This window comes from Borostomias antarcticus (genome assembly GCF_949987555.1).
Source record: "Borostomias antarcticus genome assembly, chromosome: 7".
Classification (NCBI taxonomy): Eukaryota; Metazoa; Chordata; class Actinopteri; order Stomiiformes; family Stomiidae; genus Borostomias; species Borostomias antarcticus.
Genome location: NC_140240.1, coordinates 25,356,276 through 25,426,347, shown reverse-complemented (window position 1 = coordinate 25,426,347; position 70,072 = coordinate 25,356,276). Strand labels below are relative to the sequence as shown.

General features: G+C 46.8%; 5 protein-coding genes across 5 annotated transcripts; 1 reads left to right on the top strand and 4 right to left on the bottom strand.

The window, feature by feature from the left end:
• Positions 1 to 414: 414 nt before the first annotated feature.
• xpo1a (exportin 1 a) lies at positions 415 to 15,720 on the bottom strand. Its single transcript, XM_084440512.1, has 25 exons — positions 15,289 to 15,720; positions 14,580 to 14,711; positions 14,239 to 14,340; positions 13,281 to 13,353; positions 13,082 to 13,143; positions 12,919 to 12,963; positions 12,493 to 12,674; positions 12,239 to 12,287; positions 12,008 to 12,127; positions 11,500 to 11,628; positions 10,917 to 11,075; positions 10,350 to 10,547; positions 10,017 to 10,155; positions 9,559 to 9,740; positions 7,559 to 7,715; positions 7,274 to 7,437; positions 6,654 to 6,788; positions 4,969 to 5,152; positions 4,555 to 4,661; positions 4,249 to 4,443; positions 3,723 to 3,891; positions 2,417 to 2,551; positions 1,734 to 1,893; positions 1,435 to 1,531; positions 415 to 1,298 (listed from the first exon to the last, which is right to left on the bottom strand). Exons 2-25 carry the CDS (start codon positions 14,703 to 14,705, stop codon positions 1,152 to 1,154), a joined length of 3,216 nt encoding a protein of 1,071 aa, XP_084296638.1. The 5' UTR covers positions 14,706 to 14,711; positions 15,289 to 15,720; the 3' UTR covers positions 415 to 1,151.
• A 1,307-nt stretch (positions 15,721 to 17,027) lies between these two features.
• fam161a (FAM161 centrosomal protein A) lies at positions 17,028 to 22,428 on the bottom strand (the record flags this gene model as incomplete). The annotated part of the gene is made up of 6 exons (XM_084441404.1): positions 17,028 to 17,171; positions 17,840 to 17,939; positions 18,441 to 18,608; positions 18,914 to 20,152; positions 20,383 to 20,624; positions 22,273 to 22,428. The coding sequence occupies 6 exons, from the start codon at positions 22,426 to 22,428 to the stop codon at positions 17,028 to 17,030; spliced, it is 2,049 nt and encodes a 682-aa protein (XP_084297530.1).
• Positions 22,429 to 23,088: 660 nt separating this feature from the next.
• On the bottom strand, positions 23,089 to 27,779 carry cct4 (chaperonin containing TCP1, subunit 4 (delta)). The gene is made up of 13 exons (XM_084441518.1): positions 27,510 to 27,779; positions 26,929 to 26,981; positions 26,755 to 26,844; positions 26,460 to 26,568; positions 25,895 to 26,159; positions 25,472 to 25,604; positions 25,057 to 25,196; positions 24,665 to 24,761; positions 24,447 to 24,557; positions 24,185 to 24,315; positions 23,766 to 24,000; positions 23,458 to 23,571; positions 23,089 to 23,252 (listed from the first exon to the last, which is right to left on the bottom strand). Exons 1-13 carry the CDS (start codon positions 27,616 to 27,618, stop codon positions 23,238 to 23,240), a joined length of 1,602 nt encoding a protein of 533 aa, XP_084297644.1. The 5' UTR covers positions 27,619 to 27,779; the 3' UTR covers positions 23,089 to 23,237.
• Positions 27,780 to 28,069: 290 nt separating this feature from the next.
• pus10 (pseudouridine synthase 10) lies at positions 28,070 to 36,814 on the top strand. Its single transcript, XM_084440524.1, has 18 exons — positions 28,070 to 28,169; positions 28,624 to 28,816; positions 29,001 to 29,243; positions 29,458 to 29,544; positions 31,809 to 31,843; positions 31,943 to 32,063; positions 32,229 to 32,290; positions 32,409 to 32,454; positions 32,563 to 32,627; positions 32,750 to 32,835; positions 33,121 to 33,246; positions 33,529 to 33,585; positions 33,720 to 33,796; positions 33,980 to 34,035; positions 34,261 to 34,378; positions 34,607 to 34,749; positions 35,212 to 35,311; positions 35,676 to 36,814. The coding sequence occupies exons 2-18, from the start codon at positions 28,691 to 28,693 to the stop codon at positions 35,712 to 35,714; spliced, it is 1,587 nt and encodes a 528-aa protein (XP_084296650.1). The 5' UTR covers positions 28,070 to 28,169; positions 28,624 to 28,690; the 3' UTR covers positions 35,715 to 36,814.
• A 1,575-nt stretch (positions 36,815 to 38,389) lies between these two features.
• akt3b (v-akt murine thymoma viral oncogene homolog 3b) lies at positions 38,390 to 45,381 on the bottom strand (the record flags this gene model as incomplete). The annotated part of the gene is made up of 13 exons (XM_084440715.1): positions 38,390 to 38,530; positions 39,055 to 39,157; positions 39,596 to 39,683; positions 40,267 to 40,481; positions 40,731 to 40,859; positions 41,011 to 41,133; positions 41,508 to 41,576; positions 41,916 to 41,981; positions 42,764 to 42,895; positions 43,221 to 43,365; positions 43,836 to 43,947; positions 44,358 to 44,483; positions 45,336 to 45,381. 13 exons carry the CDS (start codon positions 45,379 to 45,381, stop codon positions 38,445 to 38,447), a joined length of 1,440 nt encoding a protein of 479 aa, XP_084296841.1. The 3' UTR covers positions 38,390 to 38,444.
• Between the last annotated feature and the right edge of the window lie 24,691 nt (positions 45,382 to 70,072).

Genomic DNA, 70,072 nt, shown 5'->3' with positions numbered 1-70,072 from the left:
ATTCATTGTGAATGTCAGAACCAAGTGATTCAGTTTCCAGAATAATGGGCTGTCATCTGGCCAGCACTCAATTCTATTGTCATCCAGTAATCTATTATTTCATCCAAAATGCTAATTTTCTCTAAATGTGGTTATGTAATGTTTTTGAAGGAAACTTAATTTCTGATTCAAGCATCGATTAGGCATTCACAACCTAATTGTGTTTCAAATACCACCTCCACCCCTCTTCTATTGATTAATGTATAGATGATACTAAAGTGACCCATCAAGTATGTAGCAAAGAAAGGAACAAAATATACTCAGACAAAGCTTTGTAAAAATAACCAACTTTATGTTCCCATAGTACTAAGACAGCTTTACAAACAGGATGATATGCACATAACCTTCCTTTTTGATTAAACATTCTCGTCCAAATTCAGAGCAGTCGGCTTTGGGCGCAAATAGAAGCCCCCCCAAAAAACCAAACAAACACAAACTGCTGACAAACAAAAACAGCAAAGGAAGCCGCGCCATCCCTAACCCTAATCGCCATATTTGTCTGCAGTGAACGTCAGCTGGCTGCGTAGCTCCTTCGAAAAAACACACCACTCTTTCTACAAAGCTCCTTCTGACGCTAAAGCACTGTAGAGTAACCTTGCAGAGTGCTTTAAACGTATTTTACATATAAACAAATAAGGGGTGATGGGTGAGGGTAGAGCCATATAAATATATGGCCCTGAGTCAGGGTAGGCTGAGGATAGGAGGGGGTGTGGGGGCGCGTGGGTAAAAATAATCTTTAATCCTTTCAACTTCATGCACGTCTAAACAAAGGGTAGTATGACCAAACAAAGCTTGAATTAGCGAGGGAAAGAGAGTTATCATATTACACAAACGTCTCTGTATAAAATGCGTCCGTATGCAAAAAAGGGGGTGGCGCCGGGATTGGGGCGCAATTCTCATTTACATATTGGCATTGATTTGGTCGACATACAACCGAGTGCTGAGGGTCCTCCCGCCCTCCCTGAACTTCCCAATCTCACACACACACTCTGAACACACACACACACACACTATTGACAAGAGGAAGCTCCCAGCTTTCTCTTGACTTTTTTTTCCGTTTTTCAAAACTGTACAAAACTGTTTCTTGTTAATGTTGTAATTTTCCAATGCGTTCAGTCACACATCTCCTCCGGGATCTCGTGCGGGTTGAGGATGCCGGGGACAGACATCTGGATCTTGTGTTTCTCCTCCTGGGCTTGACGCAGATTCGCCTCTCTCTCCTCCAGGAACAGGTCTGTGGTGTCCTCGCCAGCAAACTCCTGGGATAGGTGGAGAGAGTATGGGGAAGGGGGGTACAGGGTTGAACAGTCATTGCCTGCCTGGTGTCGTTTTCATTAGAATAGGATAGTTCCATAGGGCATAGAGGTTCTGTGTTTAGGACCCATGGTGGCTCACCTTGATCTGGACCAGGAAGTCCCTGAGGTGCTCCTTGAAGGCAGGGATGTCCTGGTTCAAGCTGAATAGGCCCGTTACAAACACCTTCACCTGGGCACTGTGGAGAGAGAGAGACAGACAGGAGCCAGGGTCAACACACAGTCTACTGTGTAGTGCCGGTAGCTAAAGCTGCGTTTAACTCCTGCCCATAGAATTGTGGTAGTTTGAAAGCGCGATGTGAAATAGCAACCCATTAAAACAAGCGCTCAAAACGACCCACGTCGAGTTCCAGTTCTGAAGTGTTGGCTGGTGACGCTTACTCTTGTAGATGGGGGAAGGCGGTTTTGAGGAGGTTGGCCACATATTCCTGGACGTAGACCTGGTTGGTGGCTGGGTTGGCTGTGCTGAGCGCCGTGCTGATCTTCCCCTCCTCCACCAGGTTGAACATGTAGGCCAGGATGGAGGCGTGCATCGTCAGACCTGGTCGGGGGACGGCGGGGGGTTAGTCTTTTCATTTTAGCATACTGTATAGTGAGACACTCTCACTGTATAGTGTATAGTGTGACAATGTCCTCTGTCTTGGAGATGAGATGGCTGCATTGGTCAGCTATACTATGCTAGCTAAAGTGGCTTTTTAGTTTCTATTTAGTAGCCTGTTCGCTTGAGTTTTGAGTGGTTTGTCTGTTGCACGCTAGCTATATATATATATATATATATATATAAAGAAAATACAAATATATATCCATAAGAAAAAAAAGAATGGAAAAAAATTATATTAAAAAGTATAAATTATATAAATATAAAAAGGGGAGGATATGCCATGTGTTGAACACTGCTACAGGGCACAACGCATACTTGAAACAAACGCAGAAGGATCATCAACATCAAAGGCGGCTTGAATCTCAGAGGGTCTCGGCCCCACGGTGGACAACCCAGGTGAGAATATCCCGGACGAGAGCCTCTCTCTCTCTCTCTCTGCACGCGCTCATCACGGCCTGCTCACCCGCCGTGTGGGAGGTGTCCGTGACCACGGAGAAGATGTGCTGCAGGATGTCGCAGAAGTACGTCTGGTAGAAGCTCTGTGCCGCTGCCTCCTCCTGGGCCACGTTCTGGAGCAGGGTGTACAGGACCTGCAGACCTGGGGGGTAGAAACGGTTCCGTCAAGGTCAACTTTATTTATATGGCACATTTAACAACCTAAGTTGCACCAAAGTGTTTTACAATATAAAAACAGAAAAATACAATATAAAGTGCATGTTAACATTTAATACAATAAACAAACATGACACGAGTAGGGATGTATGGCCTAACAAGCCTCAAAAGCTAATGAAAACAAGTGAGTCTTCAACTGTGACTTGAAAACCTCTAGGGCAATTTGCAGTGGCAGACTGTTCCACAGCTTGGGTGCCGCCACTGCAAAAGCTCGGTCGCCTTTTGTCTTCAGCCTAGACCTTGGGACATCTAACAGTAGTTCAGTTGAAGACCTCAGTGCTCTAGCTGGGGTGCAAACATGGAGGAGTTCAGCTAGGTACTGAGGGGCCAGACCATTCAAAGCCTTGAACACAAACATCACAATTTAAAAAATCAATCCTGAAACGAACAGGAAGCCAGTGCAGGGAAGCCAGCACCGGTGTGATGCACTAGCTGCAGACGTCGCAGGGAGCGCTGGTCTAAACCCACATACAAGGCATTGCAGTAGTCCAGCCTAGATGAAATGAAGGCATGGATTACCCTCTCCACAGAGGTAGGGCTTTACTTTGCTCAGGAGCCTCAGCTGGAAAAAGGAACCTTTGACTACAGAGTCAATTTGTCAAATTTAAAATCACTATCAAAAGTGACACAGAGGCTTTTGATAAAAGAGCGATTTTTGGCTGCAAGAGGTCCTCAAACACCAAAAGGGTCATTAAGACAGTGCCCAAACACAGTAACCTCCGTCTCATCATCATTTAGATGGAGAACATTTTGATCCATCCAGATCTTAATGTTGCTAGGACCACTTAGCAGAGGCTCGAGGGAATCCTGGCACTTCACATTTAAAGGAAGGTAGATTCAAAAGTTCATAGACGTCTCTGGGAATTAGGGGTTTGTTCATTTTAGAACTTTCAACTCTGACAAACGGTCCCAACAGTTAACAGAAAACTCTTGGCGAGGTTGGGTGGCCTTCACTCTATCCCCGACTCAAATCCCTCGCCAACCGCCCACGGGCACCTGAGTCCGTCGCAGCGGTAAGGCCCGCGCAAACGAGCCGTTCCTCATATCGCCGGTGATGACAGAGTAGGCACTGCGACGCCGAGGCGGAGAGCGCTGACCTGTGTCGGCCACGTTCCTCATGGTGTGTTTGAACGCCCAGATGATGGAGTCTAGCACCAGCTTGAACTGGGCCGGGGGAATGGAGAGGAAGGCTGGGAAACACTGGGAGTTCACTGCCTGGAGGAGGTAGAAGAAGTGGGTCCTGTGCTCTGGGTACTCCTCAAAGTCCTGGAGAGGCAAACACAGAGGTAGATCAGGTCAAGTGTTGATTTATCGGAGGAATACCGACGGCCAGCAACCCCCATCGTTAACGTTGGAGGTAATAGTACCCCAACTTAAGGTAGAATAGAACGTTTAATTTGCCTTGTGCAACAAGTACAGGTACAATGGAGTTCTTGTCCTTACTGTATCAGTATACAACGGGGGGGGGTAGAAAATAAGGAAGTAATATAAGTTTGTTGGGAGCTTGCGGATACGTCCAGTCATCCACTCTCCCGGTGGCGTCAGACCACGCTGTTTCCCCAAGTACTAACGTGCTAGTATTCAATAGTACAGGTTCAATAGTAGGGGTCATCTGACACCCACCTTGTTGATCATGTTCAAAGTGCACTCGAAGACGGCGTCGAAGATCTTGGGGATCTCGCCGGTGATGTGCGCCCCCAGCTTGTTGACGATGGTCGCCATGGTGCTGAGGACCTCGGGCTCGCGGGCGGCGGGGACGTTCCTCTGGTAGTCGATCAGCACTGCCTCCAGCAGGGGCGGGACAAAGTTCTCCCCCACCTGTGTGGCGGGAAAACGGGAGAGGTCAACGCCAACGGGTCACGGAGCGCACGTGTACAAAGTGTGTACTCTGACTTGACGTCTGGCGGGAAAAAAGGGGGCGGGGCTCACCATCTGGGGGTCGTTGGAGCGACTGACCCACCCGGAGATCAGCTTGAGGGTTTCCCTCTTCACCGTCCGCATGCTTCTGATCAGGGGCTGCTTGGTCACCATCTCTCCTGCCCAGATGAATGAACACAGCGGGTTTGAGTTTCCTTCGCTAGACGACCGTTCGGCTGATGTTACTTAAGGACATAATGTCACTCCAAGTGTACGTGGCTGTGGTGGGTTTAGTATACGGACAGGTAGGCGGTCCCACATCACACACACACACACACACACACACACACACACACACACACACACACACACACACACACACACACACACACACACACACACACACACACACACACACCTCAGAAGCTGACGTACATGTGCTTCGCCTGGTCAGTCTGACAGGTAAGACGCGCGATGGACGCTCACCGTTGGTCTGGATGGCCGAGGAGATGTTCTCGCTCAGGCACTTGTACACGTTGAGCATGTCCAGGTAGATGCGCCCCAGCTGTACCACGAAGGGGTGGCCCACCGCCTTGCAGGCGCGCACGTTGGTCTTCAGGATGCTGCCCAGCTGACGGACCGTCTCCGCGTCCTTCAGGATGTCCACGTTCTGGGGGAGGAGACACACGGCAGCGTTTCTACCTGTTGTGTGGAAAGTCTTCTGTCCGGAGGCTAGTTACCGGACAACAATAGAATGCTGTCGGAGGCCCAGTGGACTAGAGTGATAGTGGACTAGAGTGATGGTGGACTGGAGTGATAGTGGACTAGAGTGATAGTGGACTAGAGTGATATGGACTGGAGTGATATGGACTGGAGTGATAGTGGACTGGAGTGATAGTGGACTGGAGTGATAGTGGACTGGAGTGATAGTGGACTGGAGTGATAGTGGACTGGAGTGATAGTGGACTGGAGTGATAGTGGACTGGAGTGATAGTGGACTAGAGTGATAGTGCACTAGAGTGATAGTGGACTAGAGTGATAGTGGACTAGAGTGATAGTGGGCTAGAGTGATAGTGGGCTAGAGTGATAGTGGGCTAGAGTGATAGTGGACTAGAGTGATGGTGGACTAGAGTGATGGTGGACTAGAGTGATGGTGGACTAGAGTGATAGTGGACTAGAGTGATAGTGGGCTAGAGTGATAGTGGGCTAGAGTGATAGTGGGCTAGAGTGATAGTGGACTAGAGTGATGGTGGACTAGAGTGATGGTGGACTAGAGTGATGGTGGACTAGAGTGATGGTGGACTGGAGTGATAGTGGGCTAGAGTGATGGTGGACTGGAGTGATGGTGGGCTAGAGTGATAGTGGACTAGAGTGATGGTGGACTGGAGTGATAGTGGACTGGAGTGATAGTGGACTGGAGTGATAGTGGACTGGAGTGATAGTGGACTAGAGTGATAGTGGACTGGAGTGATAGTGGACTGGAGTGATAGTGGACTGGAGTGATAGTGGACTAGAGTGATAGTGGACTGGAGTGATGGTGGACTGGAGTGATAGTGGACTGGAGTGATAGTGGACTAGAGTGATAGTGGACTAGAGTGATAGTGGACTAGAGTGATAGTGGACTAGAGTGATAGTGGACTGGAGTGATAGTGGACTGGAGTGATAGTGGACTGGAGTGATAGTGGACTGAAGTGATAGTGGACTGGAGTGATAGTGGACTGGAGTGATAGTGGACTGGAGTGATAGTGGACTGGAGTGATAGTGGGCTAGAGTGATAGTGGGCTAGAGTGATAGTGGGCTAGAGTGATAGTGGACTAGAGTGATGGTGGGCTAGAGTGATGGTGGGCTAGAGTGATGGTGGACTGGAGTGATGGTGGACTGGAGTGATAGTGGACTGGAGTGATAGTGGACTAGAGTGATAGTGGACTGGAGTGATAGTGGACTGGAGTGATGGTGGACTGGAGTGATAGTGGACTGGAGTGATAGTGGACTAGAGTGATAGTAGACTGGAGTGATAGTGGACTAGAGTGATAGTAGACTGGAGTGATAGTGGACTAGAGTGATAGTGGACTGGAGTGATAGTGGACTAGAGTGATAGTAGACTGGAGTGATAGTGGACTAGTGATAGTGGACTAGAGTGATAGTGGACTAGAGTGATAGTAGAGCCTTACCTTGGTGGCTTGTTGAATGATGCTGTCCCACACCTGGTTGGGCAGCAGCATGTACTTCTCTATCAGGTGCTCCTGCACGGCCTGGTCCGTCTGGGCTCCGATCATGTAGCCCACCGCCTCGTAGAACGTGTGGACCTGAGGAGAGGGGGAGGAGGAGAGAATATAAGAGGTGGAGGTTACAACTCACACAAATAAACAAACTGTGACTAAGCAGCTACTGGGGTTGTTGTTCCTGTCCAGCACCAACACAAGTACCTAAACTTAAATTGTACTATAAACAAATCTGTCCGATAAATGGAATCGTTTAGTCGATTCAACCTAAACCAGAGATTGTATTTAACGGCTCAGAGATAAGTTCAGGTAATGGAATGGTCAATGGACTGCACTTATATAGCGCTTTTATCCAAAGCGCTTTACAACGAAGGCCTCTCATTCACCCATTCACTCACACATTCACACACCAATGCTGCCATGCAAGGTGCTAGCCTGCTCATTGGGAGCAATTTAGGATACAGCGTTTGCCCTAGGGACAAGAGCAGCCGGGATTCGAACCGCCGACCCTACGATCACCCGCCGACCCGCTCTGCCTCCTGAGCCACGCGGCCGCCCGGTCGTCGTACCTGCTGCGGCTGCAGGTCACAGATGATGGTGTTGATGTTGTTGAGGATCTCGTCGATGAACGGCATCACCTCGCCCACCTGCACCTGGACGAAGTGGCGGCGACACTTCTGAGCGATTTTGATGAAGGTGTCGCACGCCATGTCCTGCACGCCGTCGTGGGTCTCTGGTTGGGGGAGAACGGGGACAAACGGTGTTTGTGAGCGCCTTTTGTTCCTGCGCCTTCGGGGGAACCCGTCGTTCACCTCACGTGAGGGTTTTTTATTGGTCCTAGCGAGGTTTCTCACCGTGCATGAACTCAAACAGCTTGTTGACGACGGTCTTGAGGAACTTCCAGTGGGCCCGGAGGAAGCGTGGGTACTGGCCCACGATGTACATGATGTTGGAGGCGATGATGGCCTTGTTGTCCTTCCCCCTCTTCTGCTCACACAGGCCTAGTAGGTCCTGGAGGAGAACCAGAAAAAAACATAATCCATCAACAATGCACCGGGGCAACAGGGAGAGAGTGTGTGTGTGTGTGTGTGTGTGTGTGTGTGTGACTAGTGTTAAAAGTGTGTGGTTATGGGTTCCTTTCCTTCCTTGGCGATAATAATAATAATAGATTTTATTTGTAACACACTTTTCATTTAAAAAATCGTGCAACAGGTTTAAAAGCATAGCATAACAAAACACAACTGAACAAAAAGAACACTTTTTTTTTTTTTTAAAGGTAGGTTTTTAGGAAAGAGTCCAGGCTCTGAGCTGCCCTCAGCCGGGTGGGGAGGCTGTTCCACAGCTGCGGTGCCGCCGAGCAGAAGGCTCAATCCCCCATGGAGCACAGCCTGCTGGGGGCCCGGAGGAGCAGCCTGTCTGAGGGTCTGAGGGTACGGGTGGAGGAGCAGACTGAGGGTCTGAGGGTACGGGTGGAGGAGCAGCCTGTCTGAGGGTCTGAGGGTACGGGTGGAGGAGCAGCCTGTGGGAGGGTACGGGTGGAGGAGCAGCCTGTCTCAGGGTACGGGTGGAGGAGCAGCCTGTCTGAGGGTCTGAGGGTACGGGTGGAGGAGCAGCCTGAGGGTCTGAGGGTACGGGTGGAGGAGCAGCCTGTCTGAGGGTCTGAGGGTACGGGTGGAGGAGCAGCCTGTCTGAGGGTACGGGTGGAGGAGCAGCCTGTCTGCGGATGGGAGGGTACGGGTGGAGGATTGTGGAGTGATCAGTTATTGTAGATGAGGTGCGTGTCCCTTGATGCATTTGTGGGTGAGCAGCAGGATTTTGTAGTTGATCCGGGATGAGACAGGGAGTCAGTGCAGTGAATGTAGAATGGAGGTTGTGTGCTCATATTTATGGACTCTCATCAGGACCCTGGCAGCGCTATTCTGGATGTATTACAGCTTCTGGATGCTCTTGCCAGGAATCCCGATGAAGAGCTCGTTGCAGTCGTCCAGTCTTGAGGAGAGAAAGACATGGACGAGCTTCTCTGCATCTGGCAGGGTTCGGGAGGGACGGAGTTTGGAGATGTTTCGGAGGTGATAGAACGAGGTCTCGCACAGGTGTTTTACATGGTCGTTGAAGGTCAGGTGGGGGTCAAACCGACTGCCCAAGTTTGTGACTGAGGGGGAGAGGGGGGACGGCCTGGCCGTCAAAGGTAAGTTGGGATATGGGTGAGGACTAGGAGAAGTGCCTGGATTTAGCCGCTGTTCAACAGGAGGAGGACGACGTTGCGCCTTTATCTCCCCAATACAGGAGGTGAGGGATGACGGGGCTGCGGAGGGGTTTGGGGCATCTTGATGAAGAGTTGTGTGTTATCAGCGATGTGTGTATCAGAGGGTGTGGTACTCCGTTGTTCCTTGTGTAGCATTTAGAAGGCCTGATTATCACGAGGTTATACGGTGTTCACTGTGCCTGCTTACGGCTAGCTAATGGGTTGGTCATAATGTTGACTCTTGCCTACACAATAAACAACAACGCACTCTGCCCTGAACTGTAAACTTGAATGTTAAAATTGCACTGCCTATATCATGGACACAGTCACCCATGACCAGATGGGATAAGTAGATGAGGATGATACTGACAGACTGCTAGATTACGGATAGTAAATTGCAGTGTGAGAACCTTATAATGTCTAGCTGCGTACCTAGGACTGGAATGAGGAACTGATTAGTGCTGATAAGATACTGTAAGGACGAGCGATGACAAGAATTCCAATGTACCTGGTTACAACTTTCTAATCTATTCCGATGCACTCGGTGTGAGTGTAAGTGTGTGTATGCCTGTATGTGTGTGTGTGTGTGTGTGTGTGTGTGTTCCAGACCTTGATGACGGTGACCAGAAACCTCTTCTCGTCCTCCTCGTGCATGGCGCCGCTGATGGAGCCGATGGCCCAGCACAGCGTGTTCAGGTTCCTCCACGACCACTCCGTTCCGTTCACCTGGTTGTGCAGCTTCTCCGTCATGATGCGCTCCGTGTCCGCGTAGTCCAAATGGGTCAGGTACACTGGACGGGACACAAGAGACCTTTGAGAGCGTGTGTGTGTGTGTGTGTGTTACACTTTGTAGGTGTAACCATGAGTGAGTGATGCACTCTGCGGATTTTCAATTCCATGTGTGAATAAAATGTAAAAGACCACCAGCATTTAAACATTCACTAAAAACTGATCAACAACAGTGCGTGAGAGCGCCAGCAGAGTGGGGAGATCTCTGTGCATGGGTGGCGTACTGTGTGTGTGTGTGTGTGTGTGTGTGTGTGCGCGCACGCGAGACGTTCTCTCACCCAGCGTCTCCCTCATGTTCTTGTAGAGGTTGATGGAGTCAGTGTCCTTCATGAACTCGCGAACCACCTCCCCCTGGTCGTTCTCCACCACCAGCACCTCCTCCGGCTTGGCCATGCGGCTGACCATCAGCAGGCGCACCTGGGGGGGACGAGGGGGGGGGCGGAGGGGGCACAGATGAGGATGGAGGAGAACAGGGTGGAGGTCACACACACACACACACACCAATGCACAGGTGGGACAAAACGTGACAGGTTGGCTGTGTCGAGCGTGTCTACGAGTGTGTGCCACTTAATCTGGAGAGAAAGGACAGAGGTGTGTGTGCACACACACACCTTGGAGAGCACGGGCAGGTAGAGGTGTCGGCGGGGCGGCACGTCGAAGTGCTGGCTGCCGGAGAGCAGAGGCGAGGTGGAGGTGGAGAAGGGGCTCTCCCTGTACAGCTCGGCCGCCAGGTGGTTCCAGTACTCCAGGCAGATCTTGAAGATCTCCGTCTCCTCCACCTCCGACACCAGCAGCATGTAGTGGAGCGCCTGCCCAGAGAGAGAGAGAGAGAGAAAGAGGGAGAGAGAGAGAGAGAGAGGGGGGGGGGAGAAAGAGAGGGGTCAGAAGCGGAAAGACGTTGGAAAGAGTATATCCTGTTTTAGCTCCACAGCAAGAACCCTGGTCCTTCACGCCATTCACAGTTTGTGAACATTCAAACCTGTCGACGTGGTCAGGATTCTGTGCACGTGCACGCCAAGTGTACTAAAATGCGTGCGCTTCACACATTTTAGAACCCCAATCCCAAATCAACGCGCTCGTCGAATCATTTCAGACGAGCGTGTTGCCAGGTTTCCGGGAGCGGTCCGTCTAGTCTAGCGGGGCCGGTCGGCCGCGTGCGTGTGTGTGTGCGTCCGCACCTCCATGAGCGTCTCCCTCAGGTTGGGCCTCTTCTCGATCAGCTGGCCGTGCTCCTTCAGGAAGGTGCAGAGGAAGAGGCTGAGGTTCTGGATGAAGTTCTGCTCGTCGTCCTTGCCGTTGGCGTAGGCCAGACGGATGTTGGTGTTCAGGGGCAGCATCTGGTGGCGGCGGCGGGAGAAGACGCATCGTTTATACGCGCGAGAGACGCCGCGTCCGCGCAGAACACGGGACGCCAGTGTGTGAGAAGAACTGTGTGCAAGGGGAATGCATGTGGTAGCAGAGGAAGCTTGCACATGGTGTGTGTATGCGTGTGTTTGGGGGGGGGGGGGGTTTATGCACCTACCTGTTTGAGCTGACATGGTGTGTGTGTCTGTGTTTGTTTACACACCTACCTATTTGAGCTGACAGTGTGTGTGCGTTTACCCGCCTACCTGTTTGAGCTGACAGTGTGTGTGTGTGTTTGTTTACACGCCTAGCTGTTTGAGCTGACAGTGTGTGTGTGTATGTTCACACGCCTACCTGTTTGAGCTGACAGTATGTGTGTGTGTGTGTGTGTGTGTGTGTGTGTGTTCACGCGCCTACCTGTTTGAGCTGACACATGGTGAGGGTGAAGAGGTTGACGAACTGCTCCTCGTACTGGTTGACGCTCACCCCGGCGATCTCCGTCAAGCACTTCAGCGTCACGTTGCGGAACATGGGCACGTTCAAGAACTAAAAACGCAGAGAAACGCCACGCGCGGGGCGGAGCCGCTGGGTTCAGTTTCATCCCGACAAACGGCCGGCGTGACGTCCTCAGTTGTGTTTTGTTTTCTTGTTTGTTTGTTTTCAGACACGTGTGTGTGTGTGAACGCCCGCAGGCCAGGCTGCGGGGGCAACGCGGCGCTGATGACGCGAGCGTTCAGTTTGCTGTCCCTCAAGTTCTTACGCGCTTGCAAGCCAAACCAATGCAAGCGCGCCTTTGTGAGAGGGTGGCCTGACATCGGCAGTATATATATATATATCAGTATGGATCACAACACTCATCTTAATATGGAACATATCTTGCTGAGAAACCGTTTAAACGTCTAAAGAGTCGGGGATGTGTCGTTACCTTGTACACCAGAGTGCTGATCAGTTTGGTCTCAAAGATGTACCCCAGGGGGATCCAGTTCAGGAAACGCAGGAGAGTCTCCAGGGTGGCGTGGACCAGTGGGGCATTCTGGGAGTTTTCCTGTCCGAGAAAGTTTTTTTTTTTTTTTAAGAGCAGTTCTTTAGAGAGAGACGTCATTCATACATTCAGCTGGATAGTTGAGTAGATTGAGTCAATCAAACGGTCCTTTACCATGACAAACTGGCAAAGCTGGAATATCTGGGAGAATTCGTTGCACATGCTGAAAAAGAGAACATCAACCCATCAATTTCAACTGTGCAATCATTGTTGTAGTGACCATTGTCACCTATGCTTAAACCTAAACTATCTTCGCATCCAATGTGTCAAATGCAAGCAAACCAAGAGGTGAAAATAGAGAACCTTTACGACAGAACCTCAGCTCTTGGTATTGGGTCACTGAGCCGGAGTTGTAAATGTAGCCGTACCTGTCCTTCAGGTGCTTGGCCTTGACCTGGGTCATCTGACCGCTGGAGAAGTCAAACACCTCCTCGCTGAGCAGCTTGAGGATGATCATGTTGTTCTGACACAGGCTCTCGCTGGTGCGGCTGGCTCCCACGATGTCGCTGATGAAGGTGGGCCAGTGCTTCGGCCACTCCTGCTTCAGGATCTGGACGGGGAAGAAAAACGTTGACGTTGGATGTGGTCCGCTAGGTCCCCAGCCCCATAATAAACCCCTTGCTCTCTAAACACTGGTGGAGACCTGTGGTGATTTGATAGTCGTGAGAGGTGCTTGGACCCGTCAGTGGCCAATCCACCGAGCTCTTTTTTGGATTGGGGCTTTTTAATTGTGTGTGATACTGGGATCTAGGGTGCTAAAAAGAGAAGGAGATGGAGAGAGCCGTCTTGTTTACCTGGACAAGGATCATGTTGAGCTTGGCGATGTACACCCCCTCTTTCTAAAACACACAAAATCAAGGATACAGTTGAAGTACAGATATGACCATGAATGCTGGGATATGGAAATCGACAGGGGCGACTAAGGAATGTAAAAAGAGCTGTGGGTCGGCCATTTACCTCCACGTTTGCAGCATCAGACGAGGTCTTGATGATCAGGCCGACAACATACTTCTTAATTCCTGAAAATATGGAGCAAAGTTTAATCCTTCAACATGGGAGATAACTGTTTAGTCTGGATACATCTTTAAAAAACCAGACAACAACCTTGCCATGCACTATATCTGACAACTAAAACAGCTTATCACAGTGCTGTTACCATCGCATTGATTTCTGGGGAGAATCTTCCAGCGCGTTTTGATCACCGTCTCTAAGATCTGCAGTGCGTAGTACTGTGAGAGAGAGAGAGAGAGAGAGAGAGTGTAAGAGAGACGCACTGTGTTTGGGGCTCAGCACCAAGAGAAACACATTACTGAGCTCTTCATATATAAAGGGGGTCAAAACTAGCCTCAAGAGATCACTTTCAGTTTCTCTCCGCAGATCAGTCTGGACATCCCGCTATCTCGAACGATTTCTGTCAATTACATTTTGACCGGGCCAATCAGGGACTGTGTTCTGACTGCTGTGCTGTGCTCCCAGTAGAACGTAGCCCCTGATTGGTTCCCGTAGTTGATACGTGTAAATCAGTAAAACAGTCTCCCGAAACAACGCATCAACGTTAACGTTAGTAGAATAAGCACAACCGTAAGTGCAGTTATTGCAGAAATAGACTCAATAACAACAATTAAACAAGAGTATGCACTAGCAGAGTTTCTTGGATGAAAATACGTTTTCGCCGCTCTTCCACTGGATTTGGCAAACGTTTTGTTACGCTGATTGGCTGAAGGAGTTAGTCTGTAAAGGTAAGTACTCCCGACCGCTGAAATGGTTCGAGACAGGGGGAAGGCCAGACTGATCTGCGGAGAGAAACTGAAAGTGAGCTTGCTAGGTCAGGATGGTCTCACAAGACGAAAATCCATGAAAGGAAAAGGCAATAAAACTGAATAATTATTCTCTTTGGTACTGCAGTTTAAACCACAAGGCGGATGTATATTTCATGGCAATATGTCAAACACTAACAAAGGAAAGATATGTAAAAAGAAGCCCCAGACTATTCTCAGAGCTATTGCTTCACTGTGACCGTATGGTTATAAAGTAACTCGGAGCTATTGGCACTGTGACCATATGGTTATAAAGTAAATCATTGCAGGTATAGATGTGGGTCAGAGATTAAATACTTTAGTCTTCATGTTCTGCGAGAACTCCAGGATGGTGTCGACCCTCGTCCACGCGTCAGGGTGATCCTTCAGGTTGGTCAGCACCTCCTGGGCCATTCGTTGCTGTGGGATAACGAAGAGAGCAGTTAGAGAGAAGCCTTTTGGTGACAGCCTGATTTCTGGGATTTGAAAAACATGTCACCACGAGGGCAGTATTATTGAAGTTTATTGAATGAAACAGAAACACAGGGCTGGAATGGAACAGGAAACCAAAGGGCATGCCATTTCTGACAGCTGGCGCTGGTTCTGCGTGTTATGACGCAATTCAATCAGCCCTTTGGACGGCATGGAGTGGTTCTCACCTGGGATCCGATGTCATAGTACATGGAGTTGACTACATTATCCAACAGATTGATGTCCAGTTTTTGACTGAAGTCAAGCAGCTGTCTGGCTGCATGGTCCGCCAACATTGTCATGTCTGCTGGCATAGAGCTCTGGAGAGGGGGTGGGGGGCAGAGAGAATATGAGAGCTGTCCTATCACTAGTTGGCAGCACATTGGCAAAGTACTAGAGCCTTCCTTCCCTAGTTCCTTAGGTAGCTACCCCAGATAATTTAATCCACCCACGTTACAGTGGGGGGAATGTTGGGTGCAGCTGAAATTACATCACTCCATGCATCACTCAAGCCTGTAAGCTTTCCAGTAAAAAGAAAAAAGCGACATCGTGTGGTCAATTGCAGTAAATACTTTGGCAACCCCTCCCTCCATCTAAATAGAAAAGGCTGCGAAACGCTAGCTTGCTAGCTAGCTCCAGATATGTTCAATTAATTGTTGTGGGCAAGGAATTAAACTGTTGAATTGACGGCTCAGCCAATTGTCTTACATTTGAGATTAGTTTGTTAATAGTGTATAGTATGGAGTCATAAGATTATCTAATTAAAAAAAGAGAAGTTAACCAACTCGCTAGCGTTAGCTAATATTAGCGCATTTGGCTAGCAAGCTAGCAAGCGTTATATACCAACTCCCAAACTATACCAAGCAACCAGCTAGCTACCGTAACAACTAAACTTACCCGATATAGTTCTTCTTTTCAGTGTGGAAATCAAAAGTGTGACTTTCTCTGATTTAACAACTTTATCTCGTCTTCCCAATGCGCGATGGACAGGCTAAAGGCTGACAGACAATCTCATGGCACACGTTCCTAGGGCTTGACATTCACTGGCTAGCTTCCTGGCTAAAAAGCTAACTAGCTTGCTGCTAGCTATACTGTTCTTTTTATATTCCACCACTGAAGCGAACTTTCAGTGTAGTGATGCACATTTAGCAATTTACCATTTACAAAAAAACTTCTCCACGAACTGCACTAGAAATATCCTGTGATTTTGAAGTCGGTGCTCACGGCGGGGACTAGCAAGTTAGCCTGCTAATGCAAAAGTCAATGATGTTCCCTGGGATAGCTAGCTAGCTTAGCTAACACAGATTTACGGAGTCACACGTTTTGCGTTATTCCAGTTCATAATCACGATATTAAAGAGTCTTGAGTTTATTGTTGGTTCTACTCGCATATAATATTAAATAGCAGGGTTGTTTAAGAGCGTGTAAGCCAGCTCTTCCTCTCATCTAATGCTTCAAACCCAAGACCGGTTGAAACCGGTTGAGACTGGGATATTCCATCTCGGTTTTTCGGCCCATGGCGCCGCGTAAAATTTGGACTATGTGCACGCCCTTGCATTCTCTGATTGGTGCGTCGATACTTTTTGCACTGGCTGTCCAGCTATTTTACAGGCTATCGACGTTGTCAGTCTCACTTCTCATCCCTCTGAGCCCATGTGGCAGTGTTTGCCCTTGGTTGAAGGGGTGGCAAAAATGTGTTGACCCTCCCCTATTTCAAAATAATAAATATTTAAATTATGTGGAAAGAGTTTATTGCAGAGTATAGTATAGTATAGTGTGGGATATAAATATCCTTATTGATATATTATGTCAATTAAATAACTGACATCACAACTACCCAAAGGGTACTCAATACATAAACTCAAACATTTTCCATGAGGTTTTATAGAATTATGTACATCACAAGACAAGAAATACATTCACGGTAATTTTTACAGATTTAATATTACAAGCATGTACATACATATTGAATTCACAGGGAGTTGCCTCACTGGATGACTGAATAGAGACTTTAAACATGATGGACTTTATTCACACCTATAGGTCTACACATGCTGAGCTGACACGTAGGCCTTTGCCCTGAGTAGCCTTGAACAGAAAAATGCTGTTTTTAGTCTTCCTTGTCACTTTTCTTGTCTGATATTGCTCTGCTTTTACTGTCAGAGTTTTGACTGTTTGGTCTGTGCTGGCTGCTTCCCATGCTTAGGCCGCTCTGGCACTTTTTGATGATGTCACCCTCCTCGTTTCTGTCATCTCCAGACAAACACTGCTCACCATCCTCTGAACAATGCTCATCGTCGTCTGAATAGTGGTACCCCCCATCAGACTGGTGGTCAGCACAGTCGTCAGAAGGCAGTTCTGCTTTATCACGGTCCTCATCTTCATTCTTGACTTCCACTTCTGAATCATCGGAGCTGTCAAGGTAGACCTTATTGTAAACAACAGGTGCATCTGAATCTCTTAAAAAAACAAAATAGAAAGACAGCTTGATTTGATAAGTTTCTGAACTCACAAAAATGTTTTGAGGAAATCCAATAGAATGATCTATTTGACTTTGTGGAAATGTGGACTAAAAACACGGGATTAGATGAGATCACAATCACAATGTCCTCTAATTGACTAATTAGGTGTAACCGTCTACCTTAGTTTGGCGTCACCGACTGATTCGGGGCTTTCTGGGCGCTGGGCCTTGGGGACCTTGCCGCTGACAAAGTCCTCACTCAGCCCACAACCACGAAGAGCATCCGTGTAGCGCTTCTCTGCTGCCTGCCTGGCATTCCTCTGCACTCACACAGACGAACGCATGGGGGAATAGTTGCGATATGATTATCAGTGTTAAAAAATAGTCAATGAACTTTCATCATCATCGTCGTCGTCAATATCTTGTTTCACGAGGACGAGCGGTGCAAGTGGATCTGTTGTGAGTGTGCGGCCCTGATGGAACACTTGATATGCACTCTTTATCGTTGAGTACTGCGGTCACTGATCTGACATACCTGGATAGGTAAAAGCTCTGTAGAAGGTCTACACTCATCTAGCTCATCATACTAGCTCACCTCAGTTAGTCAGTGATACATGGCTGTGTAGTAGGGCTGTGCAGATACCTGTACATCGCAGTATTTTAGTATGTATCGATTTAGCACAAGGACATTATACAGAACAAGACAGGGAAAGGATCGATATACAAAATGAAGAATAGAAATCATAGTGTTTTACATGGATTTAAAATGCCCTCAGGATCACCTCCGGGGAGCGGGAGTTGTATTTTCAGCTTTATTTTTACATTTTCAGTAAATTATGTACAGTAGAGTATCACAGTGTATCACAATATGTATCTTATCGCAATGTATCATGATATAAACATATTGTGACCCATGTATCGTGATACATATCGTATCATGAGGTCCTTGCCAATACAGTATTAATGCTGTTTTAGACTAGTTACTCACGTGAGCAACTTGCTCCAGCAGCAGAGGTCTCCCCTTCACTCTCTGCTGGATCTCCCTCATCTCCTCCTTGTACTCCTTCTTGCGCTGAAGGTCCCGTTTCCTGTTTACCCAACATACACTTATCATCGCCTCCTGTACCTAAAGCAGTAGCCCTCAAACCCCCCCCCCCCCCCCACAAACCAACCAACAAAACCATCACACCCTCAAAATAATGTTTTTACCTTATTAGTAGCTAACATAAAAAGATTCACTGCTCATTGCACTGTTATGACGTTGCAAGTGACAAACTTTGATCTCTGAACTTGAACTGTATGTCTGGAAGGCATAGATGAGTGTTTTTTTATTGTGCACAAATACACAGTAAAATGTGAGGAGATAGGAAAAAGGAGGCTTCACCACCAGACAATAACTAGTTCACAGTACACTTCTATGGCAAGTATTCTTTTTAATAGATGAATTATAGTTCTGCATTTCTTTCAAATGGAAAGGCTAATTCGGAAAACAATGATTGAAATAGGGCGTGGCGGAACGGAGGAAGAGTACTTGCAGTCTAAGGGAGTGACTAAGGGAAGTGGTTTGCTCCTCTGCTGTTTCCAGATACCTGAACTCTTTGAGCTTGGTCTGGCAGGTCTGCGAGAGGGCCAGGTGCGGGTCGTTAGCCTGGGAGCGTTTAGAAACCATCTTCTGGAGCTTCTTCTCTCTCTGCTTCTGTCTGTCCCTCCATCGTTCCTCCTCTTCCTCAGCCTTCTTCCTCTGCTCAAGCACCTTTCTACTCAAGGAGACAGGGAGGTCACGGGGGGGGGGACGGGGGCCAGGTGTAAACACGGGAGCTGAGGGGGTCAGGGGTCGGGGTGGGGTGTAAATACTGTCAATGTCAGTGGAGTGGGCACGGGATCGCAAAGGAACCAGGAAGTAGGCTAAAAGGGAGGGGGCGGGTCCACAGGTTTTCATCCAACCGGGGGATCAAGAGAAAACGATTCTAAAAACAGCTATTCCTAAACAGAACACCGGAGGTCTGAGAGGCTCATGACCTCGTCTAGAAAGGAGCGACCCCTGGGCGTCCTGCGTGGGTACCTCACGGCCTCCTGGCGCTTCTTGGCGGCGTCCGTGACTTTGGCCGGCAGGAGCTCCACGCTGCCGGACCGGGAGGAGCAGAGGCTGGAGCCGGGCGTACGGACGGGCCCGGGGCGGACGCCCGGCCGGCGCGAGGCGGCTGCCGGGTCCTCGCCGCCGAAGTCGGCCGGGACACGGCGCAAGGCGATCTGGGAGGTCCTCAGCCGAAAGGGCTCGCAGGCGGTCACGGGTTTCACATCCCGCCGCTCCTCCAGCCGCTTCCGGAACCTCCTGTAGCTGGCGTCGAAGTCCGGCACCTCCGAGTTTATCTTCGGCCTGTGGGAAGGGGGGGCTCCGCCGCCGCCGTTGTCCCCCGACCCCGCCATGTCCCCGTCGGCCCGCCTCCCGGCGCCGAGGCCTCGCGCCTGCATGCTGGCAGGCATGGAGGCGCTGTGGAGCAGCTCCCTCGCTCTCATCTGCATCTTGATGGCGCGGTACAGCTCCTCCTCCTTCATCAGGTCGCCGGACGCCGCCTCGTACACTGCCCTGGGCACCGGCTTGGCCTTGAAGGGTTTCGCCCTCTCCTGGTCGTCCGGCGGCGGCGGGCGACGGCGTAGCTCCTCCTCCCTCTGCTCCTTCTTCAGCCGCTCGCGCTCCAGGAAGCTGAAGGGGCACTGGGCGGTGCGTAGGCGCTGCTCCTCGCGCTCCCTCGCGGCACGCCGGCGCTCCTCGGCGCGCCCCCGGAGCTCCTCGAACAGGGGCAGGCGCACGTGGGCGGGCACAGGGCTGGCACGGAACTTGCGCCGGCACTCGGCGAGCTCCTCCTCCTCCAGCCGGTGCCGCATACCGGCGCTCTCCAGCGCCGCCTCGGAGCGGGTCTTGGCGCCGCTGCGCCGTTTCTCCGCCTCGCGCACCGTCATGCGGAAGGGCTCGGGGACGGTGGTCCGGGGTCTCCGCGCCTCTCGCTCGGCGTTCCCGCGACCTTTCCCCCCCGGGTTCCCGCCCCCCCCGCGGCGGTCTCCCGGGAGGCTCCAGAGCGAGGACGACGACGGGTGGCGCTGGCGAGGGGACAGCTTGAAGTCCCGCCACATGTTCCTAATGTGCTCTTTGGGGAACGACAGCAAGCCCTTCTCCACGTCGTTGTCGGCGGCGCCGCCCCCCTCCTCGTCCGATGGCACGGAGCCCGTCCTCAGCTCGAGAGCGGAGTGGGACTTCATCAAACGGCGCGTGGCGGCCGGGCTGCCCTTCATCCATGGCAGTCTGTTGACAAAACATGAATAGGACTCTATATCACAGAACAACACTCAGAACTCGCTACATTTGGGCACAGCACCGAAAAAAGGTATTCATAGTGGTATTTCATTCAGTTTCATTGAAGAGAGCCTGAGTAAACGGTCGGAAAAAAAAGTGTACTTTTCAATAACATTCGCTTATTCGGAGGGCACTTTTTTTATTTTTATATATTTTTTAAAGAAGTAAGAGAAACCCACAGGTGAGGCCCCTCCATGTGGTCCAGCTTCTTGCGGTACATGCCCTCCAGCTCGGCCATGGTGCGCAGGTGCGCCTCCTTCAGCTCCTCCAGCTTGCGGTAGTACTCCTCGTTGGAGAAGTAGACGTCGCGCAGGTCGATGCGGTCCCGCCCCCGCGCCCCCTGGTGCGTGATCCTCAGGGGGGCGCAATTCGCCGGAGAATCCCCGTCGCCCAGCTCCGAACACGAGTCGTCGAGCTCCCTCTGGAGGGGAAGGACCGACAACGAACACTGAGGACCATGATGGGAAATGACGTGTTGTCCTCAGAAATAATGGGAATACCGTCAAATAAATCAAACCTGATAAACCAAATAAGGCTGAGTGATGTAACTGCAGAATGTATTGATGTAGAGATGTAACTGCAAAATTGGGTCTGGAACGGCTGAGTTTATTTTCGATTCCCAATTGACGTTATCAACGGTCGCACATCAATATGCCTCTGGACGCAATTGGATAGACCTACAACCAATCAGAGCAACGAAACGTGGTCTGAATGGGAGCGTGGCCAGACTGATCTGCGGAGAGAAACAGAATGTGAGCTGACTTGATCAGGATAGCGACGCCAGGCTTTGGGATTGTGGGACAGGATTTACATCTCACATAAATAAAAGGGAAATGTTCTCGGTTTGACATTGGCAAACTATGGTGAGATTGCAGGTTGCAAAGAGCATGTAGCTCGACCTCTGCGACATAGGTACGATATAAGATCATATGTGGGAAGCCAACTCTATTTCAGCTTCTAGCAGAGAGATTGTTGTCCTATATCCTTTTTGCTATTAGAAGTAGCATAACGTACAGTATTAGACCTTGTTTGTGTAGCATACAGGTTATGGCCTAAGGGCCTATTGTAACGACTAAGGCATAATATGGAGTGTCTCCCTGAGGCCTAAGCTCATTACGCATTGCTTCATCAGCCTGGCAGGACAGATGGCAGAGCACAGGGGGTTGGGCGTCTACGTGTGCGTGACAAAGGAGTGACTGTTAAACCCACGTATAGCTTTTCTGCCTCCACAGATTTCCTTCAGGTGAAGAGTACAGTGATGTGAGGTCCCAGTGTGAATGCGTGCCCACAGAGATCTGGGCAAGATTCCATAGATTTGACTGGGCACCGATGAAGGGGAGAATCTGCAACGCCTTTCTCAAGGACAACTTTGTGTGCTCTTGGGTTGAACCCAGACAAACCCGAGCCCGAGGGAGGCAAAGTCAGCCAGGCTATTTGAAACATTGTTCAGAGGATGTAAGGATTATGGCCCGGGGGCTGCTGTGACGTCAATGTAATCTAGTCAAGGAGGGAAGCCAAAAATAGTTAGGCCAGCAAATCACGGCAGGTCAAATCCCTGTTCACAGACAGGTTGACCTGGAAACAGCCAACGGTCTGTGATGCTTGTACAGTACGTAATATTTGGAATGAGAATAAATCGTAAATTAAATCCAACTAAGGCCAAAATCTATCAAAATCTCATCTTTATATTTAGCCATAATCTCACATTAATGCCAACAACCTTTATGTAGGCCTACTGTATGAAAAAGAGTAAAACAGTCACACGTTTTAGAAATCCAAACTGTACACTTCTATTTGTGCCAGTATAACGTTAATAAGAGAGCACAATTTGCATTTATTAAAGATTTAGGTCTTATACAACGCTAGCTAGGAGATTTGCAGCACAAATCGAGTATATTTGTTTCAATTTGGATTGAATTTCCAGTTTGACATCCATCGAAGGGGTGCATGTAATCTGCACAGACATTTGTAGACACTGTGAGGCTACTGTAAAAAAAAAAAAAGGGAGGAATCCATGATGAGGGTGGTTGGAGCAGGTGAAACAATTTTGTAACACGGTATTATCTTACCTCTTTTTCGTAGTCTCGTTTGTCCATATGACTGGTTGAAGTGTATGGAAGGGTTCGCTCCCGTTCGTACAGAGCTAATGGAGCTTTGGTGTGTGGATCAACCGGCGTTTTCAAACAAGAAGTTACCAGGACGTTTGTCCGATGGGCATTCGCCATAATTTGCTCCCGCCTCGCTCCCCTGTTTACAACTTTAATCTAAATAGATCAGCTATTATAGCAGCCACGGTGGTCAACAGACCCGGCTACAGCTGAACATCTACAGGTGCTCTCCTCTCTCCAGCAACAGAGACGCGGAGCGTGGTTGGGAAGGAAGTGACGAAGTGTTTCAGGAAGTCAAACGGATGGCTTGCGAGTATCTTCGAAACCGTTCTATTAATACATCCATGTTCGAAACACATCATGGTAAATGAATTACTCTCAATTGCAAATACAATTTAAAAAGAAAAAGTTTAAATGTATAGTGTATATATAGTATAGTGTATATATAACAATCAGTTAAAATCAAACGTATTAGTTATCCATTGAAGATCTAAGAATTCAATCATACAAGTCAGGAAATTTCCTTTTAACGAGGTGTGTGGGTTTGCCTGTAATGAGGGCTGACAGTTTAAACAGCAAATACCACCTGTCACTGAGTAACACCACGCCGATGTGTCAAGTGTCAAGACTAGGCTGAGATTTAAAGATGAATGACCCTCATCTGAAGTGGTGAATGGTAATTCTAAATTTGGGATGAACTGTAGGAAGTAGTACAATCACACAGGCAAAGAGTAAATCACACAGGCAAAGAGTAAATCACACAGGCAAAAGCTGGAGTGTCAAAAAAAAGAGCATTTTATTAAATTACGCAACGTAACAACTACAGAGGACATCTGGACAGACAGATCTTAGCAAGCCGAGTCCTGTGATCCCTTGTGGCACAAGCGGGCGTGGTAACAAAGGGTTTGCTACATCAATAAAGCTCCTTATCGGGTGTTCACCTACAGGAAAAGGCAAAATAAAACAACGTCAGTAAACATAGCAAGGGGACCTCAAAGTCGGCCCTTATTAGTTTTAATAATGAATGTAGTCAAAACAGTTTCTCGCCAAGGAGCCAATGTTTCTTCAGTGAAAAGTGCTCTTTATTCACTCAAACAATGATTGTGTCTCTGGACACCAGCCGAGCTGAGGAGCTCAGTCTCTTACCACGTCGTCGATCTTGAGGATGCTGCGGACGGTCTCCGTGGCGAAGGTCAGGGCACTGGTGGACACCAGCAGAGGCTGGACCACCAGCTCCTCTAGGATGTTGGAGATTCCGCCCTGAGAGGGGGATGGGAGGAGGGGGAGGACAAAAAAAGGAGACGTAAGATTAGCAATTGAAAAATGTCATAAGCTGTTCAATATATTATAAACATAAGGAGGCGCATATTTTTTATTGAATTGGTAAAATAAGTGGAACTCATTTGGGAAGTGAAATAAACAAATTAAAAGTCGCCCCCCTCGCTCTTTCTAACCTTGCGGACGTTGATGCCGGCCGTCTTCTCGCCCTGGGCGTGCCTGTTGCGGAGCTCCGTCACCGTGGAGATGGGGTTGAGGCCGGCGTTCTCGGCCAGCGTGGAGGGGATGACCTCCAGGGCGTCGGCGTAGGCGCGCACGCAGTACGCCTCCATGCCGGCCAGGGTACGGGAGTACTCGGCCAGCCGCAGGGCCAGCTCGATCTCCGGGGCGCCGCCCCCGGCTATCAGATACCTGGGGGGAGAGGAAGGGAGGCGGGGTTACTACAACATTCATCTCAGTTAAAAGCACTTAATCTACAAACTGTGTGTCGAACAAAGAGCTGTGGCGACGCCTATTTTCATTCCATTGTATGAAACCGGTGAAATAATAATCGCCCGGTGGAATAAACCGCGAGGAGAAGTCTTCTTCTGCGTACCTCTTCTTGACCAGGCAGCGGATGACGCAGAGGGCGTCGTGCAGGGAGCGCTCCGCCTCCTCGATCACCAGCTTGTTGGAGCCGCGCACCACGATGCTCACCGTCTTCCCCGGGCTGGAGCAGCCTGTGATCTGCAGCCAATCAGAGGAGAGGCGTTCACGTCGGCAAACATCTCTAACCCGAGAAAACGAACGGCGGCTGTTTAAAGTTTCTCTTCCGAGTTGATGATTGTTCCGGACGAGTCGGGCGAGCGTCGCCGTACCTTGATCAGCTTGCCAGAGCCGTCCAGGCTGACTTCCTCCGCCAGCTCGGCTGAGCCCAGCATCTCGGGGGTGAACTGGTCGATGTGGGCGACGGGCTTGGTCCCAATGGTCTGTAAGGGGCAGCGGGTATGGGCATGGTCAGTTCAGATTCAACGGGTACCGTTTGGGTATTAACGGTTCATTATGAGAAAACATTTCAATACGTCTGTTAATTTACCTTGCAGATGAACTCAATGTCCTCCCTCTCGATGTCCTTGACAACCATGATCTTCATCTTGTTGAGGAAGTGGAGGGCCAGATCGCTCAGCGCATCTCTGGAAAGAGGACAAGTAGGAGCACTTTCATCAACCGCTTCCTGGATCACTTACATTTCACTAATCTCTGCAGAAAATAATGCCAATTTCAGTTGGGTTTTACTATTCAAATATGCACATTCCATTTAGGAGAACAACAATACACCTCTGTGTAGTGTGAGGCTCAGAATGAAACAGGTGTGTTAGAGAAGGAGTAGTGGCGGTGTTAGGGTGTAGAATAAAGTGGGTGGAGCGGATGCGTGTTCAGAACACTTAACAGCCTCAGTGAGAATGATGGAGATTCCAGCGGTGGTACCTGAGGATGGACTTCTGGATGAGCAGCACGTTGCAGCCCGCCTTCTTAATCTGTTTGATCAGGTTGAGGATGTAGGCGCGCTCCTCGCGCAGCACGCGGTCCATCTGGGCGTAGTCGGACACCACGATCTGGTTGTCCATCTGGGAACGCCACGGGAAAACAAACAACACAGCCGTTTATTGGTTTATCCGGTACGAGTGCAGATAATTCCACTCAGAATATAAAAAGGAGGTCATATGATGAAATGGAAAAATGAATGAAAAAAAAAAAAAAAGATTAGTAACGATAACGGGAGATTCTACATATCAGGTTCAACATGCAGTGTACGACCAAAAATGTCTTTACTATCCATTCTCATGCCAGAGAACACGTCCGACAATGGGTGATTTTTTCAGTGTTTGCCTGGTGGACTTACGTCAGTTTTGGGAGGGGACAGGCAGAACTGGATGAGGCCGATCTTGGCCTTCTCCACGCGGGAGACGCCGGAGTTGACCGCCCTCTGGGTCAGCACCAGCCCGTCCACCAGCTCACAGTCGTCAATGGTGCCGCTGCACAGGCACGGGACACAGGATTGGAACAGAGTCAGACAAGAGTAGTGGACACAGAGCAGAGAATATGCTCCTATACCTTTTACCAAGATCTAAGTTGGTAATGCTGTATTCCAGTAATACTGTATTTACCAGTTGTGAAGTCGTAATTAGAATTCAGAAACTCAGGTATATACCTAGCCCAGTTAACCCAACCACCTAGCCCAGTTAACCCAACCACCTAGCCCAGTTAACCCAACCACCTAGCCCAGTTAACCCAACCACCTAGCCCAGTTAACCCAACACCTCACCCGAGCTTCTTGACAATGTGGATGTCGTGCAGGTCCACGCTGGTGGCGGTGGCCGGGTCGATGACCCTCATGACGGCGTCCACGCTCATGGGCGCCAGCAGGCTGGAGTACTGGGACACCACTTTGGAGCACAGCGAGGTGGTGGCGCTGTTGAGCAGGGTGTCGCGGTCGCTCAGCAGCACCGGCGTGCTCATGGCCGTCAGCACCTCCACGCCCTTGTCCACCGCCTTCTGGAAGGACTCGGAGATGGTGGTGGGGTGGATGCCTGGGTGCACACAGAGAGGGTCATTCATCATGCTGTGTGTTGAGATGGGTAGGATACTGGAAGAAACATTAGGAATCCCTTGGGGGGGGGGGGGGGTTAACGAATAAATAATTGCACAGTAAATTAACATCAAAGCTATGTTCGCATAGTCTCAGAGCAGTAGCGTCGTTTTACCAGACCCGAGTCATCATAATTTGATGGAATCTTCAGTTCAAACAGAGTGATGTATTGAACTGATGATTAAAGGGTCAACCATACTATGTTGAGAATGCAGAACATTTGAAAGGCACACCGTCATACCCTTCTGAAGCAGTTTGGAGCAGGCATCCAGCAGGGCACCAGCGATCACTACCACAGAAGTGGTGCCGTCACCCGCCTCGATGTCCTGGGCTTTGGACAGCTCCACCAGCTGAAACACACACACACAGGGTCACAGTTTCCTACCGGTAAACCACTTCCTCACAGTGAAACAATGCCACACTGCAATCAAAAAAGGTGTCATGCCACCGTCTTCGTTTTGGTGGTGATGATATGAATGGCATCTCAGAGGTCCACCTATCTGTGGAAAGTGAGCATCCCTTCTTTTGGAACGTACCATTTTGGCTGCGGGGTGGAGCACCTGCATCTGTTTCAGGATGGTGGCCCCGTCATTGGTGATGGTCACATCACCCTTGCCATCCTGAATCTGTAACATCAATCAATTCAAGTTTAGAGACAAATAGATGATTAAGTATGAGTAGAAGGTAGAAGTCAATGCATGTCATCTTACCATTTTGTCCATGCCCTTGGGTCCGAGGCTGGTCCTGATGGCATCAGCGACAGCTATCAAACAAAAGAGCTCATCACTACTCCCGCAAAAGGGACCCGCCCATCTAACACCAGTTTGCCTTTTCAGGGACATTGTTGTAGAAAAACGGTGATCTCTACCTAAACTACCCTGGCCTGTACTACCCATCATAACGAATGATGACCCATGATTCCTTCTTCATACCCGTTGAGATCCCAACGTAACATCTGATAAATTGCTGAATGAAGCTCAGTATGCCAATGACTAGTTAACCAAACATCGTCTAGCTATCAAATTGTAACTACCAGATTATTCGAGTTGCACGCATAGCATAACAATGTACTTAGCTTGATGCTAGCTAGCTTGTATACAATTTTGTTAAGTCATAGTACATGATGCTCAGCATGTAACCAATCTAGCTAACGGTACCCTGTCCATTATCGGGCAGCTAACGCTAGTACCGAAAGCCGCACCCTTGCGCTATGACAACGGCCACAAACACACGCGTATGGGACATTGTTATTAACCCGACAGTGCATTTTAAATACTTTAGTAATGTTTACCTTTTCCTGCAGAGATATTACTGTACCGAATCTGGGCCGGCTTGTCGCGGTCCACATACATCCCTCCTTTGTTTTTCCCACCACCGATGGCTCTCATTAATTCAGGCATCGTTACTTATATTCTTCAAAGATTGTTGCCAAAAGGCTTCTGAAGGGGACAGATGTATCCCAAACTTGAAATAATACTGCCTGGGCTCAGATGGGTTCAGATTCGGATTTATCTCCAGTTCCGACTAGAACCTTCCAGAGCCACCGGTTGCGACTCTTGTTGCAAAAGGACCCTCTTGCGGGCGCTTGAATATGACGTACTTAGATGCCCAAAAATTGCCATGCGGTTTGCATGCGGGGAAAGACAGTGAAGTAGATCGCATAACACGTCGATTCAAAATGTAGCCCTATTTCATTCATACTAAATTAATACATGTAACTGTATCAGAATAGTCAAATTGTAGAGAGTCAAAAATGCCCATGTTGACTATCTAAACAAGTATTTTTTTGCATTGTCACCACATAATATATCTATTTCGATTAATTTGGTCTACTGCAGTTGAAATCTCAAATATGTCCTGTTTCCAGACATACTGAAAATTCAGTTGTGCTTTCGCTCTGTATAGTCCGTTTTTGCAACTTCATTTATCTATCCATAACTTCCAGTAGTAGGTACGTTTGACTTTTTTTTTGTTCGTTACTTTGAGCTCACTGCTTATTTGTTATTAGCCCCGGCCTCCATCCAGTTCAAGTTAGTAATGTTTCGAGATGTAGCTACTTGCGCACAGCCACAGGCTCATTGATAACCCTAGGCTTGCTAGGTTCTAGTGCCGGGCACCTGCTTTGTGCTAGAAAGCTATGCAGTCTATAAAGTGAGCAATTCTAGAGCATCTCAGATGTGCCTGCGTGCTTAGATGTTTTTTTGTTTGCATCTGCCACGTAATTCCCAACTTTGCATCCTATAGCTAACGTTACCGTGAGCTTCAGTAAATATGATTGCATACAACCAGTCCATCCATGATGAACGACATTATACCATGTCCACATTCCTCTCTGTTACTTACTCTCGACTTACTAGACTTTCTGTCTCGGCTTCTTTTTTGCTCTCCTCTCACTCTCTCCTTAGCCTCGACACATCTTCGGTCTCTCTCTCTCTCTCCCTCCTCTCTCTCATCTCTCTGTACACAGCCACCATGCTGCCCCTGAAGGAGAAAGACAGGCCCATCGTGAAGAAGCTCCTGGCTGCTGGTTGCTGTGCTCGTTGTGTCCTCAGGTTCTGCTGCGTAGCAGCTCACTCAGCCTACCGAAAGTCTTATGAGGTTGGCTTGTCAACTGCATGCGCACCTAAACGCACAAAGATTCAAATCAAATCCAAGTTATATGATTATTTGAGTTTATGTCTTGGAACTGTAAATTGATTTGAGTCCAAGACATTGTCACATCGTCAGCAGTACAGTAATGTAAATTCCATGTTAATGCTTCATGTTTACTTATCTTGCTCAGGATATAGTCAAGGAACTTCACAATTTCATCAGTGATGCAGAAAGCAACCTGTCCCAAGATGCAGCAGTGCCAGAGCACACCGACGCCCCGCCCAGTAAGAAAACCAGGCTGGACACCACAGATACCCACGTCCAGTCGGAAGGTGACGCCACCATGGTTCCTGTGGTAACGGAGGACTCCGGAGTGTGTGTGGTGTGTCTGGGAGTTCTACAGGAGTTCTGTGACAAAGCCTACGCCACAAAGGTGTGTTCCATTTACATCTTAGTCCTTTGCCAGCTTTTATCCAAAGTTGAGTAGGTGGACCGACTGTACATCCCAGTCATCATGAGTAAAGCCTTCAATAAGAACAAGTGCCACCAGCAGTGCTCATTCCTTGAATATCAGCCATTTGTGGAGGGTGTTGGACCATACTAACTCTGTAATGGGGGAGTTATTAGTTGTATTCTATCATTTACAGGTAGCAGAGGTCGTGAAGGCAGAAGACTACCAGTTTGACACATGGGTGCTGTCCCTCTCACTTCCAGCTCAGCTGCTTGTCAGAGAGGTCAGTGTTTGCTGAAGTGACGTATTTCAGGTGACTAAAGGCCTGTTGAGTCCATTTGCAGCACAATAGTCTGATGACCTTATTTTGCATTGGAACTACAAGCCGTGGTGCTGCCTAAGAGCAAATGCACTGTTGTGTTTTATTTTACCACTAGATGGTGCCGTTGCTAATAATTATTTGTCACGAGCTTGGGTAGTGTCTCATGTAGCATCCCTTACATTTACATAGACGGGTGACAAATTAAAGGAAATGGGGTGCTCACTGCGCCTTGGCATAGATTCTACAAGCCTTTGGAACTACACTGAATGGAGGGGGCACCAATCTTCCCAAAAATATTCCCTCATTTGGTGTTTTGATGATGGTGGTGGAGAGCGCTGTCTAACACTAAAATCTAACATAGGTGTTCAATTGGGTTGAAATGTGGTGACTGCGAAGGCCATAGCATATGACTCACATCATTTCCATACTCATCAAACCATTCAGAGACCCCTCGCACCCTGTGGATGGGGGCATTGTCACCCTGGAAGGATGACAGGTCATTCGTCAGGATAGAAATGTTTCATCATAGGATAAAGGTGATCACTCAGAATAACTTTGTATTGATTTGCATTGAACCTTCCCTCTAAGGGAACAAGTGGACCCAAACCAAGCCAGGAAAATGCCCCCCACAGCATAACAGAGCCAGCAGACCCCCTCGCTGTAGGGGTCAAGCATTCAGGCCTGTACCGTTCACTTGGTTGCACTTGCCCACTCGTCCAAAATACTGTGAAGGATGACTCATCTGACCATATCACCTTTTCCCACACCTCTGTAGACCAGTGCCTATGGTTTTTGCACCACTGAACTCTCAAATATGCATTAGCCTTTATAATATTCCTCTCTGCGCAGTTATCCACAGACTGCTCTCGCTGATCTGATCATGCCCCGGAATTGACATTCTCAGTCGGCAGAGGAAGAGTTGCTCTTCTGTTTCCCCTCACATATCCCACTAATGCACGAGTGTCACGGTCATCCAATGCGCTTTTGGACACAATTTCCAACCCTTATTACTGTTGTCCTTCCCATATATCTAAATTTAGACGTCCCTTTAGTCACTGTTCCTTTTGAAACACTAGCTAGTTGAGCAGTCTTTGTGATTGAAGCTCCGTGCCCCAATAATGAACCTTTGGAAAACATTTCCTCTTGTCATCTTGATCCAAAATCGAGGTCAGCTGGGCCTGCTCAGCATTAATAGACATGCCACAGAGCATGATGGGATGATAATTACGTAATTGTATCCTGCAGTACACCTGTATGGAAGCATCTTCATAGGTTATGTTTCTCCACTCATTTATTCGGGTTTTTCCTCTCAAATCGGAATCAAATCCGAATCCGATTTATTTTAGCCAAGGTTTGCACCTATGAAGAATTTGCCGCATCACATTAGTTTAGTCACATTAGTTCAGCGCCTCCTATTCTGTCCATCCTCAGATGAGCGCTTGTTCAATAGATCAATCGAAACGCGAATAAATGAAAACCTATACTTGTTCAGCCTACATAAAGGAACCCTATACCTCTTACCAGACTTCAGTAACTCATACTCAGAGTTCAACACATGGGCTGGGTCTGACAGAATCTTCTTTGCCTGCTGAATTGTGGACTCTTCAAAGATTCTTTGGGGTGATAGGGGGATGGACATTCCCATGATCTTTCCAGCTGTTTTAACTAAACTCATGATCTGAGATTTGTATTTAACAGTCAGGGTCCTGAACCAGCTGGTAATACCATAGCGTAAGATAGACTTAATAGTTGCTCTATAGAAAATCAACATATTTTTACAGACACCAAAGATTCTGAGCCTACGAAGAAAGTGAAGACGCTGATGGATTTTTACACAGACATCTGACGTGTGTGTGCCAGTTGAAGTCATTGTCAATGTGGACCCCTAGATATCTGTAGGATGTGACCTGCTTTATCTCCTGGCCATGTATGGTGATCCTACTATGGTCCCCAGCTGACCTGGAATCTACCACAATCTCCTCAGTCTTATTGATGTTAATTTGTAGGTGATGCTCATCGCACCACCCTACGAACCTGTCCACTCTAGTTACATGGCTACTGATGTTAGAGTCGCTTGTAGATACAGTACTGTACAATATACAATACAATCTACTAAAATGTCCCAATTTAATTTGTCACCCATCTGTATATCTATGACTTCATTTAAACTGATGATAATCTTGATCTCTCATGTTAACTAATGTTTCGGCAATATCTCCACACAGCACTCATGTTGGCTGCATGTGAAGAAAGAAGTGAGGTAAGGCACTCATTCATCATGGCCATATGTCTCTCAGGTAGGTCATATAAATCACATGAGGATACATCAAGTTGGTCATATAATGTAACGACCTCCCAGGGAGAAGACCATGTGCCTCAACAAGGATGACGTCATCCAGGTGAAGGAGGCCTTCAAGTGGATCATGCAGGGCCTGGTGTCCAAGGAGCTGGGTTTGGAGGGCAAACTCGGGGGAGTCAAGGTGAGCGACCTCTACGACCTGGTAGTACTGTAGCCAGCCAAACTATGAACACAGAGGTCGTCGAGTTTGAAGATCGAATCTTTTATCGTTTACATGCTACGTCTTTGCGGGAGAGATGCCATTGGGGTTTCATCCTAATGTTTTCAATTGTCGACCTCCTCTCAGATTCCGTTTGAGATCGGCGTGGGTTTCTCTCACCCAGAGACAGATGGGGACTGCCATTTCCTGTAAGTTATTTTTTGTGGCGTGCTTAAGTCGACATACAGTTCCTCAATCATCCTTAAGGAATGTTTAAATGGAAAAAAGCTTTTAATTTCTGCATTCCATCCTAATTTCTTTGCTCAGGGCTAGCACCTGCTCTGACTGCTTCAAACCTGACAAGAACAAACAGGTCTGTCAACAATCAACTAGAATTGGATCTAAATCGTCTGATATCTTATTGATCGTCATTTGTTAAAAATACCAATTTGCCAATTTACTAATTGTATTCTCACCACAGTCAATCTTCACTAGAATGGCAGTGGTCAAAGCCCTGGAGAAAATTTCAGATGACAAGTTTCTAAAGTGAGTAGTGGCATTGTGCTTTCTCTTCATATTCCTTTCCATATATCTAAATGGTCTCTTTCCCACTGGATCAAAAGCTGCCCTGGTATTGAATATGTGGCTGGAATATCTTTTTCTTCTAGAATGTTCCCCTGCCCTCCCACAAGGCCAGCTAGTAAATGCATTGCCCAGGACGTCCAATGTCTTCACATGTCTGTTTTTGTGGCAGGTAAGGTTCCTAAGCCTTACGATTACGATAAGCATTTTAACCCAAGAATGCATCAAGTTGATTTTGCATCAAGTTGATTTAGTCTTATTTCAACCTAGGAAGTGAATTTGACTTCAGATTAGGTTGAATACACAGGCTTTCGTTAAAAGTACTTGTTTACTATGCACACACAGATGGATGGCATCCCTTACGGGCTGCAAGCATGTTTGTTATTTTGATGAAATCAATTCACTTTCTGAATGTGCATCATATCCAGACAAATTATTATGTTTTGTCTTTTCACAGGAAGATACAACAAGTTCTCCCGTACCCTGCCCCAGACCCCCTGGATGATTGACGGGGAGAGGAGGATGGAGTCGTCCGTAGAGGAGCTGATCGCCACGTCTCTCCTCTCCTCCTTCAGGGCGGACGGTAAACGAGCAGCAAGACGCCATACAGTATATCCCCTAGTATAAACACATATGTTGCGCCTCGGCTCCGAGGTGGCCAGGGAATTCGGGTTAACCGGCCGTATAAGAACATCATTTGTGATCAGAATGTCTATACTGCGCCGTATGTGCCTCAGGCCCTCTGGCGCGGTGTGACGTTCGTGTACGTCGCAGTGTTTGTTTCTTTGAACAATATTACACAGGTGACAAATCTGGCATCGAAGGCGAAGGCCTCTTTCTGGTTTCTCTGTGCTCGTCTCCTCAGGGTTTAACTTCTCCTCGTCGGGGAGAGAGGACGTGGATGTGCGCACTCTTGGAAATGGTGAGGCAAGAGCTTGGCGGTTCTGAGCCTCCCACCCTCACCCTCACATACACGCACACACACACGCACCCTGGTCCCCTTCGGCCGAGCGGTGTGAGGTGTCATGGAGGGTTTTGTGTTTCCTGTCACCGCAGGTCGCCCGTTTGCGTTGGAGCTGCTGAATCCGCACAAGGCCATGTTCAGTAAGGCAGAGGTGCGGCAGCTGCAGGAGGTACTGTGGCACGCACACACACACACACACACACACACACACACACACACACACACACACACACACACACAAACACACACACACACACACACACACTGGTGTAGACACCGAGATGGAGGCACAGATTGACACATTACTCATACAACACTTGACTAGAACACAGACTTCTCTTTTTGCCCCTAGACCATTAACGAATCGTCAGACAAAATCCGAGTCCGAGATCTCCAGATTGTGACCAGGTGAGCGTGAGTAAAGATCTGCTGTACTTCCCAAGATGGAAGACAGAACGACCGCTGGCGCGGCCCTGCCGGTGCTTTAAATGGCCACCCTTATGTCTGGAACAGAAGGTGTTTTATGTATCCTCGCGTGAATTAAATTAACAGATCGTTTACGAGTGTGTGTGTGTGTGTGTGTGTGTGTGTGTGTGTGTGTGTGTGTGTGTGTGTGTGTGTGTGACCCTGCAGAGATGCCATGGGACATATGAAGGAAGGTGAGGAGGAGAAGACCAAGTCTTACACCGCCCTGATCTGGAGCCAGAAAGCCATAGAGAAAGAGGACATCGCCTTCATTGACAACATCAAAGTCAGTGCACATTATTATGGTCATACGTAATGCCAAGCGTTTGAAAATGTCATGATTTGAAAGTTATGATTTTGAAAGATGGGTCAATTCAGGTAAAAATAGGTAAATTCCACTTTTTAATAATCTGTAGAGGTAGCACTTAATCATTATCCCTTTTTACAATTCTTGAACAATACAATACTTTGTTTCTTTTGTTAACGAACAATCACTTATTTGTCGCTCTTTCAGGAGTTAAAGATCGCCCAGAAGACCCCGCTGAGGGTGCTGCATCGCAGACCGCTGGCCGTCAGAGAGCGCCTCGTACACACCATGAGCACCCGCTTCCTGGACCCGCATCACTTCCACCTAATGCTGAAGACGCAAGCTGGAACGTATCCTTTAAGGCACGCATGCACGCACACACACACACACACACACACACATTGAAAGCCTTCTCGCCTGGCACTAAACGTTCTACAAAAGCATCTGTATTAAATTATGCAGACTGCACTTATATAAATGGACTGCACTTATATAGCGCCTTTCTACCTTAACGGACAAAGCGCTTTACAATGGCCTCTCATTCACCCATTCACACACTAATGGTGGCAAGCTGCCATGCAAGGCGCAGGCCTGCTCACTAGGAGCAATTTGGGGTTCAGGGTCTTTGCCCACGGACACTTGGACATGTGGACAGGAGGAGGCGGGCATCGAACCACTGACCCTGCGGTCATTAGACGACCCGCTCTACCTCCTGAGCCACAGCCGTCTCCGCGTAATTAAAATCATGTCTGCTTTTGTGAATATAGTTATGAAGAATGTCAACTTAATGCTCCTTAACAAATCCTTCGCAGCTACATAAAGGAGTTTGTTCATGGCGACTTTGGTCGTACCAAACCGAACCTGTGTGAGCTGTTGAGAACGGAAACGGATATCCTTGAGTTGGATGTCGAGGTGGGTTATTGGAAATATTCCTATCAAAATCAATCTTGCGTTTTAGTCATTTAGTAGACGCTTCCAATATCCAACCAGCAACTTACAACAGGTACGTTTGTGGAGAGTAAGTGAACTGACTGTACATCCCAGTCGTCAGTAAAGCCTTCACTAAGTGCCATCAGCAGTCACTTGTTGTTGAAATCACTTCAGGTCGACGGTGGCGGTGAAAACATTATCTTACTGTAACTCATCAGCACACTGGACCACTAGGAGCTGAGCTCTTGAAAATGGGAGTTTCCTTCAAAATAAAAGTCAGCCAAATATTAGGAAGGGTCAGTAAATCATACCGATTCAGATATGCTGTTTTTTTTCCTCTCCTCAGTCAGTGGATGTGGACTGGCCACCAGCCATACCAGAATGAACCCAGACTTGCTGATACTGCTGGAGATGCTGGGATTACTTCTTGTACCGATGACAGTATCCATGTAACGAGGATGGGTTGGTTTGATTAGTTTTGTCCCGTAGGTCAATCCAGCATACGGTGAGATCAGTGAGTGTGCAGCACCTGCCTATGAGCTAGATATTTTTGGCAGGTCCATGTGCTGTAGCTGAAAATTAGTTAAGTGACATGGGAGGATAGCAGACTAGTGTTACCATCGATGGACGAAGCAAAGACCTTGTGCGTCATTTGTGAAGATTTGCAGATCTAGTCGCAGAACAACTTAAATATTAAGTTTGATACAGTACTCTTTGATAGCATGTAAATATTACTTCTGCAAGTAACAGTGTATAGGGCATACCGGTATTGGTACAGTATGCTTAGTATGTGTTGTGGAATGTAGACCACATTATCTTTCCAAATATGAAAGATAACACGCCCTGTTGCAGGTGACAATGATTTTGTTCTTAAAATAAATAAATCCCATATGTTTACAGAATGATGGGGTATGCCAGCGAGTAATGCTGCCTTTTTGTTTGAAGGGAAATGGCAACTTGTCTGAATGTTCTAATTCTATTTCAGCAATCTGGACAGGATCTCCAAACGTGTATGCTTCTAGGTATTTGAAATGTTGAATAAGGAAAATGACAAGATTCATCACACGAAAACCCTGAAATGTATTCTTTTAATTTAATTCAAAATAAATACTACCACGGCAATGCAAGTCCACTATTGGGTTCTTGCCCTAATGTTTTGGTAAGAAAACAAACAAGCAAAATGATCGGAAAACCCCCCCAAAAAGGATAAAAACCAGACTGTAGATAATGCATCCAACAATATCCCTCAGCGACCTCCAAGAGGTGCCTTCATGACTGAACAGTAGACTGGGTAACACTGCCTATAATGACACAAACATATAAATAAAACAGAGTACTATGATACAAAAAAGGAGGGGGGGGAGGGGTGTATGGAGTATGGTAAGAACCTGATGTAACCATCACTGCAAAATAGACCATGGTCCTCCTTTCGACAGGGTTGGGGGGGGGGGGGGGGGGGCAGTACAGTGCATACTCCACACTATATTCATATGAGTCCTCTCACACAAGCTCAGATGGGGATGTAATCAGTCCGTTTGACCACCAAGCCGAAAAAAGGGGGTTTGTCTCCGCGGAATCCTCTGGACAGACGTGTCGGGGCCGACGTCGTCGACCACAAGCGGATGGTCCAGTCTTGACGTAGTCGTTTGTTTATTTTCTTTATAATATAATAATGCAGTTTGGAGTCTTAATCGGTCAGGATGCTCGTCAGCAAGCTTGAAGTACAGTCACACCAAAATGTTCATGTCTGGTCAAGATGCCACAAAAAAAAAAGGCATTGCATATTTACATCATGAAAAGTTGGAGGGGAGGGACTCTGCTCTCCATGTTTTTTTCCCCCCATTCTCACAGTCTTCATACATGTGTTTCATGGCTCAGTTTCACATGATCTGTGGTCACATGATTAGTGATTATTGATGCCATCCGCAATAACATCAGTTGAGAAACTGATGGGGCGACTTATATTATATAGATATATATATATATATCAACAGATACTGATTTATAGTCTGTCAACTCCTTTCTGTGGAGCTCGGAACTCTGATGTTAGTGGTGTGTAAGTGTGTATGCATGAAATTGTGTATGTGTGTGTGCGACAGCATAAAGTTGACTTGACCTACATAAGCCACGTTCCTTCTGTAAACATCCATACCACTGTTTCTACAGCTATGAGGAAAAAAAAAACAATTAATGGGATGACTGTGGAAATGATGCGAAAGGCCTGTGTAAATACTATAGTAGCTTTGTTTCCCTGATGGGCGTATAAAGCTGAACCGGTAGCTGAGTTGAACGTGGTTGTGCTCTGTGTAGCCTGAGAGAACCGTGCAGTATCTGGCAGTTTATAGTGTTTCTGTGTAGAAAGAAAGAAGGAAAAAGACTGGGGAGGGGTCTGGAAACACGGCAACAATGAAGGGAATGAAACCGCCTAGCCTGTCCCTTTCTTGGTTAGTTTAAGTTTTTTGTTTGTTTATGTTTTCCTCTGCAGACAGTGATTCTTATTACCATGGGTTTGGGGGGATGTGCGCTACCATGGCATTGTACTGTATGTGAAAGAATAGGAATTGTTTTGAGTGAACCAGGAATCGGTTTGAGTGAACCAGGAATCGGTTTGAGTGAACCACGAGCCATGCACTTATTCTCGACTAAGAACGCCCGCCCCTCCCCCCCCTTCCCAGAACACCCTGTCTGTGTGATAGGAAACATCTGCACGTGTAAGGCAACATTTTTGGTTTTTTGTTCCCTAGAACGGCTCTTCCAAACCAAGTGCAAAAAAAAAAGTAGTTAAATACAAAAAAAAGGACAAAAGAACGCAACAGGTCGATAACCTAATACTGACTGAGAAAAATAAATAACAAAAACATTGCCTTCTGCAGTAAATAGCGTTGAAAATGTAGGACTTTTTTTGTGTGGGGAGACCGGTTTGAGTCTATCCCACTGTGCAAAACCCCTTTTAAAGTCCCTAGAAAGACTTCTCCCTGTCTGCACCTGGATACAGAGAAGGAGAAAAAGAGGGGAGACTTTTCCTAAAATGGCTACGTGTTTTCCTCGAATGGCCACGAATGGGGCGACGATACTGGCTGGCTGGCTGGCTGGCTGTCTGACTCGGCTGGCGATGTCACTCCCGCCCACTGGCCGAGTAGGAGAATTGTGGGAAATGAGGCCTCCGCTCGCTGTCGGCGGAGTCCATCCCGTCCTCGTCGACTGTGGAGAGAGAGAGAGGAGAGGGGAGGGGAAGCGCAGGTGAGTATTGGGATGTAAAGTCAGGAAAATGACCACATACCTTAACACTAAATACATTATATGTTATGGATAGCTGTAGATCGTGAGCCCAATTAAACAACAATAAACAATCTGCATGAATGCATTTGTTTTTATCCATCTCTTTATGTAAAGCACTATGTGCTACATTGATTTGTATGAATGGTGCTACAGAAATAAAATTACATTACCATGAGGGCGCCCTCATGAATGAAAAATGTCTGTTTAAAGACAACCATACATGGCCCATACAGACCATACATGGCCCATACAGACCATACATGGCCCATACAGACCATACATGGCCCATACAGTTGACGCTGCAACAGCAGCCCTTGTCCTGTTCTCACATTTCAGCAAGCCTCATATGTGTACACCTGGCTAATGTGCATTCAGTCCCATCACGTAGGCCAGAAAACCACAGCAGGTAAAAAACCGCCTGGCTGAGGCGAAGGAGACGCGCTCACATTTTTCCGGGGGGGTGATGGTGATGGTCTGCGCCGTGAACTCCTCGTCAAAGTAACGCGTGTCCGTCTCCGAGGAGACCTGGGGCATGAAGGGCGGGGTCAGCTGTGGGTGACAGGGGGGGGGACAGCTGTCATACATTGAAATACGTACAGTACACGTGTGTGTGTCAGATATGACAGGAAAACGCCATTGGTCGGAATCGTCAGAATGCTCAGCAATTTGTTGAGAGAGGTGTTGGGGGGGGGGGGGGGGGGGGTTAGAGCCGGTTTGGTTAGAGACACGATCTAACTTCTGCTGTTCATTCATTCATCTACTCCCAAACTTTATCAACCTGGAACATTTTCACAAAGGGTACTTTTCCTGTCCCACACGATCATCTTAATAAGCGCCACTGTGAACGACGGATTGCGGATAATCTTAGTGCTTAAAAACCTTTCGGAAAAAAGTACCTGTAGGGCTTGAGATCAGGTAACGGGGATGGATACGGCAGCTGGGGGGGTAAGACGAGTTGCGGAAAACATCCAAGCCGGCCTGACTCACCTTCTTGTCGTAGACGTCTTGCCAGTCGACGGCGGCGAAGAAGCTGTGACGCATGATCTCCTTGGCGTCGTCGGGGCCGCCGCCCAGCCTGTCGGGAGGAGAACGCGGTTGAACGTCAAACAACAAACAACAATAACAACAAAGAACGCGCCGGCGTTCACTGACACCCCAGCCACATCGCGAATATTGTTCTTGATCCCAAAATAACTCCCCCCGGGTGAACAGTCTGTTTCCTCCGCGCTGCTCGCTATGCGCTCACATCTCCAGCGTGTTTTTTGTTTTTTTTGCCAGGTGCTTCAGTTGAAAAACCTGGCCCGCCGAGAGAGCTAGAGGAAAACCTAGTTTGTATCTCAGGGAGGTGGAGGACGGTGGATGTGTACACCATGCTGACTGAAGCATAGAAAAGTTCTCGTCATTCGCTGTGAATTCGTTGCGAGTGCGAGAGAATTGAGGGCTTTATTAGGATCGTAACTTACTGGATCAATAACTCAACGTCTTGTTTCCGTCCAAGTTTGTCTTTCTTTACGGACTGGGAGATGTGGAGCCGTTCCAGAATATTTTCTTGCTGACTCACTCACTCTTGCTTCGTGAAATGATCCCCCAAAGCCTAATATGTTCATATGCTTTGCATGTGTCTTTGCACATGGTTGTGTGTGTGCGCGTCCATGTACCGTTTATTGGGGTCCTTGATGAGCAGTCCGGACAGCAGGGACTTGGCGTCGGAGGAGAGGGTGCGTGGGAACTTAATCTCCTCCATGAGGATGAGCTCAAACAGCTTCTCGTGGTCCTGGTTGTAGAAGGGCAGCCGGCCGCACATCATCTCGTACATGACCACACCCAGGCCCCACCAGTCCACCGCTCGGCCGTAGTCGTTGTCTTCCAGCACCTGTGGGGGGGGGGCATGGTCAGGACAGCAAACGCCAAAGACCACCGGGCAGAGGAAGAGGTAAAGTGAAGGGGGATAAGCTGGACATCAAACAAGGAAAACATTTCACGCTGTAAAAATGTCATGCTGGTTACTGTTTCCCTGTGTTGCGTATTGGGGAGGATCCGATAGCCAATCATTAACTTGTGTCACACATGGAACTATGGGTATTGCGGTGGTGTGTGTGTGTGTGTGTGTGTGAGCCCTGACCTCAGGAGCCAGGTACTCGGGCGTGCCACAGAAGGTCTTCATGGTGGCGGCGTCAGTGATGCCCTCTTTGCAGAGGCCAAAGTCAGTGATCTTGATGTGTCCGTCTTTGTCCAACATGAGATTCTCCAGCTGCCGGACGGAAAGGTTTCTTTAGATCACAGCACTAATGCAAAAGACAAACTCGGTATAGACTCATGTAAAATGGAGTCTGCGTTATACTGCCATGAAACAGATCTTTGGCAGACATGCGGTTGCTGCCGTCGTCCATCAATCAGTTTACCTTCAGATCGCGGTACACGATCTTGGCAGAGTGTAAGTAGTCTAGCGCCGAGACGATCTCGGCGCCATAGAAACGGGTGCGATCCTCGGAGAAGACTCGCTCTCTTGACAAATGGAAAAACAGCTGGCGGGAAGAAAGCAAATTTAAGACGCTTGAAAACACAGTACTGACAAAGTCCTGACACATTATGTCCACATACAGACACAGAGCACAGATGAAGTACTGATATGTACAGTTACAGGCACACGTTGGCATGCAGAAATATGGATCAGTCGTGTTCGTGTATGATACAAAAAACATGTAATGCGCACAACTCTGGTGCATGGGGAACCTTGTTAAATCCACCAAACACTTTCCAAGAAAGGAACTATGTCGTTCGCCGTTGAGCGTGAGACATGCGATTTATCAAAGGAATTCAGCCCAACAAAAGATAAAAGCACAATTCTTCATGTTTCTTCTCTACCTGGTGTAAATGAGACACCACTTCTGGTTCTTACCTCTCCTCCGTTGACGTATTCCATGACGAAGCACAACCGGTCTTTAGTCTGGAAGGAGTACTTGAGAGACTGAACAGCAAGAGAGAAAAACTCTTTGAGCTTGTTACATTCCCTCAACGGCTCTCTCAACTACCTAGGCATCTTTAATGCTGCTGAAGAATGCCGCTGATAGTCCCAAGTCTTTATTCCATCAGAGGAAACATTCAACTGACTTCACCTGTTGTAAGAGGGGAATGGGAATTGTAGTTTTTTTTGGCCATGTAAACCTTGGTTTGCTGATGGACACTCCTTTTAGAGTGTCTCAGGACAGTGAATTCACTAAAAGCCTATGCCAGAGCTAATACCCTTCATTTAAACGGACAACCGTATGTGAGGATAGATGGTGTGGAGTGGAGAACAGTTACTCACAGTTAGGAATGGATGCCGGGTGTTTTTTAATACTCTGCTTTCTGTGAGTGTGTGAGCAACTTCATCCTGCAGAAACGAGGGAATGGAAGAGAGGGGAAAGTTGAGAAAAGAGAGAGAGAAAAGGTTTAAGACAAACAAGACAAACAAACGTTTAAAAGGGAACTTCTGTCACAATCAGGCACTCTTCCCCTGGTAATTACGACTAGGCGATTCAACATTACACCTGAGGAAGAAAGACTTTGGCTGATGCGTAGTCTTGGGGAGGTGGAGAACGAGGTCCGTTTTGTGTTACACTGTCCTCGTTATTTGAGGCATGCCTCGTAAAACAGAATATTCCACCCTGAACTGTTCTAGTGGAGTGATGAGGACAGACTTGAATTTCTGTTTAGAAACGAGACATTCAAATTCTCACCATTCCTCATTAAAGCTTTGGATAGGTAGCCTGACTCCAGCCCCTGAACCGCACGCCCACTTTAATTTGAGAATTCAGGGTCTGGGGTTCTGTGCTCGTCCAGAGTCATTTCTCGGTCGGAAATGACTCTGGAAATGAATCAACTGGTTGAAGTGCATCTAAATGGCAATTCAGTCTGAGTGTCACGCTATGGGATAGGAGGAAAAGGGGTGCTTTACGTTCAAGTGTTTCTATTTGTATGTATGGATTCTACGTGGGGCTGCTTTATATGTTACTTTAGTTGTTGCACGATGTGGATGAAATGTCTTTACTAGGGCTAAACTCGTGTTTTATTCAGATTTTATTTTGAGTGTGTGGGCTGGGCACCCCTAAAGGTTCATGACACTAATGTTTTTATTTTATTTTTTATCTATCAAATCAATGAGCTGAAAGGTACCTTCGCAATGATCACCTCCTTCTTCAGGATCTTCATGGCGTAATAGGTTCCGCTCGCCTTCTCCTTCACCAGAATGACTTTCCCAAAAGTGCCTTTCCCCAGTAGTTTCAGATAGTCAAAGTCATTCATTGTCTGAAAAGCAGCAGGGGGGAGCGGCGGGTTAGAGGCGGACATCTTTAGACGGCACCTGGGCTCCGCGGCTTCCGGAATTAACTAACTTTGCGCATTTGTAAACCTCAACATTTATTTAATTTGTCACTCTCAAATATGTAGCTTTGCTATGCCCACTCAACTGCTTATTCGTCTGATGAATAATTCACCCAGTAGTATGAAAGTATTGCTTATAAACTGCAAAATAACGGCACAATTTTTTTTAATGCGTTTTTAGCATTTAACTTAAAACAAAATGAAAAAAAAAAAATCTATTCTAGGTTTCCGTTTGCTCCTCAGCTCCCACCTTCCGTTTGTGGTGGCTGGTGGAGGTGTCCATCTCCTCCTCGTTGACGTTCTCGATCTGCGACGTCGGGCTGCAGAGGATGCCCTCCTCCTCCTGCTTGGCCAGGGAGTCGGCCACCATCTGGATGGCCTCCGCCCACTCATCCCTGAAAGAACCCAACCCGCGGCAGATCACTCATCACAGCATCGTCAACCCCGGGACGACGAGAGACCACACACACACCACTGTGGTGGATGATGAGGCCAGACCTTCGGACTGAGAGAACCGCAAAGAGACCCTTTATGTCCGGTCTTATTCTGCGCCCTGTCCTATGTCGTCTACAGCGGCGTATGTCTTAACCTTAGTCAAATTCCTAGTGTGTGTGAACTAGATACATGCCAATAAACAGATCTTGAGTCTTGGAATAAATCAACGGGGGCCATTTTATATCCAGCTTGTCGGATGGGGTAACTTTGGTTCCTTGAGCAGAATTCTGTCTACCCTGGTGAGAGGGCATGTGCGGTAGAACTGAGAGGTGGACTGATACTCGTCGTCACTGAAAATGAGGGCAAACGTCAGTGGCCTTCGAGTATAAATGAAGGCTATTGAATTGAATTGATAGGCGGAGAGCCCCACCTCTCGTCGGGCGTGTCCACGTGGAAGGTCCTCTCGATGACCGTGGTCCACTGTAGACAGCGGATGATGAAGGTGTTGGGCTTGGGCCTCTCCGTCTTCATCAGCTGACATTCTGAGAGAGGGATAAGAAAGAGAGAGAGAGAGAATAAAGAGAAAGGTGTGAACCAAACGAGTTGGAAGAGGGAGGGAGGGAGGGAGGGAGGGAGGGAGGGAGTGACTGAATCTATGCATGCCCTTCAAATCATGGACGTTGACGAAGCAGCACAAAGCAAACATTCGTCCCTAGGGAACACAACCGTTCACCATAACATTAGAAAAAGAACCAGCATTTTCGATATTTGAACTCTTGTACAAGTGGCCCAAAACCGTGAATCTATTCAAGCATAAAATCTATTCCAGCATAAATTGTAAATGGCACGAGTCACAAAAAGCCATTGTGTTGCCTCTGTGTATGAAATGCGCTATATAATTGAAGTTTGATTTGATTGGTTAATGGACCGGTGATGGTTGTGGAGGACCTACTTGCTACAGAGAAGTTGTTGAGGGGATAAGCCAGGTCGGCGTCCTGCGGTTTGTCCTTGTAGCCAATGAAAGAGCCGTCCGTCTTCAACAGGAAGTAGCGCGGTCGCCAGTTCTTTATGTATTCTCCTGCAAGGAGGAAGTTGGATGAAGGGGGAGGGGGGAGGAGTTCCTTCTGTCAGCTTCTTCATGAATCCCAAACTGCTTCTCTTCACAAAGCTGCATGCTTCAACTGTATGGTGTTCCTGTACGCTTCATGGTGCTGCTTATGCTCGCAGAACCACAGAGATCTCCATACATTACTGTCAAAGAATGGGTTCCCTTGTCTAATGTAATATGATTCACTGTGGTAGATCACTATGGCCATTTGAACTGCCATTATCTGATATATGCTGTAACGAGAACTAGGCCCAATCACATTATTCTGTATAATATAATCTAGGGTTATACAATCAAAACGCAAGATGGAAGTTGGAAGCCATTTGGACCAACACTGATAGCTACTGAGAGCAGTCTGGTTGTGTTTCTGCAGCCTCCGACTCCTTCTGTGTAAGAGGGCACGCAGAAGGTGCTCGAAACAATTCAGTGACTTCTGGGAGTGTGAGAGGAAGGAACTGAGTTAAGTCATCCTCCTGTGTGCTCAGGGTGCCACTCGAGAAACTTCCTTGTGGCAATATACTGTACAGGACAAACAAACACACACAAACTCCATGCAATATCACACGGAAGCATATGCACCTCATGCGAACACACACACACACACAAAACATGGACATCAGCATGCATGCTATCACACGCGCATGCACATACGCATACACACACGCACATACACACACGCAGACACACACACACACACACTCTCCCTAAGGTCAACGCATGCAACTGCTACATGCCCACACCGAGAGCGCGTATTCAGCCGTTGGAAACACTTAGCCACACCTGCCATATCGACATCGTTGCGCCGCCACGGTACGGACTCACCTCGCTTCTGGACCCAGCCTTCCTTCACCACATTCTGATCGCTCATGGTGGCTCCGCCTCGTCACTCGGCCCAGCGTTGTGACCCTGGGTGGGGGGTGGCGGGGGAAGGGGGGTGGGGAGGAGGAGGGGGAGTGTGGGTGGGGTGGGGGATTGTGGGTCAGCTGTCCCGACCTTGCAGTCCCTCAATCGCGTCTTGAAAGGCACACGCCCACTCGCCTCTCCTCTGTGTCTGGCTGTCTCCGTCTGACCCTGGTGCTCTGTGTGTGTGTGTGTGTGTGTGTGTGTGTCTCTCTCGTCTGCCGCGCTCTCCCACTCCCTCTCTCTCCCACCCTCCCTCCCTGTCACCCGCACTCACTCTCTCTTTCCCTCTCTCCGACTTACTAGACTTTCTTTCTCTGCTTCTTTTTTGTCCCCTCTTCCTCCCTGAGCTCCCCTCTCACTCTCTCCCTAAACTCGACACACCTTCGGTCTCTCTCCCTCTCGCTTACTCTCTCTCTCTACCTCTCTTTTCCTCTCTCACTCTCTCTCTCCTCTTTTCAGGCACTCCAGCGGTGACTCAGCCTGGAAGGAAACGGGGGAGAGAGAAGAGAGAGAGAGAGAGAAAAAAAATAGGTCCACGGATCGTTCTCCACTCCCTCCCTCCCTCATTCCTCACAAACACTTACGTGAGAACCGGAGTCATTGTTAAGACCCAGAACACGCTTCCCGTCCTGTCCCTCCCTGCCCACCAGCCGACTTGTCCCCTTTCCTCTGTGTGTGTGTGTGTGGAGTGCTTAAAACTGCAGATGCCGTGCCATTTCCAGACGTTCGTAAAACGTATATCAATACAGCCGTCGGGTTGCCTCTCCATCACCGATGACGGATTAGTGTAGGTCATCTCAGGGTGGGCGTAACCACCTATGAGGCCAGGTCAGAGCAACAGATGCCTACTAGCACCGAGCACAGCTGGGCTGATTTTGAGCTTGGTCCTCTAGTCTAGAAGAACTCTGCGTGCTCGGACAAGGTCTAGAAAGTACCAATTGGTCTCTGACAAATACTTGAAATCCCAATGATCTATATAAAAAGCATTTTGCCAGTCATCATCAGTCTCACCCAAAATGTCTATCTGCCGTATGACTAATGATGATATCATGGCGACGTACATCATGGACCACTGATGATTGCAGCTTAAGATCACCGCTGGTGATGTACCCGTTTCATCTTACATGATGATACAGACCCAAAGGCCCACAGTCACCAAAATAATTGCCCTCTGTCTTGGTGAAATACGACGAAACATCACATGATCAGCTCAGGCCTTGAGACAGTAACGATAATGTTGAAGCGCCCACATCTAACGTCCACCTCACATAGCATGTTAGGGATGCACTAGGATGGACTAACAAATGAGAGCCATCCAATGACAACAAAAACAATGGCTGACACACACAGGCAGACGTTCCGTTTGAGAGGACACGGCAGTTGTGAACTGCGCTTTTTTCTCGCAATGAACGGCCCGGCCATCAATTTACAAGGCATGGCCTAGTACCACAAACAAACAAACAAACAAATAATGAAGGAAGGGATTCTGTTTCAAGGGCGTGTGGTGTCATTTGCTGTTACATAATAACATCCGCTGCCTGGCACACTTATTTATAAACATTTTGTGAGAAGTATATGTTTACCAATGGATGATTCTTAACGATAATTACGGTGGGTAAAGAACTGAGAAAATGTCAAGGATACAGTTAAGATACGGAAATGAAATTGTAAACCATGCTAGCCTGCTGTGTTGTTAGTTAGCATAGCTAGCTGATGGATGCTAGCCAGCCACTGTGGCTAGCTCAGTGGCTATAGCTAGCTAGACTAGCGAAAACCGCTATATAGCTAGCTAACGTTAGCTAACTTACCTAGGTTAGCTGGCTGGGTTTATCCCTTGACGTTCCTTCAACCATTGCTTCATATCGTATCCAGGAGGTGTTTTTTTTACGTGAAATATGGTATAAGGGTTCACCATAAGGGCGAGTGGCTTGTGTTTTTTTTCTAATAAGGATGAAAATTGTTTTCTTTGGCCGGAAGGGAGTGACTGGGCCGGAGCCAGACATCACCACCCCATCGCTGGAGAAATGCCTCCCTGCAGCATCCCAGCATCGCATCCCAGCATCGCATCCCAAACTTGCAAATGACGTGCATTCAAGCTAGCCAGCCAAGCTAGCATCATGCTAACCACTGTGCCCACCCATTTCCCGTTGAATACCTAATGCTTTCACAGGCCGCCGAACTAGACTTGGAACCCGTTGACTGAATAACTCATTTCTGTTTTTATTTGCATTATTGGTGTTTTTATTGTTATCGTATTATTATTTTTTACCTGGTAGTCGACCAATGAAAGGGACACCCCCTTGTGAGCCTTTGCGATTCCGACGCAGCAAAAAATATTTGGAGCAGTCAATTATAAAAATAGAAGAAGGGCCGTGATGTATCCATTGCCGCCGATGCTGCGGACAATTACGGTGTCCAAAAAGAAAGGTTTTGTAGACAGATATCTGGGCGACGGTCGGCTCCCCGGCTCCGCCACACTAGAGCTCCAGCAGCTGCCGCTTGTTCGGAGGAAATCTCGTGACGTCACGTATAGCCAGATTTCAGACGACTTCCCTCTGCTCCTCATGGCATCCAGTCTCCTCTTTTGTTGGTCCCCGGCTTTTGTTGGCCTGTCTGTCTCCCCCCTTGTCATTTGTTGGGACAAGATGCAGCCATGTGATACACTTGACCACAACCAGGAGGACAGATGATAGCCTATGCTGTGACATCAGTGCACTAAAATGATCTGATGCAGCTTGATTAAAAAGAACTGTAGGCTATACGTGCATATATCCTACTGGAGCCCTGGAGAAATTTTCCTTCGTCAAACACTGAATGGGTGCTTTGTTAAAAGAGTTAAAAGATGAAGTCACAGGAGTAAAGTAGGCCTAGTCACAACTGCTAGAAGCTAACAGGATCATGAAACAAACTATCTGTTTTTCTTGGTGTTTTGAGATCATTTGATCTTCCAAATGTGTTTCTCAAACATCTTCCAGCTGTATGCAAATTACCTCTTTGGTGGGGTGGAGAATGACAGGTGGGCTTTCAAATTATGATTTTTTCCCCTTCGCCAACATCTAACATTAAAAGATGCACAACTTTGCTTCAACTAAAGCACTGATCACATTATTTCGGGGTGTGGTGCCTTATCCCCTACATCACGAGAAAGTGCCATACTGAATATTATCCTGGCAGTCTCCACAATGGGGATGATTAGAGAAACAACACCCTCTAATGGTCACAAGCCAAACTGAACAGTCTACTTTCATATGAGGAAAGGCAATGACCCCCTACCATGGTCAATTGGGAGACAATCCCTATGTCCAAAATCTTCATTTTCCCTTGGTGTAAGTGTGGGAGAGCTACATTTACATTTTAGTCAGCTACTAGATTCCTAGCCTGACACATCAGATGGTATGTGTGTGGAGAGAAACAGAATGTGAGCTCGCAAGATCAGGATGGTCTCACGAGGCTAGATGATCCCTCTGTATTTCTTTCACTGTGATAACCTACTAGTTTCCAATTAAATCTACAAAGAAGTGGGATACACCCAGTAGATCATCAAGTTGAAGACTTGCGCCCTGTCTAGCGTTGTCTCCATGTTATACACTATGCCTGAATGCAAATTCCTAGAGTGTTGAAAAACTGCAATGGCAATAAAACAAATTCTGATTCTACTTCTGATTCAAATTTTACCCCAGTGCTGAATCTGATTAGTACCCCTATCATCAACTGTCACCAATGAAACACCCTTGAAGTTGAGGTCTGACTGATCCCATTATTGCAGGTTGTCATGCTCATTCACACCAGACAAATACATTTACCAGAGATGGATCATTGTTGGACTTCCGTTCTTCTGTTTTATGACAGAGATATCTAGATCTGTAAACAAGGCCAGACCAGATCTCATCCAATGACCTTGGGCTGTAGACTACTGGTTCCCTTAATTGATTAAAGTGGTGTGTGAGCTAACCCTTATGACCCGTGTCGGTTTGCTGGACTGCACTGAGCTTAGGGAGAGCAGGGTTGGGTTTCTCACTCCTGGTAACTAAAGTAGTATCAAGATCCCCCGCACAGCCATTATCTAGCATGGGGAGAGAAGAGGAGACTAGCAGCTCCAGGGTGAGGCGAGGTTGGACCTCTGTAGGGCTCGGGCATCAACTTACCCTCCCTGTCTCCCATTTGTGGGAAAAACACAAAACTGACTCTAGATCAGCATCTAGAGGCAACCTCTCATTACTCAACTACAGCACAATAGAGGGAGAAGCTATTATCCTCTTTTCTCACCTTTGACCTCAGGTAAGACTTATATTCTTTTATGGAAAGGCACATTAATGAATATTAAACATTTTATTTCAGGGATGAATGCCATCATAGGACTAGTACAAACCAGACAGTTGTTTTGACAGTTGTTTGATAATATCTTGGTTCAAATTCATATGTTTTGTATTGTATGTTTTAACGCACTACGGTGATGAAACGGCATGTCTCCACACTTGTTCTGTAGAGATGTAGCATGTTGTTTCTCTGCGGTTCAAAATTCCAAAGAATTTGTATTCTTTCGAAAGTTGATTTAGTTCTAGATTATCTGATGGCCAATTCAATTGAATACAGCCAGCCATAATGCTGTCCTCATGCTGTAAGAACATCTCAGGGTGGAGAGTGTGAGGCAAGCTAACAATGTGTGTTCATTTCCCCAGACGAAGCCTCCAGCGTGGCGGGACCAGGTGTGGCCCTGCGCCTGCACGAGTTCAGGGACAGTTGTGGGTCCAACCGGTTTGACAGATCAACTGGGTTTACACCAAGGTGAGTTGAGCCCTATTCTACCCATTGTATGTTACTTGGAATTGTATTCTGTTTTAACCCATTGTGTACAGTGAGTTCAATATTCAACAATTTCCCCTCGGGAAATTGTCTGTCTGTCTGTCTGTCTGTCTGTCTGTCTGTCTACTGTATCTATCTAAAGTGGTAGGGCAGGCAGGGCTATAGGCTTTCAGAAAACCTATTCGGAATGTGGCACAATTACTATTAATTTATATTGTAGCCTATCATGTTATGAACCCCTAGGCCTATGCTCACTCTAGCTACTGTACCATCGTTGTCGCTGCAAGTTTGGATAATCATATCATGCTTGGTACCAAGCTGCTACCGTTCTCTGTGCGCTGACATAACAGCATGTTTACCTGCAATTTGTATGCATGACATGCACGGATGTATGAATATCGACATTGAACTTAATATATGTGTATACCATGCAGTACACTGAGTTACATATTGGCATTGACCTTAGCGCTACATAGCAACCATACCTCTGCATCCCATCTCATTGGTATTCCAGAATAGCACGCCAGGGGATGGATGTGCGAGGGCTCTACCCAGGACAGCTGGGTCGAGTCCACGTTCTCCACGCACACGATCACAGGTGAGGTTGGGGTAGGGTTTAGTAGCGGTGCTGAACCGGTTTGGTTAAAGGCTGTTGCAGTTTTCAGTATATAGATTACAGTGATCTTTTATGCCACGACAAATCTGCAATGCCAATGCTGTCCTTTTAAACTCACACACGCAATTAGTCCTTCTGGAAAGCAAACATGAGTGACAACACACATCTCTTACCAGAGCTGGGGCTTCTTTGTAGATTTCTGATAGCTGTGTATAGAAAACTATCATTGAAAATCTCATCTGTGTATCTTCAAAAAATGTTTTGGCCTTCGAGACCAAATTGAACCTCTTTCAGATGTTTATCCCATTCCTGCAGAGTGAGGTTTGCATCCCTGGACCACCCCCCGGGGCCTGACGTTGTGAATTATGAGGACTACCAGAGGGGTTTTGACCTCACGACCTTCCGTGCCTTGGACATGCTCCGCCACAGCTCCGGAGTCCCTAAGGAACGCCCTCCTGAGACAGCATACCGAGAGGAGTTTGGCCTGCAGGCCCCCCTCTGCCGTCAGTAGTTCACAACCTTGGTTTGATAGCATGTGTTGCTTCTCTGAAACATTTATGTTCATTCATAGATTTATAGACTTTTTCATGTGAAACCTACGGTGAACTACAGGACTGTAAATGAGTCTAGACTGCTTTCCAGGCTCCACCCTTGACATCTCACATAACGAATAACCGTCACTGTTTACAATATGTGGAATGTGGAATTAATATTATAAATATGTTTTGACCCCTCCTTGCTCACAGCTCCGGACAACACAAAGTTCACCCCCTACTCTCACCCCGAGTCCATGCAGCTGTGGTCAGTGAGAGAGGGGAGACATTTCTGAAGCATCTCGACATGTATGGGAGCCTGGCGCCTAGGGTCTGTCTAGGTTGTGGCCAGAGTGACTGGTTTGACCTGAACATCCATTAAAGTCACCAACAAGACTTTTTGCACTGTGTGGGTTTTGTCAATTTATTCTTATTTATTAATTTATTATTAATAAATACGTATTACAGTACTTATGACATATGAGATATTATTTATACTAATGACAGTATTATTATATTTTATTTACTTTTCTTTTTCTTTTAAAACTATTATTATGTCTGTGTAATAAGGCTACTACAGAAGGCCTATCATCTTACACTATGGGCATATTGCCCTTTAATAATTTCCCTTTACCTTTCCCAAATTACCTTGTTGTTTATAACTTAAATCAAGATAATTTTTTGCTTTTGTGGTAACTGTAACCATTACACTAACTGGTCCATTTTGTTCAATAGAAGAATGCACTATGACTTAGAGTCGTTAATTCATTATATTCAGCATTATGAAGATTTTACATTTTATAGTAAGATATACATTAAATTGCACAGGTATTTGTGATGCCATGTACACTTTGTGTAGTATCCATGGCTGAAGCTGCTGACTCCCCTGCTCCTATCCAGTCTTGGCAGCCCTGCTGTTGTTCCACCTTGTGTGTATCCCTCTCTTGTTTCATTCTGCACAGAAAAGATTTTAAAAAGTTTTTAAAAATACAAAGGGTATATAAAATACCTCCCTAAAAAATAATATGAGTTGATAAACATATAATATGAATACCATTTTACTATGAAAATTGCAAAAAGGAATCCCAAAATACAGTTTGTTAATAGAGTTTCTATCAAAGTAAATATAATTTATTAATACTGTTTATTAAAGTATCACAAATATGCAGTGCTTTTGTGTCATAACTATTGGTTTGGGCACTCACGTGAATGCTTGGTGCCTATATGCAAAGAGAACGATCACTTTCAACGGATAGTAAACATGGTGTTTATGAGAGCCTTGGGGGGTATCTCAAAGCACACTGAACAATGATGCATTGGAGTGATAAATGCCATCTCAGATATCAATTTCCTACAAGTACAATAGAGTCTATGCACGCGACGGCACAGGAGGCGGAAGTCGCTGCGGGTTACACCCACTGAGTGACAGAAAGACTTACTGAGTGTCAGTGTCAAACCATTATGAGCTATTGTGAAACATAATGAAATGTGCTGAATGTGGAACATGTTATTCTCCGCTCCAAAGCTCTAATAGTTCTAACGGCTTCTACTGCCCCGGTGTACCCTTCTTTCTCACCTTTCAATGTTCCAATCTTTCTCACCTTTCATTGTTCCCACAAACAGCGTCTGTTTGTGGGATACTGTTTTACTCAGTAGTGGTTCACACTTTCTCGCTTTGTTTCAATCATTAAAGTCAAATTTGACATGAGGTTGGAGGTGGAGGTGGTAAGACTGTAGTTGTAACCCAGCAAACCTGATTGCCAGTCTCTCTGAGGGGCTGATACTGCCAAAATGTGAGCTGAAAACTAAACTGGAAGAAGCTGCTTCAAATCTGCCAGGAACAGCCATAGGAGATGAGACCCCAAATGACAATATCTTTGCAAAAGGTGAGCCAAGAATTAATTTCCAGGCATTTCTCCAGAATCTTTCCAACACGTGATCTCTGTATCTTCCTCTCTCAACTGCCTTATACTGGTTTTAATCATCTGCGCCATAGAGCAAACCTCCGGCTTCAACACCAGCCTCGTGACCACTTGAGACCCGCATCCTGCGCCCACGTGAGCGATGATGACAGTGCGGAGACAGCGTTCGCCATCGATCGAAAGAGGGCATTCATGGTTCACGCCACTGGGGTATCTCCGACTTCGGAGACAGCGGGGAATCGTTCATGGAACGGAATCCAATTCAGTTGACTACGGAGGGGGACCCTCACCGTCCACGACACCATTCAGAAACCATAGGCCGAAGAGAGCTAAAGATGATAACAGTGATGAAGATCATAGTTATAATGATGAAGATGATGATAGGAAGGGGAGTGACCCTCAGGCCAGCAGTTCCAAAGCGGTCGACGAGTCAGAGACTGGTAGTGAGTGTGAGGAGGTAGATGACGAAGAGGAAGATTGAAGGGATTCTTCTTCATCGTCTGAGGAAGATGGGGACAGGAGAGGGCCGTCAACAACCCCAGTAGTGGTGAATAGTGTGACTGAATGTGAACAGTGTGACTGAACAGAACTGGTTGTACTTTGTGGTCTGATTAAATCTTCTCAATAAGTTTGTTGATGACAGTTTTGTAGTTGGAGGGCTATGTCACAGTCATGTTCTCTGTGTTTCTCCCTCTCAAGCCTTTGCGTTGATGATGACATTGGCTGGGTTTCCCGATAAAGAACCTTCTTAAGCAACCCTTTGCATGGGAGGTAAGAAGTACTTTGGAGTTAAGAAGCTTCTTAACTCAGTTAAGTGCTTCTTAACTCGTTCGGGAAACCCGGCCATTGTCTGTTTTCTGAAGGATCGTACTTGGTTGGAAGTCAACATGGATAAAAAGTGACATGGAAGTCCACAACTTCTGCCGGTGTCTAAAAGCACCTGTAAAAAGTGTTTTGTTCTGTGCACTATATACAGTCGACTGTGCCACACTATACCCTGAGGCAATCCCCCTCACAAAGGCCACTTTCAAACAAATTGTCAAAGAGTTGTTCCTTCTCACAAGTATGGCTGGAATCCGAAATACATTTTGACGGACCGGTTGGTGGAACGATTCAACCAAATGTTGAAAGCCATGCTATGGAATGCCATCGGGAAAGATGGACGCAACTGGGACCAACTGATCCCATACCTTTTGTTTGCGGAAAGAGGTTCTTCAGGCCTCCACTGGTTGCTCACCATTTGATCTTCTTTTATTCTCACAAACCCAGTGGACTGCGGTACATTGCCAAGGAGACCTGGGAGGAGCCCCCGTTCCCACACTCTGACTCAACATGTTGGGACCACGAGAGAGAGAATGAAGGCCATCTGGAACACATGGAAACAGCACAATGCCAACAGCAAGCCTCCTACAACTGTCCAACGCAACCTAGGGAATTCAAACCAGGTGAAGTTCTGGTCCTTGTCCCAACAGTCAAATGTAGATTCTTAGCAACCTGGAAAGGACCGTACGAGGTCATTGAGGGCATTGTAGAGGTGAATTACAAGGTGAGACCACCTGGAAAGAAAAAAACAGAGAAAATTTACCATGTAAGCCTTTTGAAGAAATGACATGCCAGAGAAGCTCTGTTCAGTTGTCCTCCCCCCAGACAATCCAAGGAGCCAGCCAGAGAGGAAGTGCAGGTGGCCCCAGACCTATTGTCACACCAACGCCATCTGTCGGAGCTTGTGGATTGGAACCAGGACGTCTTCTCTTCCACACCAGGGCACTCCCAGGTGGTCCAACATGAGATCCGCATCTTACTAGGAGTGACGGTAAATCAACGACCATATAGAGTACCTGAGGCCTGTAAAGCAAGACATACAATAGGAGGTAAGGAAGATGCTGGAGCTTGGGGTGATTGAGGAGTCCCAAAGTCCTTGGTCGAGCCCCATTGTGTTGATTCCCAAACCAGATGGATCAGTTCAGTTTTGTAATGACTACTGGAAGCTGAACGGCATGTCTGATGCCACGACTGGATGACCTGATAGATTTCTTAGGACATGTTCATTTTATAACCATCCTTGATCTCACAAAAGGCTACTGGCTGGTGCCCCTGACCCCAGCCTCCAAGGATGGCCTTCGCCACAAAACTCCCGTTCGGGCTCCATGGGGTACCTGCCACATTTCAACGCCTGATGGACAGAGGCGTTGGACATAACCTGGAAATAACCTGACATAACCTGGACATAACCTGACGCGCCCGATGGTTTGCTTCGCATAACCATCTGGGAACTCTCCCTTGTAAACTGTTTGGAAAAGGGCAGGCACTTTCAAAACTACTTGGCAGGTGATTGGATGAACAGAAAAATCGGAAAAGATCTATCACACGCTAACTTCAACCACTCCTCGCTGTCATAAACCCACCTAGCATAGCTGTTTGTATTTCAAATTCCTCAGAACCAACACTGATTGGCAAGATCGTTTTCCAATCGGGCTCAAAATTTTCTCTATCGAGTGTATCCAGACTGATTTTGCGAGTAACAACATGAGCTAGCGAAATCCGGCTACTACAGGTGATTTCATGTGAATTTTGCTGTTCTTGTTGCACTCCTGACAGAGCTGACAACCAAATGGCATTCACAGATGATATAATGGAACCCTGCAGCTGAGGAGGCCAACCAGCCTGAAACAAGCCCTGTGTTCTGGGTCCATTTTGGTGGCCTCGGACTTCAGCAAGGACTTTGTCCAGGTGGATGCCTCAGAACATCCCCTACCTAAGCAGATCATTGCTTCCAAGGGAGAGGAACTATTCAACAGTGGAAAAGGAGTGTCTCGCTGCAAAATAGGCCTTGGAGACATTACGATTCTACCTCCTGGGCCGACACTTCAGTCTGGTTACCGTCCAGGCCAGGCCAGGAACAAGGAAACCAATGCTAGAGTGACAAGACGGTTTTTGAGTCTGCAGCCCTTTGGCTTCTCTCTGGTTCACAGGCCTGGCAGGCACCATGGTAATGAAGACCCTCTCTGCACCTCTGTGTGACACCACAAGAGGTTGTTCTCGTGTACATTTATTCTCACACTCTCACATTTATTGGGAATAAATGTTCACGGGAGCATATCTAGTTTGCGGATTCTGTTTCCAATCTTCTGTCCAGCACCTACTGTAGAGTTTATTGTATTTGGATGTGCACACTTTTTAAACCCTTTTTCACCACAAGAGGTAGTCATGGAGGAACGTTACATCCCCCTCCGTGTCTGCAGCCGATGCCAGCACTACCTGGCTGGTGACCACTCTGTCGCCATCTGGTGGCTGTGGACATTGTCAGGGTGTAAAAATAAATCACCAAAAAGGAGCAACAGTGTGCGGTCTCTTCAATCTTTGACTTAAAGGAGTAGTAAAGGGAAAATGCATGTTTAGCCCTGTTTTAAGGTTACTTATGATCATATACAATGATTTGGATCAAAACGTTGACAAAGCTAGCATTTTCGAGAAAGTTGATAATTGCTCTACCACCGTTTTGGTCATACAATGGATGTGGATGGGCATCTTGAAAAATCATTCAAAAACATGTTAAACCCTCGATTTCAAAGACAAGAAGTTCACCGAGGGTGTAGTTGGTGTCCGTTGCTGTTCTGACATCAAATTCGCCGCAAAGTATGAATCCTGTAGGATTTTATTGATCAATTTATGAAATCCATTGACTTGTATTGACGCGACTGTTGTAGATGTGTAGATCAATCCGCAGAGGTGATTCAGGAAGCGGAACTACTTAAGGTAGCTATTGTTTATGTTAGCTAGGCTAGCTAGTTTGCTTACTGCTCACGCTACTCTTTCGCTCACAGACAAGGAAGCCCTAGGCTACAATTCAGAAAACGCTTATCAAAATGGTTGATCTAGAAGAGTATGAATCTGATCGCGAGGAATTAGACTTTGACAACGTTTTGATGTGAATCATTGTATATGATCATAAGTAACCTTAAAACAGGGCTAAACATGCATTTTCCCTTTACTACTCCTTTAATTACCTTTTTAACCCAGCACCTGATTTAGTTTTGGATGTGTGTGACACTCTTCTACTATTTGTTGACTGTGGACAGTGGACATCTGTGGGTCGTCAGTTACTCGATGGGAGGCCTACTTCTGCCCAGGGGAGGACAAAGGGAGAGAAGTGGGGTAAAGCCTAAGGGAGTAGTGTTGTTTTGTTGCCTTGAAAACACTCCAAGAACTTTAGTAATAGCAGTTATAGAAGAAACATATTTTTCTTCCCTTTAATGCCTGTTGTAAACAGATGGAGTTTTGAGTTAACCATTCTTGAGAAGTAAAGCTGTATTTTTCTTTAAGCCTTTGCTCTGGTGTGATCCTTGACATCTTATCAAGCCTTATTTCCATGTCGTGCCGAACCGTTCTGAGCACGCAGGATAACCGTTCCGACTGTGTTTCCACATGGGACCGGTTGGGCCCAGAACCGTTCGCAGAACCGTTCCCATGGCACGGTTGTCTAACCTAATGAGTGAAGCAGAACGGTTCTTTAGTAGAAGTGTGAAGAGCACGAGCGAGACGTTGCATAGCAACAACATTCCGTTGAACGCAACAGCCCGGGAGGTGGAAACAGACACTGTAACCGTTCCCACGGGTCCGGAGTGGCGCGGTTTGAGCATGGTATCGGTTCTGCACGACAGTGGAAATAAGGCTTATCATCGGCCTGACCCCTGGGCAACCAACCTCTCATGATGTCACAGCTTGTAATAGGTCAACTGTTAATATTGCAGATCAATAAATGCATTAAATAAATACAGGTTATCTGTCTGACAAAATAAACTAATAGGCTATCACATACTGCACTGTGCAGCACAAACATTCAGTCTATTCAGTTTTACGACAGCATATACTGTCACGTGTTCTCTTCTCACTTGTTGCTGTATCAACCTGTACCAGGTATTGTACTCTATATACAGAAGGTGTAACTCTGTGTTCTTTCAGACAGTTCAAAGCATGACAATTATCTAGAATTGTGGCTCTCATATTACAGGTGGCATCACAGGATCTTCAACTTTCAGTCTCTTGGCCATTGAATATTCAAAGACATACAAGAGCTAAATTGTTTAACCTTATCATGTGTCAGTCACATGGTACACCTTTTGTAATACCTCAGTTTTTTATTCAGGCCAGAGCACTATCAGATTCAGGGCCTGAAATAAGTTCAGAAACACAAAGTTCCGCTTATTTAAATCCTTTGACACATTTTCTTAGAATCCGGGGCGAAGTCATTCTTTGGAGAAACAATGGACTCAGAAAAGCCTGCACAGTCCCTCCCAGGAGACAATGGCTCAGGGAGTATATCTACCCACGCACCCATCTCACCTTCACAACAGCGGGACTGTCTGTAACACAGGCACAACATGAAGATGCAGATGCTGATGATGGTGGCGGCGGCCGCGCTGGTCTCCAGTCTGTCCGAAGGCCGGATTCTGTCCAAATGTGAACTGAAGAGCAAACTAGAGGCAGCTGCCCTCCAGCTGCCAGAGAGGGTCAAAGATAAAGAGAACTTTATTGCCAAAAGTGAGTCGTGTTCATGATATTAATTTTCTATGCATAACTCTGAAAGATGGAAAGGTAAGGATGCTCAAGTCCAATTAAGAAAAGATATGCGTATCTAAATATGCATAATATTACTAAACAGCTTCTCTTCTCTCCTCACCTCTTCCAGTTGTCTGTCATGTGGAGAAGTCCACGGGTTTCAACACCAGCGTGGTGACTCAACTGACCCCTAACGCAGGCACCCCAACCCCACAGAGAAGAAAGAGAGCGGCCAAGGGTGCTGGAAGGTTTAGTATGGCTAGGTATAGAGTCAGAGGTGGCAAGAGGTCTTCCGAAGAGGATTCAGGAAGCCATGAAGGAAGCGACAGCGGTGAGGTGCTTGAGACAGTGTGGAACCTCTATGGTTTGTTCCAGCTGAGTGATCATGTGATCTGCGCCTCTGGCTCCGACCCCACTCCTAATCTCTGCCAGATGAATTGCTCCGGTGAGTTTAATGTATTTCATATTTTCATTGAATATGGTCAAGGTGGAAGCCTCACTATTGATAATAATATTGAAGATAATAATAGGCCTTCGTATAGAAAGCTAAAATCAACTGAATGTCAGGTCATTGTTTTGCTTTGTGCCCCCCCCCCCCACAGACTTGATTGACGACGACATAACTGATGATATCAACTGTATAGAGGAGATCAAAATGACGATGTGAGTACTTACATTTGAAACTGGGGTAGATTTGTTTTCAATACATTGTGTGTTACTGTACATTGTTATCTTTCTTGTTTTCCTTTTTTAACAGGGAATCTGGCATTGGAGAACACAATGAAGCCCTCAAGAGAATGTGAGTCTACAAAGCTATTGTAGGAAGCTATAGCCTACATATTAGTACTACATCATTTACCATTTCCAACTTAGTTTTGTTGGTGTCAGATTTCTACATTTCTGTAAGATGATGGCAGCTTGTATTGAAGTAATATTTATTTTTAAATTAAGGCAAAAACACTCAAAGAAAAAAGTTAAACTTATGAGAAATGTAATAATAATAATAGTTATCCATGTTTCTATATTTTCAGGTTCATGCTGTTGTTCCAGAGAGAGTGTTCCGATGTGGTTGCATCTCAATACTTCCAATGTTAAAATGTTAAAGCCCCCCTGAATACTTTCGATGTTAACCCCCCCCCCTCCCCTGAAAAAAAAGAGGTTAATTCTCTACAAACTGAAACATGTTCAAATCAAGTACATTTCCATTTTAAAAAATCTTGTTTTGAGTAATGTAGGCAAAGTAGAAGAAATAAAGTTATGAAAAAGCTGTTCCGTTTGATTCTGTTGATTACCAGGTGGACAGACCATTGATTGAATAATGTCAATACCTAAAATGGAACTATGTTTTTAAAAGGTAGGAAGGAATGCAGATAAACAAATTGTTCAATTAAACAACTTCTAAACCTCTAGCCTTCTAATTAAGCAAACATTTTACAAGTTAGCATAGGCTAAGTTATTGGAACTTCTAACCTAATCAGTGGTGGTGCCGGTACGAAGAGCAAAAACAGTTAATGTTACAAATTGTGGAGTGTCCTTTTACTGTAGGTTACCAATATCAGTACCTTGGTGAAAGAGATTGTGTTCCCCCTTTCAAACTATACCAATCTTCACCCCTAGAGGGTATGCTAGTGAAGATGTTTATCTCCTGATGTAATGATAATATATCAAGTGTGCTTATTGCCAGTGCATAGCAGTTGTGCACCAACCTCTAAAGTTCCTAAATGAAATTATTATACCATCTCAATGGCTTAATACTGTAGATATGTCACCTGTGACTGCCATTACAGTCTCATCATCATGGTAGTGGTTTTGTTGCAGAGTAGCAGCCCCTCTTTCAATAAATGAGAGTGATGATGAGTGCTACTGTAGATGGGTGCTACAACAGAATGCTGCGTGCAGCACTTAAAATCAACAAGAGCGAGCATGTTACCAACAAGCTTCTGTATGGGGGGGTCACCAAGGGTGAATAAGAAAATAGCAGCCAGGAGAATGAGCAGCCAGAGACACCAGGAGCTGCCAGCCAGCAAACTGGTGCTGTGGGAGCCAACACACGGGCACCATACGTGGACGTACTCAAGAAAGATGCAGGAGCAGAAAGTACCGGCAAGCTAGCCGGATGTCTGGAGGTTCGGGATGACTGGTCTGAGGACGACCTAGAGCATGGGTTCCCAAACTCCATCAATGTGGGCCTCCACTCTGAAAACAGTGACACACCTGCACCACCCCCCCAACCCCTCAAATTTGTCCATTTTGCAAGGCAGCATTAGCTAGCCCATAACGTTACACAGCTAAGTTAGCTCGGTGGCACCTGTTGCTAGTTAATGTTATGACGTTTTCGCACAATACATTCATGCCTGCGGGGGAAGGCTCTCTCTGCACTATCCACAAATTTAGTATACATCTCTCCAATTATTTATTTCGATTTTCTGACCTTTAAAATCACATTTCATTCATAAAAACCATCCCTCCGCGCCTCCCCTGTATTTCTTTGGGCCCCCCCAGGGGAGGCCCGCCTCACAGTTTATGAATGCATGACCTAGAGAGATAAAAGTGCCTCTGTTTTGTTTTTGTGCGCACCTAGTATAGCATTTGTCCGGTTATCACTCCCTCCCTCCCTCCTTCCCTCCCTCCGTTACTCCCGACAATGTTGGCCTGCATCTCTCTGTTGGCACCACAAGAGGCATTAGTCACAGCACACTAAAATCAAGAAGGACATCAAAATCAACCTGCCAATCGCCACAGAACAAGTGGTCAGAGCATTGGACCCCCACTCAGGAGACCAGGGTTCAAGACCCAGTGGGGATGACTTTATGTTATCATCAGTGTAACTGCTTTAGCCACTGACCGCTACCATTAAGGTTATGGAAGCTGCTAGTTGTTGTGAGCTCATGAGCTAACTGGCTATCCCGCTCTTATTGTGCTGAATTAGCATTGGAAGCATTGGAACTGATGTCAAGACCTATCTTAATTTATCAATCATTATTTCATGTCATTTAAATTCACAGCTATTTCAGTGGCATGACTAGCTTCCGTCCTACCAGTCCTGAACAGAAACAAGCCATGCACGTAAGCCAGGCTGGACATGGCCTGGTTGTATATTATTTTTCACCCCACATACAATCTACTGCACCGTTCCTTATCTGTTAACTTTCAAGAATGAAAAAATTATGAAATAAAAATGTTATCTGCCTGAATAAAGAAACCAATGCTTACTTACTTTACACACATGCAATACTGTACATTCGGACGTTGTGCTGTAACGCTGTGCCTTGGGACCCTGTTGGGAGGGGCTGCATGAAAGTATATGGAGGGGTCCTAGTTGGCATGCTAGGGGGTCTCCCTCTCAGGCTGCAGGGGTCAGTGAGTTCATTGGTTGTTGATTGTGTTATGATTACTGCATATTTGATCGTGGGGAATACATTTGCCCAATAGTCTAGGCTACTATCAAGTTTGGCACACATGCTCATAACAATTTTGATCCGGTATTTTGGACATTCTATTTGCCAACTGTAACAACCTTTTTACAACTTGTGAATATATAGTATTTTAGCCCATAAAGTGTATAAATAGTTAAATCAGGTGTCAGAGCTGTCAACTGTCCTCATTGACACCTGGATAGCATACCCTATTTTGCTAGGTCACACAAAAGTAACCCAACAACAGCAAGGTTAACAACACAACATAAATCATAACCTAGGATTTGCCTTGTTTAAACAACTCAGTGCATCTTAGTGTATTTTAGTGTGTTTGGTGTTTAGTAAAGTGAAAGCTGGAGAAATCCATTTTCAAAGAAAGAATGTAAAAATCTTTCCTACTGTGCCATCATTTAGCAAAATATTGGCTAGTTAGTTAGATAGTTTCTTTCTTTCTCTCTTTGAAACTTTCTCTTCACTTCTCCAACCCCCAGCCCCTCCTCATACCCTTCATAACCCTTCTCCCTGACAATTTTTCCAACTTCTTTGACAAGACGGTTAACGATATCAGATCCTCTTTCCTTAACCCCCCGGGTGGCACTCCACGCACCAACCACACCGGTCTTCCCTCACCCTCTCTTCCCTCTCCCCCTCTTCCCTCTCCCTCTCTTCCCTCTCCCTTACCCTCTCCCTCTCTACCCTCTCCTCCTTCTCTCTCTCTCCCCTCTCTCCCTCTTCCCTCTCTACCCTCTCCTCCCTCTCTCTCTCTCTTCCCTCTCCCCCTCTCCCTCTCTTCCCTCTCTACCCTCTCCCTCCCTCCCCTCTCCATGTCCCTCCTTACCCTATCTTGCTCCCCTCTTCCCCAATGGAGTCCTCAACCTTGTTACATCTAGCCGCCCCACCGCATGCTCCCTCGACCCAGTCCCCTTCTCTCTCATTCAGTCTGTTGCGCCTGAACTCCTTCCCTTTCTAACCCGCCTCAACACATCATTGTATCAGGATGCTTTCCCACTGCTTTCAAGGCTGCCAGTCACCCCCTTCCTGAAGAACCCCCCCCCATCACATGACCCCTCAGACATCTAAAACTACAGACCAGTTTCCCTTCTGTCCTTTCTATCAAAAATGTTAATGTGTTGTCTGTAACCAACAGTCTTCCTATCCCACTGTAACAACCTCTTGGACCCCCCCCCCATCCCACTATAACAACTTCTTGGATCCCCCCCCCATCCCACTATAACAACTTCTTGGATCCCCCCCCCATCCCACTATAACAACTTCTTGGATCCCCCCCCCATCCCACTATAACAACTTCTTGGATCCCCCCCATCCCACTATAACAACCTCTTGGACCCCCCCCCCCCCCATCCCACTATAACAACCTCTTGAATCCCCCCCCCCCCCCCCCCCCATCACTCGACAGATGGCCCTCCTTGCAGTGACAGAGTCGCTCCATGCCACGAGAGCAATCTCTCTCTCTCCTCTGTCCTGATACATGGTGGACCACCAGATCCTCCTCACCACCCTTGTGGAGAAACATCTCAAGCTCTGCACTCTGCTTACACCCTACTTGACCAGTCGCTCCATGACCAGTCATGTGTCAGAACCAAGCAGATTAACTAACAGGGGTTCCACAAAGTTCAGTTCTGGGTCCTCTTCTTTTTTTCCCATCTACATGACATCTCTGGGTTCTATCTTTGGCTTGCATAGTAGGCTTCTCCTACTATTCTCCTATTGCTGTGCTGGTGACACCCAGCTGGAGCTGCCCAATGACGTCAGGACAGCAGAGTTGCTGCCCATCTTTGCACTTTTACTTGGTTTAGGTTAACCTCTTGTTTAAAAAGGAGATGCACTTATGAGTTCTAGCAAGTGCTGTAGTAGTACACTTTACTACCTTTATTGTCTGGTAATTGACCGTAATGTTTTGTAATGTAAATGTAGCTGAGCTTAAGTACTGCAAATGTTAGCACCCAACGATACCTGCTAGCCAACCTGCTAGCCAAATGTGCCAGAGACCCCAGAAGCAGAGATACGACACCGGATCCAAGTTCAACGATTTAATAAAAATCATAAACCCTACCTAACATAAGCTAAAACTATTGGGTGTGTGTGGGTGCCTGGTAGGAATGTGAATGGAGTGTGTGCTAGCCTACCTGTGTGAGGCAGTGTCTAGGTGCAAGCTAAGTGTGGTGCGAGTGTAAATGTACAGGGGAGTGTTGTGATGTGACACACACACACACGGAAGCCTCTTTTCCAGCATGTCGGCACCATGGAGGTATAATATAACTGGAGACGGCATTGAAAATGGCTGCCTATTCATTTCAATGAAAGTTGCTCACCGGCGCATGAAGCCATTTGACGTAGTGGCCAAAGCCCGGTATTGCAAGTCAAATCAAGGCATGCGGCCCAAGAACCCTTATTTCCCATGTTAGTGGATGATGATAGATAGGGCTAGAAAAGGAAAACAAAATTTTTCTGGGTATCATTCAGCATCAGAGACCAATCTTATCAATATAAACTTTTAATTCAATGTGGTTTTGGGGTTTTTGAAGCCACCAATACCTGTATCGAGCCATTTAAACATGTGCTGTGCACGAGCCTCGGGGACGCGCTGGTCGCGCGTTCGTGAGTCCTGCGAGCTCGGCGGAAAACACGTGACCATAGGAAGACCCGCCCTACTCTGCCTCTGATTGGATAGGAAGTCATGTAATGACGTCGCTAACATTTGCTATGCTTTAGCAATGAAGCTTATGATCATGCTAATCAGAACGTATGTCTATGATGCAAATGATCATGACATGTGGTTACTTTAGGACATCTTGGAAAAGATCTAGAGGGTAAGTGGGTCAATGTTGAATAACTTAGCTAACATTATCTAATGTTACATTTCTTTATATTAACATCAACTATATTGATAGGCTAGGGAGCTATGCTAACGGTAGCTAATGCTAACGGCTTAGGGTTACGTTCGGAGGTCTCAGATGTATTTCAATTTTAACAATGTTGAGCATGATCAATGTGACATTGTTCATACATTGATTACAGTCTGTAATCTTGTCTGGCATTATTTAGCTATAGTGGGCTGATGCTTGCTGCTGCTACTATAGCATTTGCCACATTATACATCAAATTAATCAAGCATAGTGTTATTACCTGAAGGCATTATTACCATTGCAAGTAAGCATGCCATGTATATGCCATGCCTGGAAATCAAATTAATAGTGTAATTATTCCCCATCATAGCTCATTGTACACTGATATAATCATTCTCCTTGCCTTTGCTAATACTCATCTCTTTTATCAAACTTTGTGCTAGGAAAGAAATCTGGCTGTGATTCGTCGCTAGTGCTCATCCAGGCTGTTGTCATCTCCCGCCTGGACTCCTGCAACTCCCTACTTGCTGCCATCCTGCAGCGTTGGCCATCAGACTCCTGGAGAAAGCTGCTGCTGACCTGGTGTTCAACAGCCCCATGCTCTTCCACACAACTTCCCTACTCTGTTCTCTGCACTGGCTCCCTGCGCTGTCCCATCCAGTTTAGGACTGTGGTTCAAGCCTACAGGGCAAATGAACAGCTCCCTCCGACCTCCAGGCTGTGGTCAAGCTCTGCTGCCTTGAGGTGATTGGTTCCCCAGTTGCTCCAAGCCCCCCTACGGCAGATTGTAACGGCCATGGCTTTTTTCTGTCCTGGCCTCACAGTGGTGGAATGAACTGTGCACTGATGTCAGAACAGAGCCAATAATACACACTGTTCATAGTGAGCCTAGTTATTATTGATTAACTTGGACTGTTTCCTCTCTCCTTGTCAGTCATTAAAATATGTTCAGTGTTTCACAATACTGATGTATAACATTTCATTATTTTGTCTCAGACCATTTCTGAAACAATCATCAGTGTCAGTATACATTTCCCTCCAATGTTATTGCTTGCCCATTTTTAACCATTTAACTACTAGACTGTACAAACGAATTGCACAACTATAGTATTTTCTAGGTATAGCCTACTTCTCCACTTTCTCTTAATGTTGGTATGAAATGGCAGTCAAACTATGCAATGATGTTCCACACTGTTTCCACCCAAATTCCCAACAAATGTGGCCACCACACTGTTCAGGACATTCACAGGTCTTGCTCTCAGGGATCGGTAAAAGAAAGGGACATGGTTCCTCCATAATGTGCTAAGGCTCTGCTTAGATCAAAGGCTTGGTCATCAGAAAATATCACAAAGACAGTGATCACAAAACAATTAAAAACATGTCACCAGTGTATGCCTTAACCCTAGTCAAATTTCTAGTATGTGTGAACCATATACATGGCAGTAAACAGATCTTGAGTCATACAAACTGGAGGATGCTTGACCCATACAAACTACTTTAACTCAATTTCAATAAACAACTCCAAAATATGGCAGACAGAAGAGCTGAGCAGACTTGGTAGATGACTGGATGATCTTACAGAGAACCAAGGGAAATTGACTGGTATTAATGCTAAGAGTAATGAGGGATGAGGTGCAGCTGGGCAGAGTGGAGACAGGTGGCAGGTGATGCAGGAGATGGGAAGGTGAGTAGGCAACAACCAAGCATGAACAGGAACTGGACCACTGGCTCCCCTTGACTGTCCAACCCATCCATCAGCGCCAGCAGAGTGGACACGATAGAGCCAGAGAGAGAGAGACAAATGCAACGCAAGGTTAGTTTAGTTCCAATCGCCCATGTGCAACATCAATCAAGTACGCAGCCAAGCTGAAGAACCGAGTTACATCAGAGGCGGAGCGAGGCGGTGGCTCCGTGACAGACAGGCCTCACCTGTGTATCTGGTCCTGTCTGCTGGAGCATACTGGGGCCAGCCGGTCTATCTTGTGGAAGAAGATGAAGGAGGGTCTCATTAGGTTGACCTTGGGAGAGACCAACAAACAGCCATCACAAGCTCTCAGTCAACACTGAGGATGATGGTCAGGTGTCCTGTCCAATAATTATACCCCCCTCCCCCCACCGCCACAGTTGCCCCATTGGCTAACCTGGTCAAAGAGAAGGCAGAGCTGATTATGTGTTCTGATTCACCAACCCACTTGCTAAGGCAGTCAGCTCCTTTCCTTATAGACACCTTTGTGTTTCCCTGCCTACACTCGTTAGTCTGCACCCGCGCCACTGGGGTCTTGCCTGTACTTGGGGGACTGTAGATCAGAGCACTACACATCTGTAGGTGGGGGGGGGGTTGGGGGGAGTATGTGAAAAACAGGGACTTCACAAGACAGCTCAAATTAGACAAGACAGCTTAAATACGGCTGGGTCTTCATATGTTTACTGGAGCAACGTACTGTAGTGTGGTCTCACCTAGGAGGTTCTTCTATCAGGTGATCGAACACAGAGGGGTTGCTCTGCTTCCTGTTCACTGACTGAAAAAGCAATCACAGTGGGATTTAGTGACATCATTATGCACATCAGGAATTCATTATCTCATCTAGTCAGTCAAAAAATGATTTTGTCCTCACCAATAGGTGGCGCCTCATATCACTGCATTTATCTTTTAAAACAGCAAACACTATGTGTAAATAAGGTTTTAAACTTCATCAACATCATTATAAATAATCAGCCCCTATGGCTGGATACAGGCGCAGCAGAAGTCGAGGGTGACAGTACTAGGTTTTTTAGCTGGCAGGTGCCCGTCAGGCTCAGTGAATATCTGGTTGAACTGGTTTAAACTCTGTCCTCAGTATTAGTACTGCCCATGTGCACAATTGATTCGCTAGCTTTTCATTGGGATAGCTGGTGGCAGTGTTCTAGAAAGGTGGTCATGTGCGTTCCTAAGTCAGAGGACCCGGGTTTGAACCCAGTGTGGGCAAGTGTGGTGGAATCAATACACCTGTTACAATCGCAGGAATTTTATGGGAAGGAAGGGGCTTCTTTTTTCTTTCTTTTTTTAAAGGTTTTGTACCTTCAATATTAGACACTTAAGCAAACAGAAAAACAGAAAACACAACTATAAAAGGCCTGGCTTGGTTTAAAGCCCACTCACCACGTCAAGGTGCAGGCCAAGAGTGGGGACACGACAATCACTAACAGACAAACCCTGACAAATACACATGTAAAGACATGTAAAGAAACACGTAAAAACATATAGACTATACATATAGGAGTAGGGAAGTTGTGTGGAAGAGCATGGGGCCGTTGAACACGGGATTAGCAGCAGCTTTCTCCAGGAGTCTGATGGCCAACGCTGCAGGATGGCAGCAAGTAGGGAGTTGCAGGAGTCCAGGCGGGAGATGACAACAGCCTGGATGAGCACTAGTGACGAATCACAGCCAGATTTCTTTCCTAGCACAAAGTTTGATAAAAGAGATGAGTATTAGCAAAGGCAAGGAGAATGATTATATCAGTGTACAATGAGCTATGATGGGGAATAATTACACTATTAATTTGATTTCCAGGCATGGCATATACATGGCATGCTTACTTGCAATGGTAATAATGCCTTCAGGTAATAACACTATGCTTGATTAATTTGATGTATAATGTGGCAAATGCTATAGTAGCAGCAGCAAGCATCAGCCCACTATAGCTAAATAATGCCAGACAAGATTACAGACTGTAATCAATGTATGAACAATGTCACATTGATCATGCTCAACATTGTTAAAATTGAAATACATCTGAGACCTCCGAACGTAACCCTAAGCCGTTAGCATTAGCTACCGTTAGCATAGCTCCCTAGCCTATCAATATAGTTGATGTTAATATAAAGAAATGTAACATTAGATAATGTTAGCTAAGTTATTCAACATTGACCCACTTACCCTCTAGATCTTTTCCAACGATGTCCTAAAGTAACCACATGTCATGATCATTTGCATCATAGACATACGTTCTGATTAGCATGATCATAAGCTTCATTGCTAAAGCATAGCAAATGTTAGCGACGTCATTACATGACTTCCTATCCAATCAGAGGCAGAGTAGGGCGGGTCTTCCTATGGTCACGTGTTTTCCGCCGAGCTCGCAGGACTCACGAACGCGCGACCAGCGCGTCCCCGAGGCTCGTGCACAGCACATGTTTAAATGGCTCGATACAGGTATTGGTGGCTTCAAAAACCCCAAAACCACATTGAATTAAAAGTTTATATTGATAAGATTGGTCTCTGATGCTGAATGATACCCAGAAAAATTTTGTTTTCCTTTTCTAGCCCTATCTATCATCATCCACTAACATGGGAAATAAGGGTTCTTGGGCCGCATGACTTGCAATACCGGGCTTGGCCTGAAAGCCCATGGTGGCTTCAATGCGCCAAGCTGATCCTGGGGGCTTGGTCGGCACCCCTCACTGTCCACATTCCTCTCAGCTTTTCCGTGACTGCAGTGTTCTGCACTCCCCTGACTGACCAGCAGATGGAGGTCCTGCTCCATGTGCTGGTCCAGCTTCAATGGCCGTTTCTACAGTACAAGTACATCTCTTCACCTACTACACCTGTATGAACTGGACAAATGCTGTGATCAACTGTTTGAATTACAAGAAGCAATTTGGCATCTGAACACAATATGGAAGAATTCAACTTCATCCAGAACTTCCAACTGAGCAGGGAGTGCTGCTGCACTGACATGTACAGTACTGACATAAGACTGCATGACATGTAGGCTACAGTAGCCTACAGTATGAGGATGTGGCTAACATCCCTCTGTATTGGAATGCTGGTCCTTGTGATATCCTCAGGCCATCTATCTGTGCTTCTCATGAAGTTTGACGACAGACTTGTCTCATGTTCTGATCCGGGGTTTCTCTGGCTCTGATGCTAAAATAGCCTTGATCTCAACAATAGACAGTT

Coding starts and splice junctions, on each gene's coding strand:
- cct4 (XM_084441518.1), bottom strand. CDS start 27,618: ATGCCTGAATTAATGAGAGCCATCGGTGGTGGGAAAAACAAAGGAGGG. Junction 26,569..26,754: donor TCCACCCCGCAGCCAAAATG/GTACGTTCCAAA, acceptor TGTGTGTTTCAG/CTGGTGGAGCTGTCCAAAGC. Junction 25,605..25,894: donor CACATTGTCAAGAAGCTCGG/GTGAGGTGTTGG, acceptor GTGCCTGTGCAG/CGGCACCATTGACGACTGTG.
- xpo1a (XM_084440512.1), bottom strand. CDS start 14,705: ATGCCAGCAGACATGACAATGTTGGCGGACCATGCAGCCAGACAGCTG. Junction 12,675..12,918: donor TCAACATGATCCTTGTCCAG/GTAAACAAGACG, acceptor TTCCCCGTCCAG/ATCCTGAAGCAGGAGTGGCC. Junction 7,716..9,558: donor TTCTGGTCACCGTCATCAAG/GTCTGGAACACA, acceptor GTTCTCCTCCAG/GACCTACTAGGCCTGTGTGA.
- pus10 (XM_084440524.1), top strand. CDS start 28,691: ATGCTGCCCCTGAAGGAGAAAGACAGGCCCATCGTGAAGAAGCTCCTG. Junction 32,291..32,408: donor GATGGGGACTGCCATTTCCT/GTAAGTTATTTT, acceptor TTCTTTGCTCAG/GGCTAGCACCTGCTCTGACT. Junction 34,379..34,606: donor CCTTCATTGACAACATCAAA/GTCAGTGCACAT, acceptor TCGCTCTTTCAG/GAGTTAAAGATCGCCCAGAA.